This window comes from Pollachius pollachius (genome assembly GCF_949987615.1).
Source record: "Pollachius pollachius genome assembly, chromosome: 3".
In the NCBI taxonomy this organism is placed as follows: Eukaryota; Metazoa; Chordata; class Actinopteri; order Gadiformes; family Gadidae; genus Pollachius; species Pollachius pollachius.
Window position 1 is genome coordinate 19,011,510 of NC_136936.1, and position 72,089 is coordinate 19,083,598.

At 45.4% G+C, this 72,089-nt stretch overlaps 4 protein-coding genes across 4 annotated transcripts in view; 3 read left to right on the forward strand and 1 right to left on the reverse strand.

Annotated features, from left to right (window-relative positions):
• Positions 1 to 4,349, forward strand: part of grm5b (glutamate receptor, metabotropic 5b) — a gene marked incomplete at both ends in the record, with an annotated part of 51,982 nt that extends 47,633 nt beyond the window's left edge. Inside the window, 4 exons of the mRNA XM_079733674.1 lie at positions 608 to 790; positions 1,007 to 1,173; positions 3,059 to 3,719; positions 3,831 to 4,349. Of these exons, the coding sequence (XP_079589800.1) occupies positions 608 to 790; positions 1,007 to 1,173; positions 3,059 to 3,719; positions 3,831 to 4,349 (1,530 nt within the window). The remainder of the gene's footprint in view (positions 1 to 607; positions 791 to 1,006; positions 1,174 to 3,058; positions 3,720 to 3,830) is intronic.
• An 11,046-nt stretch (positions 4,350 to 15,395) lies between these two features.
• Positions 15,396 to 29,072, forward strand: ctsc (cathepsin C). Its single transcript, XM_079732393.1, has 8 exons — positions 15,396 to 15,710; positions 15,945 to 16,090; positions 17,649 to 17,815; positions 21,914 to 22,069; positions 24,750 to 24,868; positions 25,966 to 26,097; positions 27,217 to 27,449; positions 27,763 to 29,072. The coding sequence occupies exons 1-8, from the start codon at positions 15,551 to 15,553 to the stop codon at positions 28,027 to 28,029; spliced, it is 1,380 nt and encodes a 459-aa protein (XP_079588519.1). The 5' UTR covers positions 15,396 to 15,550; the 3' UTR covers positions 28,030 to 29,072.
• A 440-nt stretch (positions 29,073 to 29,512) lies between these two features.
• On the forward strand, positions 29,513 to 33,414 carry rab38a (RAB38a, member RAS oncogene family; the record flags this gene model as incomplete). Its single annotated transcript, XM_079733675.1, has 3 exons — positions 29,513 to 29,719; positions 32,002 to 32,277; positions 33,259 to 33,414. The coding sequence occupies 3 exons, from the start codon at positions 29,513 to 29,515 to the stop codon at positions 33,412 to 33,414; spliced, it is 639 nt and encodes a 212-aa protein (XP_079589801.1).
• A 16,122-nt stretch (positions 33,415 to 49,536) lies between these two features.
• On the reverse strand, positions 49,537 to 57,108 carry fzd4 (frizzled class receptor 4). The gene is made up of 6 exons (XM_079732279.1): positions 56,348 to 57,108; positions 53,092 to 53,229; positions 51,726 to 52,112; positions 51,278 to 51,423; positions 50,680 to 50,927; positions 49,537 to 50,168 (listed from the first exon to the last, which is right to left on the reverse strand). Exons 1-6 carry the CDS (start codon positions 56,636 to 56,638, stop codon positions 49,738 to 49,740), a joined length of 1,641 nt encoding a protein of 546 aa, XP_079588405.1. The 5' UTR covers positions 56,639 to 57,108; the 3' UTR covers positions 49,537 to 49,737.
• Between the last annotated feature and the right edge of the window lie 14,981 nt (positions 57,109 to 72,089).

Below are 72,089 nucleotides of genomic sequence, written 5' to 3' on the forward strand. Positions count from 1 at the left end.
CTCCCCAGTGCGGTCCGGTATGTGGAGACGGGGGGCTGGGTATTGTATGTCTATAGGGTGCAATGAAAAACATCCTAGAGACTGAGCTTGTCTTTCTTCTCCTGATGTGATTTATTTCCTCATGAAACAGGATATCAGAAAGGACTATGTGATCCCCCGGGATTTTAAATTGATTTTACAAACACAACAAAGCACATTAGCCCGATGAGTGTGAGTCCATTGCAGGTTTCATATACCTGGAGGAGGGAGGGGTTTTAGAGAACCGTTCGGTTATCACTGCCTGGCCAGCAGCAGGGCTGTAAAGGAGACAAGGCGAAATTGATTTGATTCGACGAAATTGCTTGTACGCAGACTCTGCTGAAATGTTGCGCATTCAAGAGTTGAATAATATCGCAGTGGAAATGAGCGAACGCGGTTCAGTATTGTGCCTCAGAGTTCATTCCCTGTTGTCGGTGCAAAGCGAGGGAGTGATACAAAAAGCACAACAGGTCACAACCCGCCGCGCCGGTGAAGAAGGAGTCCTCAGGGTCATTATGATGCGCCGGTGACTCACTCACCACCTCCCCCATCGCAAGCACACCACTCACGAGGCTCTCTCCCTGCGCAGACCCGCAACGTTCCAGCCAACTTCAACGAGGCCAAGTACATCGCCTTCACCATGTACACCACCTGCATCATCTGGCTGGCCTTCGTGCCCATCTACTTCGGCTCCAACTACAAGATCATCACCATGTGCTTCAGTGTCAGCCTCAGTGCCACCGTGGCGCTCTGCTGCATGTTTGTGCCCAAGGTAGGGGCTAAAATGGGGGGGCTATTGTGTCGAACTTGGAGTGAACCTCAACCCCTGGAGCTTTCACTTTGATTTGTAGGTTTACCTAAACAGTGCTTCAGGGTTTGAGGTTGAAAGCTCAACTTTTATGCTTCGAGGTTCTTCCACAACTCGCCTTAACTCCTATCATCTCATAAACAAGTACAGAGTGCTTGCTCTGACCGTCTCGCGTTCCAGGTGTACATCATCCTGGCCAAGCCGGAGCGCAATGTGCGCAGTGCCTTCACCACCAGCACCGTGGTGCGCATGCACGTGGGCGACGGCAAGTCCTCCTCGGCCGCCAGCCGCTCCTCCAGCCTGATCAACCTGTGGAAGAGGAGGGGCTCTGCAGGAGAGACTCTGAGGTGCGGCCGCGTGTGCGTGTGTGCATTCGGCATGCGTGCGTTTGTGTGCGAGTGAGTGTGTGCGTTTGGGTCTGCGTGCCTGCATGTGCGCGTGAGTCTGTGCATGCGTGCTTGTGCGTGAGTCTGTGCATGCGTGCTTGTGTGTGCGTGCGTGTGTGTGTGTGTGCGTGCGTGCGCATGTGCACGAGTGTGTGGGTCTGTGTGTGCGTGTGTGTGTCTGTCGCCTGTGAAATGCAATAAAGAAATTGAACCTCATTTATGGCAGGTCAAGGTCTGGTTAGATCACAGTCGATGGGACCATTTCAGTAATAGCCCCATTTTGGGAGCACATTTAAGGTGTGTGTGTATGTGTGTGTTTGAGTGTGAGGGCTGCTTGTGTGTGCGTATCTGCGTGTGTGAGCGCGTGCATATGTTGTAGCCTCCATGAGAGTCATTCTCCACGGCTGACCCAGAGAGAGAGAGAGAGAGAGAGAGAGAGAGAGAGAGAGAAAGAGGGAGAGAGAGAGAGAGAGAGAGAGAGAGAGAGAGAAAGAGGGAGAGAGAGAGAGAGAGAGAGGGAGAGAGAGAGTCTCAACGGTTGCCGTGACCCTGGGGTGAACTGGTGACAGAGTCCTCACGGAGGCAGGAGAAAGAGGAGCAAACCAGAGAGAATGTGCAAGTCAGGGATGAAGATGGAGTGGGAGAGCGTGATGGTTAAACATGACAAAGGAATAAAAGGGGATCAGAGTGTGTTCTGAGGGAGAGACTCAGTGGCTTGCCTCCAGGCTGTCCACCAGTCATCTGTAGAAGAGACTCCCTGATGGAAGCCCACAGAGGAAGTGACCTGATGTTTGCCCAGAGTGAGGAAGTCCTGCTCTGGCTCACCCCAGTGGGGGACCCAGGCTTTCAATCAGGTCCTCATCTGTCAGGATCAAGATCAGGGTCAGGATCTAGATCTAGTCCCTCCGTCTATTTTTCTGTCCTGTGTGTGTGTGTGTGTGTGTGTGTGTGTGTGTGTGTGTGTGTGTGTGTGTGTGTGTGTGTGTGTGTGTGTTGTGTGTGTGTGTGTGTGTGTGTGTGTGTGTGTGTGTGTGTGTGTGTATAACCTGAATGTGAAGGTTATGTTCATGTTAATCTCTCAGCTTTTCATATTTTTTGAGGACTCTCAGCTCTTTCAGGAGTGCTTGGTTTATATTTGACTCATTTAAAAACAGCTCAGCTGTCAATTCAAATAGCAAAACGAAACATCAGGCACAGGACAGTTGGACATGTATTTTCACAAGCTGTTGCCTGGCGGCTTATCTGCCCGCCTGAGGCGATGGTCACATCCCAGCATCAACCACTGTGGTGCCACAGCCTCACTCCACCCAGGGGAGGGAGGCTGTCTATCAGTGCACATCAGTGAGGGTGTCTGCAATGTGTGCATGCATTCGTGTGCTTGTGTGTTTGTGTGTGTGTGTTTGTGTGTGTGTGTGTGTGCTTGTGTGCATGTGAGTCCGTATGTGGGTGATTGTGTGTCTGTGTGTCTGTGGCTGTGTGTGTCTCTGTGTGTGTGTGTGTGAGTCATTTCAGTTATTTTCAAGCCAATGATGGTGGTCTGTGGTTTAGTCAGAGGTTCCCCCATAGATTAATCACACTAATTAACCAGACAAAGGTGAGAGAGAGAGAGAGAGAGAGAGAGAGAGAGAGGAAATGATCAAAGTAAAAAACAGTGGAGCGAGAGGGAGCGTAAATTTTTTTTTTTTGGCTTTGTCTTTTCGCATTTCGATGCCCAAAAGCATCGAGCAGCGCTGATGTTGTAAACCACCGTCGCATATAGACAACATTGCATCACCTTAACACATCCAGCCATCCCACCACTGCCCATCCTCCTCCTTCTCTGACCCCCCTCTCCTCCCCCCTCCAGCTCCAACGGTAAGTCGGTGTCCTGGGCCCAGACGGAGCGCAGCAGCTCCCGGGGGAACCACCTGTGGCAGCGGCTCTCCTTCCACATCAAGCGCAAGGAGAGCAACCAGACGGCCGTGATCAAGCCCTTCACCAAGAGCTCTGAGGGCCGCTACTGCGGCGCCGGGGACCTGCCTCCCCACGTGCCCCTGCCCTCCATGCCCTCCATGCCCTCCTTCTCCATGCACACCGACCCGGGCACCGACAAGACCCTGTACGACCTGTCGGAGGACGAGGAGCGCTACCCCGCCGCCTACCGCTCGCAGACGCCCTCGCCCATCAGCACCGTCAGCCAGCGGCTGGGGGCGGGGCTGGCGGAGGAGCCCCCCGTGTTGACCGTGCCTCAGTACGGAGGCGTGCCCGTGGTGGGCGGGGTCGTAGGCGGCGTGGCGGGGTGTGTGCCCGGGGCCGTGGCAGGGGGCGTGGCGTGCGGCTCGGTAGGCGGGCCGGCGGTCGTCAGGGGCGACTGTCACGTGGTCGCCGGCGCCGCCGTCGTCCACCCAGGCCAGAGCTCCCTGATGGACCAGATCAGCTGCGTGGTGAACCGCTTCACCGCCAACATCTCGGAGCTCAACAGCATGATGCTGACCGCCTCGCCCACCCACTCGCATGCGCAGACGCACGTGCACACGGCCAACGCCGCCGCCGCCGCCGCCGACCAGCCCGCCGACCCTTACCAGCCCGCCGACCCGTACCACCCCGCCGACCCGTACCACCCCGCCGACCCGTACCAGCCCGCCGACCCGTACCACCCCGCCGACCCGTACCTGCTGCCCTGCGACCTCCAGATGCCCCCCACCCTCACCACCTACGCTGACATCCAGCCCCTGCCCCCCGTGGAGTCCGGCCGCGGCGGCGGCGGCCTCCCCCTCCACATCCCCCCTCCCCCGCCCCACTCGCCGTACCCGCCCCCTTACCCCGCGCACCACCACCACCACCACCACCACCGCCACCACTGTCTCCCGCTGGCCTCCCCCCAGTCCCGCTCCCCCATGCGGGGGCTGGGCGGCCCCCCCTCCCCCTGCTTCGCCGACTCGCCGCTGCGGCGGGCCGAGCTGGAGGAGGAGCTGATGATGGCGCTGACCCCGCCCTCCCCATTCCGGGACTCCCTGGCGTCCAGCGGCGGCTCCCCCGTCTCGGAGCTGGGCATGTACCTCCCGCCGGCGCCCTCCCACCCGCCGCCGTCGCCGCCCTCCCCCCGCTACAGCCGACTGAGCCTGCGGAACTACAGCCAGAGCTCGTCCTCGCTGTGAGGCCCCCACCCCGCCCGGCCTGCAGGGGAGGGGACCCGCGGAAACACGGGCGAGCAGAGGAGACGCGGCGACCACCCGTCATGGACCCAGCCGGTGGAGGGGGAGAGGGGACGCAGAGAGCTCCTCCTGTCCGTCCCCAGGTGAGGGAGGGGGATGAGGGGACGCCGCTGTGGCCATCAGACGGTCACACTGCTGTGTTTGTGTTTACAGTACATTAAGGGTTTTCAGAGAGGTGCACATACCGGACCCTGCCACTGTTTCCTAGTGTTGTCTCTCAAGAGAGGGTGAGGGCGAGAGGACTTAAACTGCCCCCCCCCCCCACACACACACACACACACACACACACACACACACACACACACACACACACATTCCACCCGATTCCATTGACCTACAGTAAATCGTTTTGTTGTCTGTAAATTGCCAGAAGTGGTTCTCTAGAGCAGTCTAGTGCAGTGATGTTGCGAGGGTAGTGGCCTTAAGTGAACACGGCTGACAACTAATTAGAACTTATGTGTGTGTGTGTGTGTGTGTGTGTGTGTGTGTGTGTTTGAGAGCATGAATCAATAAATCTGGTGGAGAGAGATTGAGATTGTACAGGTTTCACTAAGACCCCCCCCCCATACACACACATGCAAACACACACACACACACACACACACATACAGACACACACACACACACACACACACACACACACACGTAGAACACGCTTACTCAATAACATAACCTTAAAACATATAATAATTTCAGACCCTGTCTCTCGTTGATCTTTTCTATTCTATCTTTTATTTTTGTTTTACTTAATGCAGGCCATGGTTTTTGAACTTTCTTTGAGTTTGGGTTGAATGTTGGTTTCTTGTGGAGCAGAAGGGACCAAATCGTTGTAAAAGGGCAAATGAGGGACAACGGATTGCAGTTCTGATGTCTTTCATTCTGATGATGATTAAACGTAGCCAGTAAGAGACGTATTATAGTATAACCAACGTTGTCGTAACAACTTTAAACAGAAATTGACCTTGTCAGTTTATTTCCTCTAATTTCCTCTTAGCGAAAATTATGTTTCCATTTGTCTTTAAGACATTTTTTATTAACCTCTTCATCTCTTTTGAAACCAAATATGAAGAGATGGAATATGCGTCATCCTCCTTTTTTGAAGCTAATTATTCCGCTTTGAATAGGTATTTGCAGGCCCATCATCGGAGCATCTCTGAGCTCCCACAGTAAAGAGGATGCGAGGCTCTGTCATTGTGCTGAGGCGGCCGGATAAAAAGGAAGAAGAAGAGTTAATGTGCTGCACCTGTGTGCCTAGTTACCCCCACGGACCACGATTCACTCAGCCAATTAATCCTGCCCACACGTCTTTAATTAAAGCAGATTTACATCATTGTCCTGAAGAGAACAGTCTGCCTGATTTTGCCCATGTTTTATTTAAATCAACTGTAGGTCTGGGACCGACGGGGACAGACAAGCTAGACAAGATGGCAGCTGGCTTGGGGAATAAAAGCCTCTGAATTTATTCAGAATAATGACAATAATGAGTTAAAAAGCATTATTTATCAAGAACCTGGTTTACATGCAGACAGTGAATATATCCCCCACCCCCCAACAACAATGGACGCAAACACAATTATCTCGGTTGTTATGCAGTTATATAAATGGGGCATTTTCTCCATGAAATATGTTGGGGTAATTGCATAGTGGTTCTGAGACGCTTCAGAGAAACGTGGCTTTCAATTGTTTTGCAGCGTCCTCAATAGTTAGCCCACCAGTAAGCTATTGATTAATATGTTGAAAAATACTATCAAGAAATGAAATAAAAACAAACACAACCCAATTGAGACACGGTTGAATAACGGCACTGCCTGTGACATGGGCTGTAGAGAGAGAAAGAGAGATCTTGTTTTATATTTATTTATCTTGTTTAATTGAATGTCCATAGCTGTGCTTCTTAAAATATGATCTAAATTCCACTCTGTGTTGATACAAAGCAATGATACATTATTCAGCTAGTGAGACTAATTAGTGACTTCTGAGTTTCTTCGCGTAGCGATGCTAGCTGTACAACAACCAAGCAGAGAACACTATACCACATTTATTTGTAACTAATAAGGGCATGCAAAAGAGTTTGTATTTATTTCCTGTATTTTGAGAATGTTTAGTCACGCAGAACATATTGAGGGCAAAAATACTACATAAAGAGGCGTGACATAATACAATACAGATAAATGCAAAATTGTGTTCATACAATGAATGCGTAAAATTCCTTTTCAACGGTATTCATTTCACAATAAAATGAATGTTGCTTGAAACAATTTTAATGTGAATACATTCCGTAGAAATAGTAGCAATAGTAACGATACAAATGGAAAATACACCCCTCTTTTTTTTAATTTGTAGTGTTATTCACTCTCCGTCCCTCTAATCACCGCCATGCGATCAATTGATCTGCATGATTGCCACGTTTCTTGCACAGATATCTTTCTTATAAAGGGGTTAGGTTGTATTCAAAATAGCTGTGCTCCAAATTGAAAGGCATTCAATTCAACCCTACAATTCAGCGCTGTATTTTCTCTACGTTCCACATACATTTTTTGGCAGATTTTAGACACAATGTGAGGGCAAGGGAGAGGGTTGTGTTATGTTGTTTATCCATTTCTTGATCACCCTAAATCTTCTCGATTTTGTTTTTTAACGCTGACTAACCGGCACTGTTTATAATGTAACACGAAAAAACGAAAGGCTCTAATATCTAAAGTCAAAGTCAGCTTTATTGTTAATCACCAAACATGTGCAAGACAAATATAGAACTATCTAAACTCTATCTGATCATTTTCAAGTGAGGCACGTTTATAAAATAACAGACCCCTGACGACCATCACCATGTAGTGTTAAGTCATAGCTTCCAGGTCATCCACAACATGGAGACTGCTCAACATGGATCTAGAAAACACTAGTGTTGTTGTTGTTGTTGTTGTTGTTGTTGTTGTTGTTGTTGTTGTTGTTGCTGTTAAGTATACAAGCTACTGCCACCTTATGAATGGGAAAACCTGGCATAGACAGTAGAGTAGCCATTGAAAAGATGTTATTGGTGTTGGGGGGAAATATCTTGTTTTTGCGCTACAGGCTGAGGGTTGTTGTCACTGCCCCACGGTTGATGGTGTTGCTGATGGTGAAGCAGGAAGCCTACTTCAGCACTTTAGCAGCATGTTACGAGTCCCATGGGTGGTGTTTGACAGGTTAGCTGCTGCCTCTGCAGAAAAGCCCAGGATCAGCGCTTAGATATACTGCCATTCAAGCCTCCTCAAAGGCCTCAGTCCTAGGAGAGCCCGCTATGCTAGGAGAAGAACGTGTTACCAAGACAGACTCTCGGGAAGAAGGGGTATCTGCTTGGTGAGAACTCGCCTGTTATATTAGGGGACTGTGAGATTGACAATGTATATTAAGAGCCTGTCTTGATAGTGTGCTCTACCTCTAGTCGAGTGAGTAAATCCCAATACTAGCAGTACAGCATTCATTTCTCAGGCACTAGTCCAAACAGGTACGATACATTTCGTCCTGAAAAATGGTTCTGCTGTTCTGAGTTGGTTTGCAGTCATCGCCTTTGTCTAAATTACAGCACGCAACATGCCAAGCTGCATCAAGCATTTTGACAGCCTACTTACAAACCTGGACAAACCTGCACTACTAAATACCTGCAGCTTAAATAAACATAAACACATATTTAGCTCTCATATGACGTTATTTATGCTAATTTGGTCAGTTTCTACTTAACATGAAAGGTTTAAACAGCTAGCTATCTAGGACGTGGACCACTGATGAAAAGGTATATTTCAAAGTCATTGGTAGATTGTTATTATTTCTGTTATTGTCATCCACATACATGTTTTCTGAGGAACTTTAGACTGATGCCACTAATCAACCTTTGTGTATTCAATGTCCTCCAATAAAGCGGAGGGATGTGTGTTTACCCTCTAAACAGCACCAGACTGGGTCATTGGGTCAGTGTTCAGTCCACCTCACAAACCCTTCTCGAACACTCAAAAGTCGTTCTGTTATAATATGTGATCTACGGTGATTTCTTACTTTCAGTGCTTAGCTCAGTGAGAGAGAAAATAAGTCAGGAAATAAAAAAACAAACCTTCTTGAATAGCGCTCCAAATATTAAGTGACCAAACTGACGAGTATATTGGTTAAATTTTCAGTTTACATTTTACCAAGCATTCCAGTGTGTGTGTGTGTGTGTGTGTGTATGGTTGTCCGTGCATGCGGATGCCTTGAATCTGTAATGTCTCAAATTTTCTGCATTCATAAGATGGCCTTTGTGTGTTTTGGGGAAGGACCCAGTTCTGCGGAAAGTGCTTTATCCTTATTCACCAAGCCTGAATCTTGGATCTAAATCAACATTCAGTTACCCCACTCAGCAGCAGTTTAGGACAAAGATGGCCGCTACGTGCATAAGGCCAAAGGGAAACCTGAAAATAGTTGCGGTATGGATGGCTTATGAATCATCAACCATATTTTTGTATGTGTGCGTGTGTCAAGCTGCTTATTGGAATGTTGCTTTTTATATCTACAAGTGGCCGTGTTTTAATATGTGATTAAGTCTCTCTCCAAACAAACAGACTATTAACTTGAGATTGATATTTTTCCAGTGTGGAGTGTGTATTATTATCACTGGAGAAGACTTGTTCATTCAGAAGCAAAGACTCTGAGAGGTTTGATCAGGATGAGTGGGGATATCTCTGAGGCAGGTCCGCCTGTCTCTTCTTAGCTTATTGGATATTTCACACGCAGAAAGGGTGAGTGTCTGCATCTCCAGTATTGCCAGTATTTGTGGAATTAAAGTAAAAAAAAAAAAAAAAAAGGGATAAAAGACCTCAGATGTCACCATAGATGAAGGAGTTGTACCAACCTCAACTGTGATGTCAGGCCAGGTGTTGACCTATCCTGCAGCGGCATGGCAGGCTATCAGCCAATAAGGTAACGAGGCGGTTCCTTTAGTGATAGTCCAACGATACACCCTTTTATGCTCTCTGTATTTTCTACATTTATAGACTGTCTTTGGGCTGGTGAAGTGTATATAGATCCCCTCCCCCTCCCTGCCCCTCACAGACACACAAATGCACGCACACACACACATACACACACACACACACACACACACACACAGCCACATCTGATCCCTATATTGATGAGATTCTATTTTCACTAGTATCCTAAATGTCATTGAGATGAATGTTGCCTATAGAAGTAATGTTTACATTCTTACTGCTGGCCTGAGATAATCGAGGTTCTATTGTTTTGTGGTTGTAGGCTACCGATCATTTATGAAGCTTGTAAGAAAACGTTTAAGAGGAGGTGGGGTGGGTGACGAGAGTGCAGATCTCACTTTTCCATGTTTCGAGGTCCAATCTGTTTTGTGTTCTTATCATCTTTGGCAATCATTAAAACCACTAGCCTCAATGGAGCAATATACTGTATATGGACATATATAGCCCCAAATGAGGAATCTGGAAGTCATCAATCTTCCTCTGTACTAGTTTTATTTCTTCGGGTCTCATTCTCGAGCTGGATACAAACTCGTTTAAAGAGACAGTTAGGAATGGGGAATAAAATGCACACATGCTCAAAAAAAGAATTGTGAAGACAGCCTTAAAGTACTGTGTAACCCTGTGTTTAAACTGAGCCCCAGGCTCCCGTGTTTTATTGGCTTTTATTTGATCATTAGGTTAACATTAGAACATTATATTTATGAACATTCTCCGCCACACAAGCTTTGACGCTCAGTGCCAACTCTATTCTATGGTTTGTGTTTAATGTTTTTCTTTCCAAGTGCTGACACACTGCTCCAAAGGGAGAGACAAACACTACGAGAAGATAGGCCCTCAAAACGTGTCACATCGACACAAAATGTAACCATGGGAGATTCTCCCCGGAAGATGACACCTTTAGCAGGTGTACAGCATCACTGGGTGCTTCGTGTTCATGAATGTGATGTGAACATATTGGACGTGACGCTGGAAGATCAAAGTATCCTAGCGATGCAACGTTGATCCGTTGGCATTGTATTCATTTCCTTTGTGCATACAAGACGGACTACAAAACTATTTGTGTTTGCAACATAACAGAAGTATGTTGGGGAGGATAAAGTAGAGATCAACTGTATTGAGGGAGATGCCGTGTCTGTTTCCAGATCACACGTGACCCAGTGCTCTTGGTGTGTGTGCAGTTTCACGTCCACCCAGAACGTGGCTGGATGTGTCGCTGGGCCGGGATTTCCTTTGGCAACGTTTAAGTGCGTTACACGCAAATATTATGAAGTGAGAACAAATTCAAACCACACAGCACGGTATCTGAATACTGACTACTAGGTTTCTCACTGCCCTGCTTTTGTAAATTAAACTAAATAAGCAATGTGCTTTTGGGATATTGTAGTGTTTATCAACCCTTTGTGGACATTTGATGGCACAAACTTTCTTTTTTTATAGAACATTAGGGCTTTATCATCAAGGTTATTCTGTTTTGACTTTGCTTTCTTATTTGCATAGCTTTGGAATGTAAATTGTTATTTAAGTGTGATATTGAATGCTTGACTTATGTTAATATTTTATTTGTTTGATTTTGAATTCTGTTTTCTAAGATGTAAAAATATAGGCCTCTCTTTTGAGAATATAATTGTTTTTGAATAGATTTTTAATGATGAAATGGGTGGTTTAGAGAGAGTTCCTCGATGTTTTTGACTATTAGGCATTTAATTATACGACCAGATTAAACATACATTCCAAAGTTGCATAAACCTGCTTGTATCTAGTGGATTGTTCAAGAACCAATTGGGCTCATGTGGAGCTAGGAACAACATTTGATTTTCTTTCTTATATTTAACTTATATGCTGATGTTCTGTCCACAGGGTCTTTCATTTGTTTAAATAAATTAGAGCCCTGGGTGAGAAAGAGATGTAGACAAATGTATCAAAGGTATGAGGAATAAGATTGTACCTTTCTGCAGCGAAGATGTTTTTGTAAAAAAAAATACAAACATCTGAGTAATCTGTTACAACATGCAGTAGCCTAAGTGCCACCAGTCAGTTAGAGAGACAGATTTGGCGTTGGGCTTCATGTGTTTGCTTTGAAAGCTCAAGCCTCTAAAAATCGGACAAATAAATCTTGCAACAGACGAAAAATTGAAAAGAAAACGATTGTCATACAATTGGATGCAGAAGGACAATATCATAGGGCATATTTAATACTTAAAACAGTTAACCCCATTGTGGGGAGGCTTGGATGTCCAGACAGCGGGGCTCTGATAATGTATTGGCTCCTGGGACCGCAGAGTCAGGAACTCTCGTCAGTCGAGCAGACACACAGCGGACGGCGGGGGGAACGGAGGAAAAAGGGATTCTACTTTGGTTGATTCTGTTGTTTTTTTTTGACATTGAAAAACCATTGTGTAAGTGTCCTACAGAGTACCTTTGGAACATTGAAATAATTATTAAAAAATATATGAAAAAGGAATCAACCCTCTTTTATTTTTACTTTGTGTATGAATAAATTAAATGTGTATACTCACCAGAAGTACTCAATGACGGAATGAATCAATGTTAAGCGAAAAGTGGTGGAAGAAACTTCAGGACGGAAACATACACACCTCGTTTTCTGCTATGTTATATCAATATAGATCAATAGTATTGATTTTTACTCATTCAGGGCAATGTTGTTGGGATTTCTGTTGAAACTGTGGATTTAGATTTCACTTCACCCTGATACTTTTTTAACAAACATTTTCCGCTATGGTACTATGAAATACAAAGTTATTATTTTTCATTGATTTAATTTCATTAAACTAAACAATATAATTAGGGTGGCCCTCTCCCACCAAGCTTTCTGTATTCCTTAGTATTTATTTCACCTCTGACTACCACGTTTGGTCATATACAGTTTAGCAAATGGCCCAACCACTGTAAAGCACCACACTAAACAGAACCATCGACAAACTTCAGCTAGATGATATTAAAAAGAAACACTGAAAATTAAGAGGCTGCCATGAAGAAAAGTATAAATTGTTTGAGAACTATCTCAAGCTTGACTGTCCAAAGCAAAGGTTAACATATTAAAATGCTACATTTAATTTGGTTGATATCAACTCGTTAACGTCTGTGTCTGTGATTTGCTGTTTCAATGAAAAAAGTTGAGTGACCTTTATTTGTTAGTCATGGGAGGTGTTTCATCCAGTCATCCATCGGTATGACCAGTCCAAGAAATAGTCTTGTGCCAGGGCATCACTGCCCATGACATAACAGTAGCGGTGGACCCCACACTATATGGAAAGAATCTTTAAATGATTCCCCACTCAACCTACCACCTCGTTAAATAAAGACTTCTTAAGCTCCACCACTGATCTCTGGGGCCGCAAAATGTTCTTCCTCACATTACATCTAAATCTCACACTAACACGGTCACAGAAGGTTGAACCTTAACATGATCAAGACTACCCTAGAAAAGTACATTCCGATTTCTCAAGGGCATATGTGCATCATTTATATATGTGTGTCTTTAGGAAGAAATTCGCTCTGGCAGGTAGTTTTTGCATAAATATGATTCATGCATATGCTTAAAAATAAGATACATCAAGTTGATTTATAAACCTCTAAGATAGTTAGTTACATTACAGAAAATCTGAAATTGTAATTCAGTTGAATTATCATGATTCTTTTGTATAGTTCATTTCATACACATTTACTGTTATTCAAACTGCTTTACAAAAACAAAAACAATGATTAGCATTAAAAAATAGAATGGATACAACTGACCATAATTTTCTAATATTATTGATACATACATACCATACCTTTTGCTAGGGTATGAAAACAAGGTGACATCCCGTGTGTAACAAGCTTTGCGTGACCGCTGTTGGTCACCATTTTGCTGCACAACACATGCCTGAGAGGCCACAGGCTATGTGGACATCCATTCAAAGATCTGTCTTGTCTTCCTGTTCTCTGCCTGTCAATGTTATTATTCTCCATGTTGTCTGCCTGTCATCTGAATGTTGGATGTTGTCTGCCTGTTCTCTGCCTGTTGTCTGCCTGTTCTCTGCCTGTTGTCTGTCTGTTCTCTGCCTGTTGTCTGTCTGTTGTCTGTCTGTTGTCTGCCTCTACTCTGCCTGCTGTCTGCCATGCTGTCTGTCTGTTGTCTGCCTCTACTCTGCCTGTTTGTCTGTTCTCTGCCTGTTGTCTGTCTATTGTCTGCCTGTTGTCTGCCTCTACTCTGCCTGATGTCTGTCTGTTGTCTGCCTGTTGCCTGTCTGCTATCTGTTTCTACTCTGCCTGTTGTCTGTCTGTTGTCTGCCTGTTGCCTGCATGTAACGTTGTGTTGTCTGCATGTTGTCTACGAGGTGTCTGCATGTTGTGTGCATGTTGTGTCCATGTTGTGTGCATGTTGTGTGCATGTTGTGTGCATGTTGTGTGCATGTTATCTATCTGTGTCTGCATATGGTCTGCATAATGTGAGTTCTCTGTTTCTGAATGTTTGTTGCTACTCTTGTCAAACATCCTTGTAAATGAAAGATTTGCAGGGGGCCTCAGAGGGGAATGCAGGTGAAGGATAACAAAGTGTGCCCAGAATACTTAGAAGGCATACACGTACACGTGTGCTTACACATGCACTACCCCCCCCCCCCCACACACACACACACACACACACACCCATATGCATGCACAGTTCACATACTCACACCCACACACACATGGAGAAAAATGGATGTAGTGACGCAGGTTGAAACTGGGAGAATTAGGAGCAAAGAAAGGATAAACACGTTGGGAGACAGAAAAGAGAGTGAGAAAGAGGGAGAGAGAGAGGGGGAGATGGAGAGAGAGAGAGAGAGAGAGAGAGAGAGAGAGAGAGAGAGAGAGAGAGAGAGAGAGAGAGAGAGAGAGAGAGAGAGAAAGAGGGAGAGTGAGAGAGGGGGGGAGATGAAGAGCGAGAGAGAAAGAGGGAGAGACAGAGAGAGAGGGGGAGATGGAGAGAGAGAGAAAGATGGAGAGAGAGAGAAAGGCGGATTCAATCAAAGAGGAGATTTGGAGACCACTGTGGCAGCACTAAACATCACTTGAGTTTTAATTTCCTGTCAGTATGAGAGAGCACAATATGAGGCTGAAACAGCGGCTTTCAGTGAGTCACTCTTAAAAAGAGCATCAGTCAACGCAGCCTATTAACATTCATAACACCTTTTTCTGGCTCTTTGTATCTTGCTCCTTCCTTTGACTTTTTTCTTTAAACACCAGCTTATACACGTTGTAAATGCTGTGTACATGCCTGCCTGCACACACTTCACGCGACCCCCACACAGACACACACACACACACACATACACACACACACACACACACACACACACACAAGTGCACACACATTCTGTAATGGCAGTAAAGAGCCATGACTAATTCCACTTCAGTTTCTTCTTCAGATGAGTGCTTATTATGGTCTGTCAGACAGATGAGTCAGTTTGCTGCCGTAACTATGGTGATCAAAGTCTAAAGTGGCCAGTTCCTTAAATAAGCTCTTTAACTACAGCCCTATTTGGTTTGTTGTAATGATACAGATACACACAGACATGCACGTACGCACACACACACACACACACACACACACACACACACACACACACACACACACACACACACACACACACACACACACACACACACACACACACACGTACTGGCCCTTAATATATTGGTAAGATTTACATTCAGGCAAATTGGTCAGGTATAGGGCAAAAAACAAGAGAAAAGCAATGTAAGGAATCTATGGACCTACTGTTAAAAAATCAAATTTCAGTATGCAAAAGAGAAAACATATATTTTCCTATAGGAAAATTACTATAAATAAATCAATGCTAGTCCTAATGCACCTTGCTGTTCTAATAATAATGATGAACAAGCAATGTTGATATGTGGCAACAACAACCAACCACAAACGCATGAGATCGAGATCACTGCGCATGAGCACATTCGTTGGTCACGTGAACAGCGGAAAATAGTTTTTTTATAGAAGGAAGTCTTCTTCATACTGCGTGTTCAATTCAAACCCAGAGTAGTGGTTATACCCATGCCGTAAAGAACAGCCTAAGCACGTCGGCCTTATTCTTTGCGTGCTTGATAGTTTTCCAAGTCTTGTGTTTTCGCTGACCTTCTGTCACCATGCGGGTCAGCACCGTGTTGCTGTGTGTGTTGTTTCTCTGGGTCGAGGGATCTCTTGCCGACACACCTGCCAACTGCACCTACGAGGACCTGCTGGGGACCTGGGTCCTCCAGCTCTCCAAAGGAGGCCACGACAAGACCGTCAACTGCTCTAATGAAGGTAAGCATCGGTCCAAGCATAGAGCATTAACCCCCAGGAAAGCTCCTGCTGTGCTGAATCCTATCCGTCTTGTTGTTTACATCAGAGGCTGAAACCCAAATCAGAGGTAACATTAACCTGGATGGACGACCATAGCAAGAAATAATCAAGTTCAAATGCTCTTGTTTTATTCCAGTGTGTCATTTTTATTGAGTTGCATTCAGTGCAGTGATTTGGTGTCGTGGTGTCTTCCAGCCACGGGGGTGAAGATGGTGACCGTGACCCTGGAGAAGCTCTCGGTGGCCCGGGACGACCTGGGCAACACCGGCTTCTTCACGATCATCTACAACCAGGGCTTCGAGGTGACCATCAACAACTACAAGTGGTTCGGCTATTTCAGGGTAAGGTTGCAATGGTTTGTTTTGTATCTGAAATCGTGCACAGATATGACTCACTCACTATACATAATGGTTCATTTTGAGTGGGGAATCCTAGAATGTTTAATGTTGAATTGCTTCTGAATGAGCTAGTTTGACCCTGACGCGCACTTGTCTGTAAGGTATGCTGTTTCCATAGAGAGTGCTGTTAATGTGTTGTAGACAGTGCAATTATGTTGTCTCAGCGTGATTCACATTCTTGTGCCATGTCCCCTTTTCTCACATGACACTTTGACAAGAAGCCGTACATGATGTAAATGACTCGTGGTCGTGGTGAGACACTTCTTCTTTGTCCATCGTGAAAGGTTGCCTACTCTTGTGCACAGATTAAAAAAATATATATTTTGTGCAGATTAGAGGTTACATTAACCTGGCTGGACAACCGTAACCAAAATAATGACCACATGTTTACAACCAACTGAAACTTTGTGATACTTTGTAGTACCGTTGTTGTGTATGAGTGTTATAATGAGAGATGTTGTACATGAAATGATTCACACACTGTAGTGTTGTTATAATATAAGTGTACGGGAAGCATAACCCTCTCTCCGACGTGAACATTAAAAATAAACCAGCTTCACACATCCACACACACCGTTTCATTAAACTTTGAGTGTCCGAGTAGCATAACCCCCTCTTGGAGGCTGCAATCAACATCAACCATTGCCCAGACAGAGCTCCACACATCCACACACCCCTCCAACCCTCTGGTGTCCCTTTTAGAGTAAACCAGAAGGCCCTTTGACCTCACGAAAAGACTGTTCGTTAGGAGCAGAGTGTAACGTTCACAAACAGGTTTGTGGAGACCAGCAACAAGATAGGATTTTACACCGGATAAAATAGCATAGAGTTGATGGTCATATAAGACTTATTAGAATGTTTTGAAAATTCTATCCCCCCAATGAGTAGGCCTGCTTTTGTTAACACTGCTAATATGGATTGTTAAAAAATATTGATAAACCAGAAATCCATGAGGTTTGTTTACCAGTACAACCCTTACCTAGACCTTGCATCATCGACAACGACAACAAATCTAAACACCAGCGTTTGACGTTTCATTTTTGGGTTACAATTTGTAAAAAGTTAGCATTTGTGTTAAACCTGATCTGGAATTGGAGTGGACACACCAGAAACCCAATACAAATGAAACATTAAAGAAACTACAGCTATAACACCATCTGTTTCTATACTTTGTGCATTGATGGTCCAAATCAAGCATTTAACAAGAGTACAAGCATCACACTAAACACTGGGAGGTAGATTGTTCACAGCAGGGGCCGTGTGCCCTGTAGTGTCTTTGTGGAGCGTTTATGACCTCAGAGGACTTGTATAGATCAAATCCATGCTGGTGTGAATATTGAACTTGGTAAATTGCAAGTGGGCCATATGCCCAACCACTTCCCAGCAACGATTCCAGTGAATTTCCTCAAAGCAGTTCAACACATTTCATCCCAAGAGTGACGTTCTTGATATCCTTAATGTCTTTCATTGAAACACTGTGTGTGTTCTTTCTGTCATCCAGTATACCGAGCAGGGTGAGAATGTGACCAGCTACTGCGACCACACCCTGCCAGGCTGGGTCCACGATGTCCTGGGTCACAACTGGGCCTGCTTCGTGGCCAAGAGGGTGGAGCCCATACCGCCCCGCACTGAGGTCAACCCACTGCAGCAGTACCGCCTAGCACGCAGGTACACCGCTGCTGGTCACGCAACACAGACACTTCACGTCTTATTCAGGCCTTATAGTTGTTAGCCGTTCAAACCATCTAGACACAAAGTGTAGAGTTTGATTCATGTTATTTATGAGCTGGCAGGAGCTAGGCATGAGGGTCGAACTCAGAACCCTTTGGCTGGGCCTCAGGTGATTCACCAGTCAATCTGCCACCGGTCAACCGCTGATCACGTGACTCAGTAAGCGATGGCACACCGCTTTGGAGTCAGTTAATTGTCTCAGAGACTGAGACAATTAATGCTTGGCGTGCATTTAACTTAAAGGGATACTTCACCGGTGGAGATATGAAGGTTACATAAAGTAAATAATTCTATGTATTATAACTGTGCAAATGAAATTGAAATCGGTTCATCCTAGCCTGAGAAAAGGCAGAAAGTGTCTCTCTGGCTCAAAAGTAAGGATTCCTCAAACTACCACAGTGCATTGCGGTCGCTGCACTGCCCGCCTGTTTCCGTTGGGAGGGGGAAGGACCCATGGTCCTAGCGCGACTGGTAGCGCGAGCAAACTTTGTGTAAACATATCCCTGTGATACGTTAAATAGTTTAGACTTCTGCCCACGTTTTTTCACACGTATCATTTGTATATTACTGTACAGCATAAAAACATTTGCATTACATCTCAACCTTTTCTCCCTAGTGGAAATAAGTGTTTTATCTTATACAGTTGGCCTACTTTAGTATAACAGCACTTGGGTTAGTAAACAAATCACAACAACAAACATGAATTTGAAGTTTTATTCATGAAAAAATGTGAACTATTTACAAAAATAAAACGTGTAGGGTTTGTTTTCTAGAGTCAAAATAGTCACAGCTCATCTTGAGCATCTACTGTCTCCTGGTATCCACGGTACTGCCCATCTTGTGCTGGGGAATTAGCTCTGATGGCTTGGACATCACAGGAAGCTGATACTGTCTAAGAAAGAAAGAGAACAACATTAGCAAAGCAAAATAAAATGATGCCTTGAGTAGCCTATACAACAGTATAGGCTACTGTATATACAACAGTATAGGCTACTGGGTCCGGAAATATGTATCCAATACCCAACTGTTCAGATGAGGCATAAAGCCTGGGTGAGAGATTACACACATGGCCCCGTCCTCGCCAGATTCAGCCATTTATTCTACAAGAAACTGGCATCGCTGAAATTTGCTGCAGCACAGGGACTCTGTGTTAGTGTCTATAGGCGAACAGAGCAAACCGGCGCGCTCCGGCTCCTCGTCCTCGGCAACAGGCAAGGCTTGTTCAGCTGCAGCAGCCTCCGCCTCTATTTGTGTCAATTCTTCCTGGCGGTATTCTGGCTCGTACTAATAGCCCTGAATGTCCAAATCCAACAATAGATTTTCAAAATCCACTTCGGCTATTTCAGATTGCAAATTTGTTCTTGCAGTGAAGAAACATGGCGGATATTGTGTTTACATATCGTACGCTCATTCCTTTTTGGTCGGCTCACAAATTTGCGGAACCAGTGGTTTTTAGTCCTCGTCCCTGCTAGCAGGCAAGCAAAGTTCTCCCGAGATGACGTCAAACGCGTCATTTGACGTCATCTCGGGAGAAAATTAGAGCAGAAAAGCTGGGCCAAGGGAAGACTGGGTTAGACTGAGGGAAAAAAAAAAAAGTTTTTTATATTACAATAGCGATTTTATAATGATATAACGCCGGTTCTGAATGGGTGAATCAGTGTTTCACCCATTCAAGTTAAACATTTTTTGTGCTTGCAAAGCGCACCCTGCAGGGAGGTTTCTATGTGTCTGCCGGCACCAGAAGGGTGTGCATACAGTACATTTGTGCACAGTAATGAGCAGGGGAAATATGAGAGATTGAACATAATACAAGTATAATCTTTAAAATAATTATTTACATTTATTTAACAAACATCACATAACACAAATACTAGAACAATCAAAAAGATCTGTGCCTCCAACCAATGCATCTACCCACTCCCTGCCCTCTCCCCATAACAAAGGTTGTAGTAGGACCATAAAGAGGCCATGCCTCTATTGAACAAGTTTTAGGGCTCTAGAGTCAATAATGGCGACACTACTGAAATTGTTGCTAAAAAAAGAATGTATATTGACATTTTTGCTAAAAAGAAATTCCTTAAAAATAAGTAGAGATATATTTGTCAAAACTAAAGGTTGCAGTTAGACCATAAAGAGCCCATGCCTATATGGAAAACGTTTTGGGGCTCTAGAGTCAATAATGGCAACGCTATTGAAATTGTTCCGAAATAAAAAAATCCTCAAAAATAAGAAGAGATATATTTTTCAAAACTAAAGGTTATAGTAAGACCATAAAGAGGTCATACCTCTATGGAACAAGTTTTGGGGCTCCAGAGTCAATAATGATGACGCTATTGAAATTGTTGCTAAATAATAAATCCTCAAAAATAAGAAAAGATATATTTTTCAAAACTAAAGGTTATAGTAAGACCATAAAGAGGCCATACCTCTATGGAACAAGCTTTGGGGCTAGAGTCCATAATGGCGACGCTATTGACATTTTACCATCGTGGTCGTTTTCAGTTTTGCACTTTGCAGACGGTCCCTTATATTATTTTGCATAGCGCAAAATAATATAACATTCGTATTTTAAAGAGATAAGCTGAAGCTCTCCTCTCCTCTTGTTAAAAAAAAAAGAAATTCAGCAGCGGCGGTCATATTTAGCACCTAGCATTGGCGTACCGCCGCTGCTAGGTGCATATAGGGGGAAACACTGGGTGAGGTTTCCCTTTAATTCCTATTTCAATTTCCCGACCCCTCAATAAAGATAGGCTGAAATTTGCCAGCCTGCATCTCTCTGTGGAACGGGCTGCACTATCACTGTTTTAACTTTCTTTTGGTTTGTGCAAAAAAAGAGATGTTCTACATCATTCCCACATCCCCATGCTGGTGGAAACTATTGAAGTATGTGTAACCTCGTAGGAAGGGCTGCTCCCCCTGGGTCCCTCCGCTTCATGTGGTACTAACTGGCTGCTCCGCCGATTTATCGGAAGAGGAGCGAGAGGGATTCAAAACAATAATTATGTCTGTAAACGTCATATCCCAAGCCTTGCGTATCAGCCACAGTACTTTAATGTCAAACTAGTTCCTGCAATGTGAAGCAATGGCTTTCTCAATTCCTAGACTTTATAACAGCACTGTCCGCTGTAGCTGGACCTCGTGAGGGGAGAGGATTTCACTTGGAGTGTGTTTGGTGAATACAGTTCTGTTCTCATTTCGAGGTTATGCTATTGGCAGGCTATATCAATATAGAAAGATGTTCCCTTGCATTCTGGTTATTTATGCTGTTCAATAAATTAATTCCCAATGACTCATTCAACAACTTGTTTCTCTCTGTGCAGAACTCCAGAAATAAAGCCCTATCCCTAGCACAATCAATAATGAATTAAAGTATATGCCCCCGTTGATACTGTGGAACCGTTGCAGTTTCTAATAATTGTTTAATGATTTATAGTCCCCTTTTAAAATGTCTGCTTTTCAAGTGATTGCAAAAAAAAAGAAGATAATATAATATTATTATTGGACTTGTTGACCATTATATCTTCCATATAATATTCCATAATTGGTTTTATACAGGGTCTGTGGGGCGGCGCTGGCTCTATAGACCTTGCTCTCCGGGTTTAAAGGGATTTGGGCAACAACTGGAGAACTCCAGGCTATGTTTCACTATAAAATAATCCCTTATTGGGATCAGCCCACTGATCGGTGCATCAATAATGTTATAATAGGTCATTTGGCATTACTGTGTAATACATTACTAAGGTAACAGTTTGGCACACGTTATTCTGTAAAATTATTAGCCACAGCTTTTGAATGACGAGAGGCTTCAACTTCCTTTTTTTGTTGAATACCTTTTTAATGAGTCCATTTCTTCCAGCCAATACTTTTAAGTTCTCTTATTGCGAAGAATAGAACATAATAATCCTCTTTTTATTTTGATTTGTTCCTGTTTCAAACAGTTAGTAAGTGCTGAACAGGGTGAATAAAAGCAAATGACATGGCAACCGAACCAAACTGAATCCAACCATGCGGTCTCCCCTCTCTTCCCTCTCATAGGCTGCTCCGGACGCAACACAAGGTCAACACAGACTTCATCCAGACCATCAACTCTGCGCAGAGCTCCTGGACAGCTGCCTACTACCCGGAGCACGAGAAGTACTCTCAGAAGGACTGGTTCTACCGGGCTGGAGGCCCCGCCTCTCGTGTTCCCGCGTGAGTTCACACAAAGCCTTGTTTTCTACACTCATGCGAGCAGGTACGATCCAGTTTTCCAAGCCCGAGAACTAGAGCCCGACCGTTAATGGATTTTTAAGGCCGATACCGATACAAATATTTGGTGATTTAAAAATCGGATATTCCGATATATCGGATTATCTGGTATCTGGTGCTCACGAGAAAGTAGGCCAATCTCGTAAGCATATCACTGGCTGTGTGTGTGTGTGTGTGTGTGTGTGTGTGTGTGTGTGTGTGTGTGTGTAAGAGACGTCAGCGAGTGAGTGGACGATCGAAGAGAGCGAGCGGTAGTGTGCGTGTCAGTTTAGTGAAGTAATGAACAAGTCCGGTTGTGAGTAAGAAAGAATAAAGTGCCCAACCTGTCAAGGATCGCTGGCCGCTACATTCCGACCGTATTCTGACCTATAAGCAGACCCACTGTCGGTAAAAGTGAAGGGTGTTGCCCCCGAGAGAGCATCGGCCCTGGAGGGAACATCTCCCCTGTGGAGGAGGAGCGCAAGAGGGTACAGTACGGTATATAAAGCAAATTAATTTGAATGATTTTAGCTTGTGTGTGATATATCGCGGGCACGGGTCGGGTAAACGGCCAAAATATTAAAGGTCCCATGACATGCCACCAGGTGTGGTGCGATTAGCCGTTACAAGCCGTTTGCGAAATCTGCCCCTTATGACATCGAAGGTGGGCGTGTCCACCTAGATGTGTGCTGGATAGGTCAGTCTACCAGCCTACCCAGTGGACTTTAGCAAACGTTGCTTATCTATCCGTCACACATCTAGATGGACACGCCCACCTGTGATGTCATAAGGGGCAGATTTCCAAAACGTCTTGTAACGGCTAATCAAACCACACCTGGTGGCATGTCATGGGACCTTTAACGGGTCTCGGCGGGTGCAGATTTCATTTTGATATTATCACGGGTGACGGGGCGGATCTGCTGCTGGACATCGTGGGTACGGGGCTCAAAAAATGGACCCGTGCAGGACTCTGGCCTAGGCTATTGGAAATAAAATATAAAAATAAAATATCGGAACACAGAGTTGGTTGGGCCGCATTTGCTATGTCAGCATCATGGACAGCATCGTAGCTCAGCTGACGTGGAAAACCATCCTACCAGATCTATGGATCTAACATGCGACTGTTTGGGCTACAATTCCTTTAGAGATACTTTCTCATGCGGACCCAACCAACGCGCCCAAATGTGGCCCAACCAACTCTGTTTTCTGATATTTTTTTTAATTCCAATAGCCTCGACCAAAGTCCTGCACGGGTCCATTGTTTGAGACCCACCCCCGCCTGCACCCGCAAAGTTCAGCACCAGATCCGCCCCGTCACCCGTGATAATATCAAAATGAAGTCCGCACTCGGCTCATTACCCGACCCGTGCCCGCGATTAATCACACACAAGCTAAAATCATTCAAATATATGTGCTTTTTTAACTCGCACTATTGGAGCACGTACAGAGAGATTGAAAGAACGGTGAACATTCATTCACCATGACCGCGGCCCGGCCACCGCGACCGTGGCCACGGCCATGCCCCGTGAACGAATGAATGAATGAATGGCCTGGGCACCGTAGCCCGGGAACAGCGGGCACCATGAGCGTGGCCATGGCACTCCCGCGTCTCCCGCCGTGCCCCGTGAATGAATGAATGAATGGCCCGGGATCTGCGGGCACCGTGGCCCGGGAACCGCGGGCACGGCACCCCCGCGTCTCCCGCCGTGCCCCGTCAATGAATCAATGAATGGCCCGGGAACCGCGGGCACCGTGACAGCGGCCCAGGCAACGTGGGCACTGCAGCCCGGGAACCACGGGCACCGCGGCCCGGGCAACGCGGGCACCGCGAAAACAGATTGTGTGCAGAGGCCTAATTAGGCCTATATATTTTGTATTTGAAATGCAACGGTCATTTTGTGGAGACTACGCTCTGAGCAGCTGGAACTGAACAACAGCAAGAGGAAGGAGAAAAACGGGAAATTCTGGGTTTTTTTTTGCTATCGGCCATGTTTGATTGTGTTGTGTTGGTTATTGAACTGTTAACCCGCGAACTTAGGATATGTTTATCAGCGTTACTATAGAGATCAAGACGAAGTTCTGATAAATAAAATGTTTAAAAATGCAAACTCAAAATGTGAAACTCAAAGTCCTTTGAACAAAAACACAATAACCCCCCCAAAAAAAACAAAAAACATTAACTGGCCATTATAAATGCAGATACCGATAGTTTGGAAAATGCCTAATATCGGCCCGCCTATAAATCGGTCGGGCTCTACCGAGTACTCACTTCTGTATTTCCTGTTCATGAGGTATACTTACTATTGAATTTGTTCTCTTTTTTTTATTGCAACATTCCAGTTACCATTGAGGTGAGATTACTACATGATTAAAAAAAAACAACAATTTTGTTTTGTTTTGTCGGCCAGAGACCCCTGGTCAAAAGATTTTTTGCAAAGTTTTCATATAGCTTAAGAAAAAACACAAAAATGGCTATGCTTTGCCTCTGATTTCTTATGCGGGACTACAGCACTTGTGTATATGTATGTATGTATGTATGTATGTATGTATGTATGTATTTTATTTAATTACAATTATATTTAGTGGGTTAATTGCCCACATCAATATTAATTCCTCTTGTGTGTCCTTCTTCCCGTCGTCCCAGTCGGGTTCGGCCGGCCCGTTGGTCCGCCGCGGGGGACAAGATGGCGTCCGCTCTCCCTGAGCACTGGGACTGGAGAGACGTGGACGGTGTGAACTACCTCAGCCCTATCCGTAACCAAGGTGACAGGTTTAACTGGACTTCCAGCTCGCAACACTACTATTACTACACACTTTATATGAAATATGATACTCCTAGCTTATATAATGGCCGTTATGGTATGAAAACTAGGGGTTAGGGTGTTCGACTCCCAGACAACCCGTTAAGAGTTCGAGTCTTCCTACCCACCCCCTGCTGGTCTTCAGCTGGTAGTAAGCATCCTTGAGCAGGATGCCCCTGGTCCCCTCCCTTTCTGCTCCCACCCTATGTTCCTCCGCCATTGAGCCGTATTGGTTTTCACGCACCTGTGAGTGACGGGTAAGATGGATTCCATGAACCAATAACAGAAGAGATGCCTTGATTGGGCAGCAATAAGCCTAGAGGGGTCTGAACTCGAAATTGGTTCATAAAATGGCAGGTACAGTCAACTTCATATGATGGATTAGATTAACAGTGTATTTATGTCACTTACAGTTGACCGATTGCCATGCAATTACACTCAAATTATAGCTCTTGAATCTCGCCTTCAGCTGCTTTTGTGACGCACCTCTCTGAAGCCTCATTGGATTAAAGATTCCGCTCAATGGCCAAACAGTCCTGATGAACAGTGATACAGCCTCCTAGATATACAAAAGCAGCCAATGCTATTGTAATTCTTCCTGGATCACTGGTGCCTAAGGAGCGCTGTGAGCGCCTCTTTTTTTGATTCTCTGCCAATTAGGGCAGACAGCGGAACGGCTGCTCGCCTACTACTCTGGCCTACTGCTCGCCTGGCCCGTCTCTGACTGGCTGGTTTCCACTCTCAGAGGGGGTGTGTGTGGAGTTTGTTAAGTGATTTAGGCAACCGGTGGGAGCTAGGAAGCATGAATAGGGCGAACCATCAGTCTGCTCCTCATGGGTTATGATGAAGGCTGGATGGTAAACAGCACTCCTCGAGCTACTGTTCAAATTGCTTGTCGTGTCACGTTGCCACATCAACCCACTGGCACACGTTCACACAACAGCAATAGGGCTTGGTAGAGCCATGCAGAGTGTGGTAGCAGAATCGAAATGGTCGGATTTTGTGTTTTCAGTTGTTAACGTTTGAGAAACCAACTTCCATCCTCCTTTTTTGTGTCAGGGTCGTGTGGCAGCTGCTACTCCTTTGCCACCATGGGTATGCTGGAGGCTCGCATCAGAATCCTCACCAACAACACCCAGACCCCGATCCTGAGCCCCCAGCAGGTGGTGTCCTGCTCCCCCTACTCTCAAGGTAAGAAGCTGTGCAGACTCTTAACAACGCTAACCTAACTCTTTTTATTTTTTTATTTTACCAGGAATAATCCCATTGAGATACAGTATCTCTTTTACCAGGGAGTCCTGACCATGACAACAGCATATAGTTCCACATAAAATATACATCAAAAAACAGACAACATAAAACAGAAAAAGACAATTGGCAATTTAACATCATCTCAACATGATCACCAGCAACGTTCAATATTACCATATGTGCATTTAGTACTCAAATAGTCCTTTATTCTATTTTTAAAGTGTTTCAATATTGGAATGCAGTCTAATTTTAGATGACTCTGCAGTTTATACCAGGATCTGGGTGCAAAAACTTTAAGGCACTCTCACCGAAGACAGTTCGGGGAATGTCATACATGATTTGCCCATATGATCAAAGATTAAAATTCCTGGTGATGACTTTAGGAGTCAGGAGAGAACATATGTAAGACGGCAGTTCAAATAATGTGGCCTTATAAAGAAAAATATACCAATGCTCCAACCTACGATTGTGCAAAGAAAGCCAACCAACATGTTCATACAAGCTACAGTGATGAGTACGAAAACCAAAATTGTTACAAATCTTAGTGCTGCATGGTATACTGAATCCAGCATTTTCTGAGAAGATTGATTCAGATGCATGCATAAAATATCACCATAATCCAGTATTGACAGAAAAGTTGCTTGGATAAGTATTTTACTCACACTTAAAGGGAAACAGCATTTGTTTCTATAATAAAAACCCAACTTTACTCTAAGTTTTTTTTGTTAGACACTCAATGTGATGTTTAAAGGACAAATTTTCTTCTAAGAAGAAACCAAGATATTTGTAGACTGGAACTTGTTCAATTACTCTCTTATCTAGTGTAACAATCAGACAAACATCGTCTGTTTTCCTTGATTTTGAGAAGCACATAATTTTAGTTTTGTCAGAGTTTAGTACAAGTCTCAATTTGTGCAGGTTCTCCTGAATAGTATTAAAAGCAGATTGCAGTTCTTCTGTGGCACTTGCTAAGGATGGAATTGGATACTTACTTTTTGTGTGCTGTTTTTTGTCCCCTTTGCTTCGTGTTTGAGATCAAATGTTTTTTTCTCATCTAAGGTTGTGAGGGCGGTTTCCCGTACCTCATGGGGAAGTACGTCCAGGACTTCGGCATCGTGGAGGAGTCGTGCCTGCCCTACGTGGGTGACAGCACCCCGTGCCGGATCCCCCGGTCCTGCGGCCGGCTTTACACGGCGGAGTACAGCTACGTGGGGGGGTTCTACGGAGCCTGCAGCGAGACGGCCATGATGCAGGAGCTGGTGAAGAACGGCCCCATGGCCGTGTCCTTCGAGGTAGGCACACATATACTGGATATGGCGTTTTTCAGTTGCAGTGGACCATTAAAAATCTAAGCTTGCTAACTTGTATTACTCAACAAAAAAAGGCCAGCTGCACTTATCAGTGTGTCTTCATTTAAACATCTGTGACATCTGGACGTCTGTATACTCACACACACACAAACAAACACCCACCTCCATGATTCTAAATACAAACAAATATTAACAAACCTGGATAAATCAGTGTAATCACCAATCAGCACTGCCGATCGACCCTGTCTCTGACTAGTCGGTTTCCATGGTGATGATGAATCCCTCTCCCACCCAGGTGTACCCCGACTTCAGCTACTACAAGGAAGGCATCTACCACCACACGGGCCTGCTGGACGCCACGGGCCCCTTCGAGCTGACCAACCACGCCGTGCTGCTGGTGGGCTATGGCCGTTGCCCCAAGTGCGGCCAGAACTACTGGGTGGTGAAGAACAGCTGGGGCGACGACTGGGGCGAGAAGGGCTTCTTCCGCATCCGCCGCGGCTCGGACGAGTGCGCCATCGAGAGCATCGCCGTGGCGGCCACGCCCATCCCGTCGTTGTAGGGGGGGGGGAGGAGGAAGACTCAGGATTTAGACAGGCGTGTGTGTGTGTGTTTGTGTGTGTGTGTGTGTGTGTGTGTAGTTGAACCAATTTTAGTTGCACCAATTTTAACAGGTGTGGCACTTGATACTTGTGCGTTTTATGTCATTGTAGACTTGGGGGTAATGGAAGGTCGCTAGCAAACATGTAAACGTCTCAGAGCCGTCTCAAACCTTCTCAGGTGCAGCGGTCCTACGGTTTTATGTTGTGTGCCAGGGATTAGTCACAGTCCCTTCACAGAGCTGGGGAGATGACCATCCATTTCCCTTCAGCCACTGCTGAAGTCTGCCTCAAGCAGAATGCCACCCACTTTTACCAGGGTTCAATATGTTTCAGCTTTTAACTTTTTATTTGTGTTCTTTCTAGGTAGTTGATTATTTTTGTGAACGATGAACATTTGTCTTGTCAATCAAATCTGTGGTTGCATTCAAAGGGAGGGAAGGTTGTTATTCTACCTAGAGGATGACTCAAAGTCTACGGTAGACCATGGGGCAAGTAATATGTGTTGCGTGCAATTGCAGTGGCGTATTGCTCTCTACAGGACTAACAAGAAGCCACTTGTGTTTGTAATTCTGCAGGAAAAAGGCCCTCTATTAAATACAAATATATAGCTATGATATAAACCTGCCAAAACTTTTATATTTTTTAATGGCACAGTAACATTTATTTTTAGTATGGTTTTAGACCTAACGCTATCAAACAGGTTATGTTAATCAGAAGCTCAAGCAATAGTGCAGTGCAACAAAAAGGAATGCGTAGAGATTTGAAGGATCTCAAATTTAGGATATCAAAGGGATTGGAATGAAAATGAAAAGGTGTATTTTGTGAAAGGAATTTTGTATTTTGATTTTTTTTTTTTGTCATTCTTCCGCCGTTTTTACTCGTCACCTCGTCTTGCCCATATTTTATGAGATACTTAACTTTCCTGATCGTTTTTTCTTATATTGTACTGTTCAGCTGTGTGATATGCAGTTCTGGCCAAATGCTAATAAACCCTTACATTACACAACAAAAGATTCGAAGTGAAATGTCACATCATGCGGATCCATGCGCGGAGGAGCTGGCCCAACATTGCTCATGCGTAAAAAGTGAAATATGCGTCACAAGACAATCGGTGAGGGGTGATTTATTATTCATGCGAGGATGATGCTACAGCTCCATCTCACTATCACAATAGCTCTTCTCATTAGTTGCTCAAGGGGCTTTGAATACAATCAACTAGCAGCTGCGCTACATAGCGCGCAAGTCACAAGGTCCGCTAAACTGCGCACGACTTCCTCTGCCCCAATTCCTCTTGTGGACCGGGGCGTACCTTCGCTTCCCAGAATCAAAGACCCACTGGCCCAGCCATTCCCATTATAGTAGCTTATTTTCTTACCCCCTCTCTCTCTCTCGACTTTCCAAATAAGATACATTAATGCACAACCCTCGCCCTCTCCGGTCGTCATGCAGAACAATCACCATAAGGAACATCTCTATAAGATTCTTGTAATAGGTGACTTGGGGGTCGGGAAGACGAGCATCATCAAGCGCTATGTTCATCACAACTTCAGCCCCAACTACCGCGCCACCATTGGCGTGGACTTCGCCCTCAAAGTGCTCAACTGGGACCAGGAGACGGTGCGCCTCCAACTTTGGGACATCGCAGGTAAAGTAGACCCAGAACTTCCTTATCTCACTGAAACGTTTCAGGACTAATTAATATAATTTTATCCCCATAAAGAAGATGGATAATTTGGTTTGGCCTCAAATGCATTAGTAAACGTGTTTGGCCGGTATAAATGGTCACATACTTAAAGTATGCTGCTACTTGTGTTTGGTAAAGCAAAAACCTTTTCCTTCGAGAAAAATGTTTTTCATCTCAAAGGATTATCCGCTAGATGTAGCCCTAGTGTATACAATTATTTGAATGAAAAATATATTTAATAATACATGGGAGCCAGTTTTAATTCTCTACTGATTGTGTGTGTATATACATATACGCGCACACACACACACACACACACACACACACACACACACACACACACACACACACACACACACACACACACACATATATATATATATATATATATATATATATATATATATATATATATATATATATATATATGTGATTGTGTATATATATACGTATATGTGATTCTATATATTTATTTATATATTTAAATATATATATGTGATTGTATATAAATGTATTTATATATACACATATTTACTGTACATATATGTGTGTGTGTTTTCATTCCGATGTTAATTCCATGTCTATCTAATCTCTTGTTTATACACACACACATAGGCCGCCATTCTCCTGATGCACACATCACTCTTTTAATTTGAATTGCCATGATAAGAGATGAGATTAAAATTACTTAGAGACATGGACAACAAGTCTAGATATTTGTATAACCTATATATACAGAGGGAGAGAGAGGGACTAGCAAACTCGTTTGCCTGTTCTCTTTTAAAACGTGGTGAATAGTGAGGGGAGAATACTATGCGTTACTATACCATACATAATGATGCTGTAAAGTGCCTACAGGCCACAGTATTATCATCTCACATGAGTGTGGGCTGGCCTTCCAAAGAATCTTCTGATTTTTCTCTCTCTCTCTCTCTCTCTCTCACACACAAAGTCATGTGTTTCACGCTCATGTGAAGGAGATTTGTGTCCAGTGCTCCTGTAGATATTTTTATTTATTTATGTTGGTCAGGATTACTTTTACTCACTCTGTTGAGTCCTTTGCAACACTGTTTAAAAAAGATGGCTGGTTAGTATTAGGTAAGCTAGATACGGTCACTGTTTAGTAATAACTTGTGGGGTGAAACAATATCTCTCTGATTAAATAAAATTGAATATTCAATAATGAAGACATGTTCACCCACTGTGATGTCTGTTCATGTACTGGCTCATGTGTGTTACAAAGTTGACGACATCCATTACAAAAACAAAAACCTTTGAATGTAGTCAAACATCACTCTCAAACTATTTCCTTTGGTTCCTGCAGTTTTCTTCCATTTAGCTCCTAACGAGCAGCACAGAAGCGTTGGGTGAAATAAAATCTCCCCCAACTATTCTGATTAAAGGGATGGGATCTAACAAAATAAATGAAGGAGTCTCTGTATTGAAGACTTCCTCCATTTTGGGTAGAACTCCTGTCCTTCGATCTTCTGAACAACCTTTCATCAGATCAACTTCCCACTCGCCGTGTGTATTATTGCTGTGGACCTGAGGCATCCCAGTGGCGAGTGAGAAGTTGGTTGTATGAGCGGTTCTTAAAAAGCTGCAAGCAGTGATACCAAAGGCCAGGCATTCGGCCCGCTTCAACCAGGCATGTTTTTAACAGGCATTGCACCTTGGAACAATGTTAGCTTCATGGCATTTTCTTTTGGTGCATATACAGGATGTTGCTCTGGTAGTGAGCTCATTCCCCTTTCCAAGATGAGAATATGGTGTGAGACCGATATTTAGGAGAATAGTAGCCAGTAGTAAACAAAATGGGTGAATGGAGAGAGAATTACGACAGGCATGTGTATGTAGTGGTCTTAAAGAGCATAGGGGGATTAGCATATAGGAACTTCTCAGATGTATAGACTTTGTGCTCTCGAGTTGTTAAGGGGCTAACTTGTATTGTAAGCTAGACGGGTCATTATAAGAAACACACACACACACACACACACACAGAAAAAAGGCCTCAGGGGAATGAAAAGAAGAATTCCAAGTATGTAATCCTGGTGCTGGTGGTACCAATTGCTAATCCTGGTGTGTGTGCCCCTGGATGTGTGTGTGTGTGTGTGTGTGTGTGTGTGTGTGTGTGTGTGTGTGTGTGTGTGTGTGTGTGTGCGTGTGCGTGTGCGTGTGCGTTTGTGTGTGTGTGTGTATGTGTTTACCTCTGTGTGTGTTTGGGTTCCTCACCTATCATCCAGGCCAGGAGAGGTTTGGCAACATGACCCGTGTGTACTACCGGGAGGCCATGGGAGCCTTCATCGTGTTTGACATGACAAGGCCCGCCTCCTTCGAGGCCATCACCAAATGGAAGGAGGACCTGGACTCTAAACTGATCCTGGCCAACGGTAAAAATGTGGCCACCGTGCTGTTGGCCAATAAGTGTGACCAGGGAAGGGACGCCCTAACCAACAATGGGATAAAAATGGAGCAGTTCTGCCAGGAGAACGGCTTTGTGGGATGGTACGAGACCTCTGCCAAGGTGAGAGGGAGTGTGCATACACACACGTACATGCACGCATGCAAACACACACTCACTCACTCACTCACTCACTCACTCACTCACTCACTCACTCACTTACTCACTCCACACACACCAAACACACACACACACACACACACACACACAGACACACACACATTCACCACACACACACTCTCACACACACACACAGACACACACACATAATCAATGTGCATGCGTACACATGCTCACAAAAACTCTGTTATGCTACATTCAACATGCGTCTAGTGCTAAATCTGGTAAAGGTTTGGCGGTTGTGGCAGGGGCATGCAGAGCATGCAGGTCTCTAATTAATTAGCACATCATTCTCACAGCAGTCCCATTGTAAGGTGCGGTACATTTCCCTGTGATCGATGTAACAAATGAGTTCAAATGGGCCGTTTAATCTCTGTGGTTTCACTGATTTCTCTGAGTAGTCAGTTGAGGTGCTCAACTCTTGAGCTAAATAATGGCATGATTAGGCAAATGGACCAAAGACGCATTCCTTCCAAAATCTTTCTCAGTTTACATCAAGGAGGGCTGTACTTCTTTGTATATGTCAATTTTTTAGCACGGATTGCGGCCCCAGGCTTTGTGATTCAAATGCACAAGAGCTGTCACAGAATATAGCCAGGACCCATCAGTCTACCCATGGAGCTCATGTTTTGAGACATAGTATCGTTCAAGGACTGTAGCATACTCCCTGTTCTTTGTTTACCGGTTGGTTCCTTCTCTTTCCATCGACTTCAATAATATGTTAGTTAATGTAGTTGACACAATCCATTTATTTTTATAGTTCCTTGTTTGGGCCAGAAGAAGAATGTCCAGTCATTCTGTCTCATCTGTTGTTCCATCACTGCTTTTTTGTGGGAGTTTTCCCTTCTGTCTGTCTCTTATGCTCGCTCCTTTTAACCATAGCTCATTGTCACAGAAATTGACCACTCTATCTTTCTTTTACAGGAAAATATCAACATAGATGAAGCAGCAAACTGCTTGGTGAAGCACATCATCACCAATGAAAATGACATGCTCCAATCAGAAGAGTCCGACACAATCTCCCCCCAATTGGAAAAGAATGGGGGAGGGCCCTGTTCCTCTTGCTTTACATCTCAGTAATTTGCTTTTCAAGCAATCATTGTCTCTTGGTTTTTTATCACAAAGAATAGCAAGGTGTGTGTGTGTGTGTGTGTGTGTGTGCATGTGTGTATGTGTGGGTGTGTGTGAACGCGTGAATCACCCTTTCTGAATCACCCTGTCCTCTTTTAAGCACACATTTCTTCTCTTTTTATTTCCACATCTCTCCCCATGTGTGTTCCTCCTTATCTCCATATTCCCACCCCTTAAAGGTTCCTGTAGGCTTGATGTCCATCTCCTTCTCCTCCTTCCTCAGACCAATTACAATTGAAAGTGCAAAGATATGGCCCATCCCAAATAATCCCTCAAAGTGGCTCCTCATCCTACCTCATTCAAAGATTAGACCCTTTCTCTAAACGTGGTGTCACAAAGTCCTTTATTTAAATGTAATCTGCACGTTGACCAAATGTTGTATAGTGTTAAACCGCCTACTTTGATTATATTGACGCGATTCAATTACATTTATTTAATGAACTATTTGGCGCAGCGCACACAGCCGCCTGATGACTAGGGGGGGCAAGTCAGGGGGCAAGTCAGGCTCCCTGTTATCTTCAATCGATCTACCCAAACAAGCGTTTCCAAACGCCCCCCCCCCCCCCCCCCCTTGAAAATGTATGGCGTCCAATGGGCTTTGGGGGCCTGAATGCCCCACTCACGCAGAGCACCATGGGAGCGGCTGTGGGCTGCACTCACATGTTGGATATACTTAACAATGTGACTTCCTAACTTTGGCATGGCCTGTTTTATAAATAGAATGAATATAACTCTTATTTATCTGATATTCTCTCTGCAACTCATACCCACAATGGGAATATTGCTCAATATTTGTAATATACTTCTACTACATAAAACAAAAAATGTTCCAACCTTTTAATTTTTTTATTATATTGGTTTTTGTATATCAACTTTCCATTTTTATTGCATTGCTCATATGTTGTAATATTTGTTATAATATAATGAACCGATCATATACACATGTACATATGATATATTTAGCCCAAAGTAAAGAGTTATACGCACAGTTGACCAGTGGTAGACATGTTAATAAAATGAATGAATAAAACCATAGCTTTCTATACAAAGTCTCTGTTTCTAATATTTTTTAATCTCTTTTAACTATAAACCTGTTAGTAGACTGAGGCAGTTTCAATGTTAATGGTTTTAGATCTGCCTAATAAAAAAAACTTGCTTTCAAAAAAACATGAATTGGGTTGATCAAATATTATTTTAAATGTAAGGTGAAGGTGGAAAATAATCGCGATACAAACTCGGTATGTCAAATTACAGGACCCAGGCGCAGAGAGAGAGAGAGACAGAGGCAAAAGGCTTTGAAGGTTCTGCGTGTGTATATTGTAGCAGTGTGTAAAGGCATCTCGTGGAAAAGACTAGGCAGAAAAACAACATTAATCAGTTGTTTTAATCAGTGTATAAACCCATGTAAATAAGAGTCGTTGTGTTTTTGTAACACTACGAAGGCCGCCATTTTGAACAACGATGGTTCTACAGCAGCCCAGAAGGGTCAAACGGCAGAGAATGTGTTTTGGGGCAAACATTTAAGAAAGGAGTGTGGTAGGTCTTATTCCCTAGCTTGGCATCGCCAGATGATCCCAAACTGCAATATGTCTGCTAATTCCAACCACGAATGGGCGAAGACCAAACTCCCTCTGGACGCATTTTGACAAACAGAAACAGACAAACAAAACAGGTAGCGCAACACTTAGCAACCCATTTTTTTAAACAGATAATCTTTTAGTAAATTTGTTCATTAGGAGCAATGAGCGATGTTTAAAATGAAATGTATATCCAGGAACCTCCCCCCGCCCACATGCGCTCCATACTACGGGGCGTGGAAATGGGCTGATTGACGGTGGGGTGGGGGGCGGGCTATAACCCAATTATAGGGTGGCTATAACCCAATTATTTGATTGGCCTGCTCCTGGTGTTGACCTGTTTTCTCCAGTTGTACTCAGCACATTTAAAATGTTGATTGGGTTCATGAATCTGCAGTTACATCTGATTCTGCGCCATTGGAGGTGAGCTCAATAATCATGGTGTCAAGTATTAATTCATCATTATTCATGATAATATGAAGCATTAAGTGCATATTTGAGTGAACCAGAATCAACAAAGAATGTGAGTGAGGTTATTCATCATATAGTTATATGCTATTTTATCCCCTTTGGCATGTGTCATGAGCCAATCGCCTTTCGCACGCACCCAAACACAGACACACACACACACACACACACACACACACATGATCAGATGATGCCAAAGATAAACCCGGGGCTCTGCACTGGTCTCTACGGCAACAAGCTACTGACTGAGCGATCCTCCCTTTTATCTCACATCACTCGCCCATGTTGCTGTCCCTGGTTCATCCCCACTAATGACCGAGAGAAAAGAGAGAGAGAGAGAGAGAGAGAGAGAGAGAGAGAGAGAGAGAGAGAGAGAGAGAGAGCGTCGGGCAGAACTGTTACCATGACCTGTGGTCACAAGACTTCTCACTGAAAAGATGCTGGAGAGAAAATCAGCTGCACGTGATAAAGGCATGACTTAACCCCCCCCCCCCCCCCCCCCCCCCCCCCCCCCCCACACACACACACACACACACACACACACACACAAACACACACAACAAAATATACACACACACACAGTTTCCTGTTATCATAAGTAATTCGTAGTATGGGAAAAAAAAAAAATTATTCACATAACATTTGACATGTCCTGAGTATGAATATATTTTAGACTTTGACAAGGTCACATTCCACCATATTTGAAATATTACCTAAAGTACATTTTCATGTGGAATGCTCACTGAATTAATCATATAATGTTATTTTGCATCAAAAGAGTAAATGAAAAGGTTTCAAATCACAGATGTTTCAATCGCCCAACCACAGTGTGCTTAAAGAGAGTGAGCCAGTGAACAATGTCACAATAAAACAGTGTAAATAACAGTGCTTGGGCTTCGATGAAATGCCACCGTCCGGTCGATAAGAGCGAGCGGGAGTACTGAGAGGGGAGCCACTAGCAGGTCTACTTTATGCCTTACTGACTAAAACAAGTACTGAGAGAGAATCGATGGCCCGGGCCCAAATGTACACATGTTTCTTTCTGTCTGACTTTATTGATGACAGTGGGTAAGCAACAGAGATACGTGCACAAGAGTAACACGTGTGAGTGTGTGTGTGTGTGTGTGTGTGTGTGTGTGTGTGTGTGTGTGTGTGTGTGTGTGTGTGTGTGTGTGTGTGTGTGTGTGTGTGTGGGTGGGTGGTACGCAACCAGTACATCGCCCACGTATGATCTTTTCTGCCTTTATTTTGATATGGAGTGATTTATGAAGGTATTGTTGGACCAAAACAACTCACCATCTGTGGCAGTTGAATCTTCTGTTGTAGAAAATGAAAATAGAAAGTCACACATGTATTTCAGTACATTTGAAGTCACAGAGAAGTGTATGTGTGTGTGTGTGTGTGTGTGTGTGTGTGTGTGTGTGTGTGCGTGTGTGCATGTGTGCGTGTGTGTGTGTTTATGGTAGCATCGGCCTCACTATATTTTTAGGGTATCCAAGCTGTAGAGTGTGGAATATCAAATGCCAGTCATTATTCACTGAACTATGAAGGAGCATACAAATTACTTTATTGATCCCTGAGGAAATTGCTTGTTAGCTCAAGCCCAAAACGTCAAAGTAAATAGAAACCGAAATAGCAATGTCAGCAAAAAATATGGCATACATATTAAGCTAAATATTACATTCACATTTTAAATGTGCATCTTACCAACAGCATAATGTAATAAAATGTGCTTGTATCTATATAACTGAAGCCAGCAAAGGAAATAAAGTAAAGTGTCTCAGTTAATGCTGGCATATTGCACAGTTCATCTGGATATGACGAATAGTGAAGTAGTTTAGTTCAAAGCCTCCGGTTTGGGTTGACAGTGTGGGGTTCAGGGTGACTCACTCACTACCGGTGGTGCGTGCTGTTAAGAGTAGAATGACCACAGAAGAGACGGATTTCCTGTTGCGCTCTGCAGAGACCCTCAGCGCCAAGAGCGTGTTGCTGAACGTACTGCTCTGTTCAGACAGCACTCTGTGGAGCGGCAGGGAGCCGTTGACAAGGAGAGAGAGGAGTTCCTGTCTGTGACAGCCACCAGTAGAACCTTCTAATCCACCTTCCCCGAGCAGCATGCTGCAGCACGAGGGCCCCGGACTGAAGGAGACTGGAGGAGCTTATTCCCACTCGATGGGTGTCTGTATACAGGACCCTCCAGACAGGGGCACCTGGCTTAAAGCCTGTCTCACAGTGCTGGTAAAAGCAGGAAGTTATGTTGTGCTCAAGTCAGCGAGATAATAATAAGCATAAAGCAGCTAACTGTGTTTCTTCTGTTGTCCTGGCTGTTCTTTAAGGGTATCTGTGGTTATGGTACAATCGCAGGTTACTGTGGTATAGGTGAGTACATGTGTATTTATCCAGGCAATCATTATGGCTTTAAGCAATCGTAAAGACAAGAAGGAACATTTGATTGAAAGATGAAGTGTGACTGCTGATCCCCACTACCAAGTGTGCATATTATATTAATATCATTATTTATATTTGAATAATGCACACACAGGTTTAAAACACACTAAAACTGAGAGATGACTACAAGAATGCATACAATTTGGGGCATATATAAATGAGCTGAATTCTGTGTTCGACAGTATTTTGGCAAGAATTCCCTGCTGACTGGCAAAGCGAAGTAGCCCTTTTCAAATCCTCTCTTTCGTCACAGAACCCTGGCAAAGACCCAGTGGCCTTGTGTGTTATGTGCTACATATTTATAAAGGATTCTGCTGGAGCTTTTGTACCACAAAATATCTTAGGGAAATTAAGTCCCTTTTAGTTTGTACATTTTGAAATGCACAGACAACCGTTTTAAATGGTAGCGAATATCATCAAAATGAATAGATAGTTGGCCGGTTTCCTTTTCTTCTGAGACCATTGGTAATTCACACGTACCTGAGTGGTCAGAAATGCCCAACCCCAAATTACTTATCTAAGTGGCTTAATTCTCTACAACAGGTTTAATTATCTTGTTCAAACTGGATGTTTTTGTAAGCCTTTGTTAAGAATTGTCTGGCCTTGCCCAGCCCTTTGTTAAGCATTTGCCAAAATGTGGGTGGATTTGGTTAAAGAAAAATATGTAGGAATTATGTAGGCCTATGTGAAGGTGAATTCAATGAAAAAGTGTATGTAGGAATGTGTAAATGCTATGTGTCAGTGGAGGGGTGGATATAGGAAGAGAGGGGAGGAAAGATTGGGGATATATGCCATGCACCAGGGTTGAGGGTGTTTGTGTGTGCACTTGTGTACTTGAAGTAGGCCTATGTGTGAGCTTGTGTGTGTGTGTGTGTGTGTGTGTGTGTGTGTGTGTGTATGTGTGTGTGTGTGTGTGTGTGTGTGTGTGCGTGTGCGTGCGTGTGCGTGTGTGTGCGTGTGTGTGTTTATGTCACGTATATTCAGGTGTTTGTGTGTGTGTGATGGGTGGGTGGGTGCATGTGTGGGTGAGAGTACGTGGGGTGGGACCAAGCGATCGCTCATGTGGTGGCGGCAGTTGTCATGGCAACAGAGCATGTCGTCCAGTGCCACAAGATCTCCGCTTTCCCAGACTTTTAGATGGACATCTCCCTCCTTTTTTCTCTCCCCCGACACATCCTGCACTCTCCAGGTCTCTCCTTCATTTCTCCTGTCTCTACCTAGTTCTCTCGCTGTCTCACTCTCCTCCTTGCAGGCTTCAACACAATTGCAATGGAGCATTTACCACAACTAGTGGTGGAAAATAAGTTGTACGTGTTTCCCCACATATATTCAGCAATGGCGCCCTCCAGCGGCCGCTTTAGGATTTTCAGCGTGCTGTGGTTTCATGATGTGGCGCTCTCCGGTGGGATCATTTCGATAACGACACGAAACCGTAGCCTACTTGATTGATTATACAATCAAAAAAAAAAATTCAGTGTCATCGTATTGACTTTCGATCAATGTAAATCAGAATTCATGCCGTAGTAGCCTCATTCCAAAATTAGCAGGCAGATAGACCGGGTCAATTGTAACATTCTGTCTAAAGCTAACCTTTCATACATTTTACTACAGGTACTCGGAACAAACCCCTGAGCAGTTGGGTCCTTTTTACCCTGTAGCGTTTCCCCTTCTTTTGGAAAGGTGTGGGCGCTCTACGACAATAACAAGAAGGGAGCACAGTCACAGACTATTCCTAAATTAAAACTGAACTGGATGATTGATCAAGAGAATGGGACAAGCTTTTTGTCATATTTATGTGGATCCATTTTATGATAAAAAGCCCTTTCGGGCTCACGGCCCTTGGGACGTTCCCAGATGGCCTCTATGGTAGATCCAGGCTTGGGCATCCCAACAATTACCTAGAGGGCTTTGTGGGCCTGCTGGGAGTATTCTCATAAATAACATGGACATTTATTTTAATGTTTATACATTTTCGGATTACAATGTTGTGTTGCTTTATCTAATAGCCTAATAATAAAAGAAAACCTAAAACAATTTAGCGGTAGCTTCTAGGAGCAGTGTTAGCACCTCCTAAATGAAGCATGAGGGCTGCACCAGTGAGCTGCATTGTGCCTCGCCTGTAGACTCCTCTGACAGCTCATGATTGGGCAACGGGATGCAATCGCACCTCACGTTTTATCGGATTTCTGTTCTCAGACAGTCTTTCAAATCCTGGATTACCTTGCGACGTTTAAAAAATGTAATAAGCTATGTGTGAATGTAAGGTTACATACTGCCGGCACACCCCATTTGATATTTTGCCCTCTTTGTCAAATATTAATACATAGGCCTACTAGCTACTAAACACAGTCACTAAATATGTGATTCATGGTAGAATTAGAGTCGGGTTGCCCTTGAGAGGAGCTGAGGGGAAAGCAGGACAAACACGGTTGCTTAATGCCCACCTGCCCTCATCTGTTCCGATTAGAGAGGCAGCAGAGGACAGGGGGTGGACGTGGGGAACAGGAATTATAGAATATGGAAACAGAGCCGGTGGTGGATCTGATGAACATTGATGATCCATTTGCATGCAATGTTGAGATGTTTCACCAGTGAGGGAGGTGATGAGGGCAGGACTGGCTGATGGATGCATATGTAGAATGTTTCATAGTCACAATCAATATAAGGCTGTACAGTCGGCAATTACCATAAACAACAAGAAATATGTGTTTGCTAGGGCACTGCAGGCCCATTGCAAGAGAGATGTTTTTGGTCATTGCCACATTCAATGTTAGAATATATTGACACATATTTAGGTTTAGTATGGTATTTTTGATCATGATCCTATATGTTGATGAGAGGGAGAAATGGACTTTAACCTGATGAAATCTTACGTCAAATTTTACACTTGTGCACTGTTATTTACACTGTTTTATTGCGACATGTCAAGAGAGAGAGAGAGAGAGAGAGAGAGAGAGAGAGAGAGCAGGGGGCGGGAGATGGAGAGAGAGAGTGTGGGGAGAAGAGGATGAGTGGAAATGTCAAAGAAGATGTGTGATTAAGAATAAGACTTTAATAACTTCCTTAGAGGCTGCCACTGACTACTGCAATGGACTTAACCCAGAGGAGTTCCACCCCATTACAGGTTTTCATGACTCTTAACTTCAGACCACCAAAAAAAACCTAAAAAACACTTGGGCAAGATGCTGCCATTCCAACAGCTGTGGCCCGCCCCATCAGCGGACATGTGCCAGTCAGGGGCGCAGTGAGGAGCAACAGGAATGTCACTCTCTATCGGAACACCGCAGGAGTTATGGTGCCGCGTCTATTCACGTCTCTGCCAGCCCGCTCCTGGGGGAAGGGAGGGACGGGGACTGGCACCAAACATCTGGCGCACCACAGCGCAGATGGCCACAGACACGAGCCTTCTCCGCCGTCTCACTTCATGTATTTATCCGTCTTCTTCCTGTTTTTCCTTCTCCTCTTTGATTGAGTGCCAGGGTGAGTCAGAAGGTTCACGTGCACGCAGGCATGATCCCTCTGAAATGGATCCATGTGCGCACCTCAGCGCTTTGACAAAAACAAACTACTCACCCACATGTGGACAGAAAGGCGTGCGCACACACTGCCTAGTTAACTGAACAACTGATTAATTGAATGCTGAAGATATGTTTTGTGCGTTAAGATGCCAGTCGCCAACTGTCGCCCTTTAAAAGTTTGTAAAAATAATGTAGTGCTTCACTGCCCAAACACATCCTCCAGCAAGCAAAAATCTCAATCAAAATGTTATTAGTACAGAAAACCTAATCCTCAGATCCAAAGATTACGGTCCCAGTTCTGCCATAAACAAAATGGCCTTGAGAACAGATGATATTAGCATTTGTGTTATCCTTCCACAATGAATTAGATAAATGTGTGATGTGTGATAAACGGTTCCATCCATGTTGCGCAGGGTTAGAGGCAGAGACAGAGTAATTACATGATTGCTTGGTACAGACGTTAGGCTCACAGCTGACACACTGTCATTCCCAAAGACAGCATGGATCATTTCTGTAGAAACAGGAAAATATTAGGATTAAATTGCAACATTTAATAATCAATGACATTAGGAATCATGTTTGGCATGATGTCTCAATGTACAGTATTTATAATACAGTACATTTCTATGATATTTTCAAATATGGGGTATAATAGATCGCTCATATTTATAGGTTATTAATGTTTGATGAAGCGTAAAACAGGAGTTACTTGAAGAGGCTGGGTTGGTGAAGCCTTCACACTGGTTGGTTGAGGCTTTCTGCTGGTGCACAGGTACAATGCATTACTTTTCTACTCGAGTAAGTTCTAGCCTAGAGAAAGCCTCTAGAAATGAGGTCACACACACACACACACACACACACGGACACACACGGACACACACACCCACACACAAACACACACACACACACACACACACACACACAAACAGACACACACACACACACACAAACAGACACACACACACACACACACACACACACACATATAGACACCTGCTATATCCCTTCCACAGTTGTCTCTGGTGGGCGTCAGTGGCTCGTGAGGGCAACAGTGGCTCAGGAATATATTGACTGGTTACCGGAAGGTTGCTAGTTTAATCCTCGGCTCCTCCCAGCTGAGTGTCAAGGTGTCCCTAAGCAAGAACCTAACCCTAACTGCTCACAAGGAGCTGGTTGTTGCCTTGTATGGTTGACAAGGCCGTCAGTGTGAATGTGTATGAATGAGGGATGTTTGGCAATAATTGTAATGTGCATTGAGTGGCCACAGGTTAGTGGCCACTCAAGTGCTGTATAAATGCAATCCATTTACTATCTCTCTGTCTGACTGCGCACATTCAGGACCCAATCAGCAGTGAGCAGTGGATGAGAGTCAATTCAAGGATAAACGTGTCAACAGAGAGGAAGAGAGGGCTTACACATGTAGAGGAGGCGAAGATGTATTCTCATGAGAGGGACAAACGGACACACACACTCGCTATATGGCCCACGGTCCCCGCAAATGTAGCCTTTGATATCATCATAAATGCCGATTCAGTATTTACCCATAGGTGTTCCACTTTGTTGAGGGGCCTAGATGTTTGTGATTTCCCCTGCTCTCTTAAGAAGCGTTAGGAGAAGGTTCTCTCGGCGGTGTGTTGTCTGAGTGGAGAGAGGCTATGGTGTTGGCCTTCCTCCTTTGTTACATCCAGTGCTGTTTGGCAGGCCAAAGCAGCACTGCTACAGCCAAAGCTTCATCAGCATAGTCAAGGTCAGCCAGGCGGGGTGGGATTTCTTGCTGCTGTCATCCTGATGGGTGTGTGTGTGTGTGTGTGTGTGTGTGTGTGTGTGTGTGTGTGTGTGTGTGTGTGTGTGTGTGTGTTAGTGTGTGTGTGTGTGTGTGTGTGTGTGTGTGTGTGTGAGGGGGACAGAAGACTGCTAATCACAAATAGCTGTTTGTTGACCTTGTAGCATCTACACAGGTGAATTCAAAGGCCTCTCTTCTTTGTTCTTCTATTTGTGGATAATAGTAATTAAAAAACATTTAGGGAACGCTAAAATAGATCTCCTCATTTGTTCTCACGTCCCCCAATGTCTTGATGAGCTGTCAGGACAAGGTGACGGGGAAGTGGGAATATCTGACAAACAAATGCAATGTTTAAGGATCATTCTCATAAACATCTTGCACATGAAATAAATATGTAATGCACACATACATTCTGCATTTAACACACACACACACATACGCACACACACACACACACACACACACACGTGTGTGTTTGTGTGTAAACAAGTGTGTAACTGGTGGTCCCATTAGGAATGATATATGTTGTCTCTGCATCGCAAATTGAGAATGATAGCCCTCCTAAACCTCTTCCTCATCCTCTCCTTTCCTCCCCCTCCACTTGTCTCCCCACCTCCTCCTCCTCTCCACCCCTCCTTTCTGCTTTGCAACAGAGTGGACAGGGAAGTCATCCAATAGTGATACTGGCAATAGCTCTCCCTGGAGCACTCCTCCGCCATCACTACACACTAATCAGACAAAGGTCTGCTGGATGTAGGCCATCACCTCAACACAAGTCTGCTATGTGGATGGCCTCCATTCAAAAGCTATATTTCACTGTGGCACCCAATGACGGACTAAAGGGACGTTTAGGCAGCTGTTTGGTTGGTGGCGTAGCTCTGGGCTTCCAGAGCGGCTCTAATAATTGGCAGCCACCATAGTCCCCCACAAGCGCCTTCAGCTATTGTTTTGTTCCTATTTGTGTTAGCTCATATGCTGTTCGTTGAGTGTCTCTAAACATGAACACTCAAATATATTAACAAGGGAACGTGATTGACATGCAGCGCTTCGTAAACTGCGTTGGCTTCGGAAAAACAGTGCCATCTAGTTTTCAAATAGTGACCATGCCAATTTGTTGCATTGTGAGCCTATTTTTTTTCCAAATGCCAATTACCGTTACTCATTCCAACGAACGGAATGACCTCTGCCCACCCCACCCCGACTTACTCTTCCCTTTTTTAATCTTTTCTGCGAAAAAAGCAACATTAATTATAACCGCATGATATGCGATTTTTAATGGCTTTGGCTGCAGATTCAGTTTAACCAATCACAATCGGGTGTTATTTTCATCGTCACCATGTAACTTTCCCTATACGTTGTAGGATATGGTGGAGGTAATAGCCTATTTTCATTTCTCAACACACAGTCCTTTGCCAGTGTTTACCTGCATTGTGCATGAATATGGGAAAACGTACTTTTAAACAGTTGTATCATTTTGGATACCAACTTTATCTTTTTTAGCTTTATTTATTTTATAGTTTGAAAAACAATGTCTCCAAAGTTTGTGAAATTCATTAGGACAGTCTGAGAGATCATCAAGCAGTGAAAGAAGCATCAAAATATTTGCCAATCAGGACGTCCCTCCAATCAATGCACCTGGCCAAGAAGCAAACCGGTGAGAGATTCCAACCTGAGTCCAAAAAATACTTTAAAAACGTTAAATTGGCTGCAATAAGATAATTATTTGCCAGAGTCACGTTTTCTTTGGTCTCAAACAAATCATGGAAAAAGAGAAACCATTTCTTATTCCAAAATAAATGTAAAGCATGTAATGATTTTTACTTTTCATGTAACGATACAAAACCTGGCTCGAATGTACGTTTTAATTACTTCAATAAATACATAATAGTCTTGGTATTTAGTTGAACTACAAATTAGAGCTGGTACTGGCACTATTAAAGGTAATCAGTCTCACAATCCGGGACACACTTAGTCCTCATGTTTTTCCTCCCTGTGTCGTGTTTGTCACCATTTACCGCCCCCAAGCGATCTTAGTACTTTAATAGCAGCCCTGTAGCAGCAGTTACTCAAGTTACTCATGTGCGAATGTGCCAAGCAGACTACAGCTCACACACACACACACACGCACACACACACACACACACACACACACAGTACGTGGAACGCATATATACACTGCAAGCATGCACATACGCACCGCATACACACCGCACACACATGCGCACGAACATATATGGAAACGCACACACACACACACACAAACACACACACGACACACAAACACACACGCACACACACACGCGCTCACACCGCACATCAAAACAAAGGCAGCGACACATACACGGAAGCGCACACGCACGCACCCACACACGCACGCGCACACACTGTACGGCCTAAATGATAATGAGCCTGTTGCCTTTTGTTCGCTGAATGGTTGAAAAATATTTAAATATTGGCACTGCTTTGAAGAGTCAGTTGTGGTGAACGAATTTTATACGTTGTAAAATTATAGGCAAAATGTTATTATATTATGCGCTCAGAAATTTGTTACATTATCGACTGAGTTTTCCACATTATTGCTATGGGTTTAATTACAACTAGAGGTTGAGCAGCACGGCCCACGGCCCGCGGATGGCAATTAATAATATAATATATTATTGCCTTTTTTTCTTTTTTTTGAAATGTCTTGAAATGTTTTTTGTTTTGAAAAAACAGTCGATAGATGTTGGGGGGGGGGGGGGGGGGCAAAATTAGAATCTTTCATAGGGCCCAAAATTCCTGGCAGCGCCCCTGCTAAACCCAACTACGTTAGCTCACAATTATCTTGAAATCCAAAGAACAGCGGTGGAGGGGCCCTAATATCTATCTAACTTTAAGCTCAAACTTAAACCGATAACATGGTTTGAGGTGCTTGCTTTCGTTATACTTGAACCAACAAAACACACTTCAGATTCTTTCGTTTTGGCTAGTATACTGGTACCGCCCACCTGAACCGTACTAAATTTCTATTTATGGTAGAAATGGTTCTTGCCCTATGGGGGGCTAGGGTAAGGGGGTGTCCTAGATATGACCTGTAAAGCCCCTTGGGGCTGTAACTGTGATTAAGGGCTATACAAATACAATTGCCTTTAATTTAATAAAAATAGCTGTGGATAAATGGATTGAGGCCTAGAAGGTATATGAGCACATTCTCTTCTGAAAGTGTCTGCCTTCGGGTGACAAATAGTAACAGCTTATAGCGTTATACTTAAATTACACTAGGTGGCAGTATTATTCAACAAGTTCCAAGATGGTTTCAGAAATGCTGTGCCATTAACTGTCAGCCTCTTGTGACTAATGATCGACATTCTGCATCCTTTGTAACGTGGGTGTTACGAGTTGGCAAATGAAACCTAAATTTGGCAAACAAATAATGTCATGGAGGCAGCAAAGTAAACAGACTTGTTAGATGAGAGGTTCTGAGGTTTCCCTGCTATCCTAAAATGTAAAGCGTGAAAATATATAATTTTTCTATTGTGTCAAAAAGCAACCCACTGAGTTTATGGTATGCATTTGCCGGTGTGGGAAGTGGTGATTAATTAGTACGTAAGCATTGTGACTTTGGACGTGTCATTGGGAGATGATTGTTTTGATTGCCTATAATTGAATAAAAATAGCTGTGGATAAATGGATTGAGGCCTAGAAGGTATATGAGCACATGCTCTTCTGAAAATAGTAACAGCTTCTAGCGTTATACTTAAATTACTCTAGGTGGCAGTATTATTCAACAAGTACAAACTCCTTTTTAAGCAATTAAATGCGCGCACTGACACGCACACACTGACACATGCAGACACACACGAACGCATTCACACCAGAGAATTGTTGTTGTAAAGTAAAAACCAAAAAGGTTTATTTATTTCTTCTGATACAAAAGTGTATTTTAAATAACAAACAATTTCCAAATAAAGCCATTTGCCTTTTTTTTTTTACAAAGATAAATAAGCATTTCTTCTTATAATACATCTATGACATCATGATGTCGCTGAGATACCCTTACAGAGCATATCATGATGACCAATGAAAAGCACTTCATACAAACCAAAGGTTATCGTGTGATTACAAGCAGGCAGAGATGAGAATTATAACGTATCAAGAAGAGAAACAGCACTGATATGGCAGATGGATGGCTGGGGTTGGATTTTATTTAGTTCTGGGTTTGAAGTATTATGCTTTGTGAATGTCTTTTGATGTGCCAAGATCCTGATCCATTCATGATTGGAAAGGTTTTGTAAAGAAATGGGATTTTAAAGAGAATTTTGATCATTTAATGATTATTAAACCTTAAAAACCAACCCCTCTCATTACTATGGTTGGGACATGCAGCCTTCTGTGGCCATTGTCATAAAAACAATGAAAAAAAAAAGTACCATAAAGGACAAATGTACATTTATATATAAAGTAGAAAGAGCTTTGCAGAATAGATTGTCTCGCAAAATAGAGTCAGAATCGTTTTTTGTCACCTAGCAACATGTCGTGTGCAGACTAAGCAATGTATGCCCCGTGAGAGGTGACATCTGAGATTGAACACAGAAGCAAGGCCTGTGGAAAACTATCATGACATGGACCTATAGCCACAATGTTCTGCTCATGGCAAAATGACAGCATCGCTGATCGTGATGTAGGGCAAAAGTGATCGTGACTACTGTCAACATGGCACGGGTAGAAAGGTAAACATAGAAATAATAGAATTGCAGCCCCTGCCAGCAAATCACACAAGAGATTAAGACCAACAGCAGTTAATAAATAGATTTGGACAGAAGGAAAGCTAGGCTGGCAAGTGGGCGGACAGGCAGAAAGAAAGGCAGATAGACCAAGAAGAAAACTTTTGTTCCAAGATGGTGTCCGATATGCTGTGCCATTAACTGTCAGCCTCATTATTCTGCATCCTCTGTAACGTGGGTGTTACGAGTTGGCAAATGAAACCTAAATTTGGCAAACAAATAATGTCATGAAGGCAGCAAAGTAAACAGACTTGTTAGATGAGAGGTTCTGAGGTTTCCCTGCTATCCTAAAATGTAAAGCGTGAAAATATATAATTTTTCTATTGTGTCAAAAAGCAACCCACTGAGTTTATGGTTTGCATTTACCGGTGTGGGGAGTGGTGATTAATTAGTACGTAAGCAGTGTGATTTTGGACGTGTCATTGGGAGATGATTGTCTTATTGCCCTCTGACCTGGTGTTAGGTGATGAGGAAATCATTTCATACAATCTATGATGTTCAACCAGGCCCAGTTTGGGTCCCGGCCAGTTCACTGCTGCTCAGTGCTATGAGCTCACAGCGGCCGTGAGCTGCCTCATGTGGCGTTGGACTGCATCAAAATGTACGTAAAAGAAAGTAATATTTATGGCCCGGATCACTGACCGTTGGCGTTCGTTTGTCCTTGAAAAAAATAAAGAAACATGTAAAATGAACTATTTCCGACTGGAAACATGCAAGTATGCAATGCAATGCAGAATGTGTGGTTTGTTGGTCATCCACGTTAGGGCATGGCCATTCAAAAGGATTACCTGTGGGTCTCCTACAGTACACTGCGGTAATTGCTTATTGTGCTGGTTGTCAGTATCAGGTGACCCGGTGATACCTGGTAAGGCACTCAAATGACAGAACCCACACCACATGACTAAGTGATGCATTAGCATAATGGCTATGGACTGGCTTTTCACATTCTTTCCCTGGTCTGTCTCCACATTGTTTTTTGAGTTGTTTTAGGATTTTGGACATCATGAAACGGCATGGAAGAATAGAAGGTGATCTGGGTATACATGTTTATATATATTACTTGAGGGAACCTCGGTCTGAGATCTGTTTGATACCGTCCTGCCGTCTCCCCCCCCTCGTTGCCCTCTCATTCATTGTTTTGCTTGCTTCTCCATCTCTGAGCGTTTCACGTCTGTCAGAGGTAGAGAGGCTAGTGGTGCTACTTTATAGACGAACCAGTCCATTCCTTTATGTTCTTTTTCCTTTTGGTCGCCTTCATAGATCGCTTTCAAGCTCTGCCTTCAACCGGCCCGGGGCTGAACGTCCACACCGCCACAACGTTATTCAGTGTAGACCAAGAGGCGAGGTGTGCTTTGGCTTCAAGGGACCCCCCGGAGCCAGTAAAGTATACGCATAAGCTCTTAGAGAGCGGACATCTTGATGAAGAACCCCCCCCCCCCCCCGCCTCCCACCTCAAGTCATATAGTGCATCGTCTTCAGCTTCCCTGATCATCCTCTGCTCCCGTGTCTCTCTCTGTGTACTAGTCTCTCTCGTGGCGGAGACACAGAGACGGTCGGGCTGCAGGGCGTGGGGGGGGGGGGGGGGCATTTTTTCATGCATACGTTGCGGTCCTTTGCAGCCATTTTCCCATCGCCCTCCCCATCCTCTGTGTCTCTTCTCACTTCTCTCCAACCTAAACATCTACCTCCCTCGCTCTCCCCCCCCCGAGCCGTCCTCACACCACCGTCTCGTTGCCCTTGCCCGGTTTGATCCAGCCCTCAGGCCCGGCCCCGGGGACCCTCTTGCCGGCACGGGCCGCCCCCCGGCTGTCCCTCAGCAGGCGGGCCGTGCAGCGCTGCCAGGTGTGCAGGGTCTTGGCCGACCAGATCCACATGCCGGAGGTGATGCCCACCAGCAGGGACATGAAGATGCGCAGCATCTCCGAGGCCACGTAGGAGTCCCGCGCGGCCGAGCCGAACTCCCCCCAGTGGGAGAGCTGGTAGAGGTAGCAGCCGATGACCACGGAGGCCGGCACGGTGTAGAGCACCGAGAACACGCCAATCTTCACCATCAGCCGCTCCAGCTTGTCCGTCTTGGCGCCGTCCTTCTGCAGGTTGGAGCGGATCTTGAACAGTGCCACCAGGCCGGCGCAGATGAACAGGGTGCCTGGGGGTGGTGAGAAAAACGTGGATTATCAGATGGATACCAGGGGGGGGGCTACACCAGGGGTGGGGGGCGCTTTTGGAATTCCAGTTGAAAGGTCGTTGGGTTTCGAAGTCCAACATCTGCAGTCTTACTTGTGGGCATCAGACAGATGTATTTGAATAAGTCAGAAATCGGTGCAGACCTTTAACTAGTCCTCTTTCTCTTCAGAGATGATTATATACTCAGATTTCTACACATAACACAGCATCAAAACAACCCGCCCCTGTCCTGCCGTGCAGGACAGTTCAACGTTGTTACCACTGCCTCCATATTGTAAAAAAGGCGGAACCCCAATGCCCTCCCACTCCGTGCTTTTACCTTTTCTACAGAAAGCGAGCCGAAACGCTAGACTCTCAGAGTCCCCTCGGGCAAGCCTCGAGGTCAAACGCAGCTAACCGTTCCCCTGACGAACCCCCACCTCCCCCCTTGGTGCAGGAGGACGGATAAAGAGGAGCTGTACACGCGTCTCTACCTATGAGGAGGTAGGTGGCCAGCGGCGCCACCACGAAGCCCGTGAGCGCCTCCGGCTGCAGGTTGCCCACGTAGCACAGGCCCGTCAGGTCGTCGGCGTCCACCAGCCGCATGATGAGGATGACGATGGTCTTGACGGCGGGGATGGCCCAGGCGGCGATGTGGAAGTAGGAGCTGTGCATCTCGATGGCCTCGTGGCCCCACTTGAGGCCGGCCGCCAGGAACCAGGTCAGGGTCAGGATCACCCACCTGCGCCCAGAGGGGGATGTCAGGATAGAAACAGGCTCTTCTGCATTCCTGTCTTATCAAATGAATGGAAATCCGAGGCTGCCCCTGTGCTTAAACAAACGGTGACCTTGTCCCATTTGTTTAAGTGTGTAAGTCTGTGTGTCTGCGTAAGTGAGTAGTTATATGTGTGTCTGTGTCGGCTTTAGTGTGTATGTCGGTTAATGTGTGACTGTGTGTGGGGGTATTTGTGCGTGTACACAATATAGGTGTGTACGTATGTCTGTTTCTGCATAAGTATGAATGTCCGTTAAGTGTATATGTGTGTATGTGTATGTGCTTGTGCGTGTGTGTGTGTGTGTGTGTGTACCCACCAGAGGGATGAAGCCATGCCAAAGAAGTAGAGAAGGAGGAAGACTATAGCACAGCCAGTGCTCTTTAACCCTTCCTGGACCAGCACCGGCACCACCGCTTCCTCCAGGTCACAGGACACCCGCTCCCGGCCGAGAGTCAGCCGCACCTACAGGAAGGGAGAGAGAGAGAGAGAAGGATACCAGGGTTACAACTCAACTCAACACATCCAACTCAACCTGTCTTCCATGGATCAGAACGAATAAAGAAATGAACAGATAAGAATCTCAACCCTCCATTGCTTCAGCTCATTCCATCAACAAACGACAACTGGCAGCTTGTCCACGTCCTTCCTCCTCACCGTCGCAGATCAGATGCGTTGACAGATCGTCGACACATCCGCATCCATGAGTGCGCCCCGATAACATCCCGCGGAGGATCTTTCACTCACTGAGCGGACGGCTCACTCACCAGGTAGGCCACGCTGTACAGGTTGCAGCACATGGAGAGGAAGATGATGGGTCTCTCGGGGTAGGAGAAGCGCTGCGAGTCCAACAGGAAGGTGAGCACGGTGAGCGTGGTGGACAGGAAGCACATGACCGCCCAGGCCGCCATCCAGGCGTCGGTGAACACCTTGGCGCCGCGGCGGTACAGGCCGCTGTCGTAGCCGCACTGCAGGACACAGCTGTGGCTGCGACGGACCCAGGCGTACTGGTCCGGGGCGGTGCCCAGGGCCTGGCACTCCTCCTCCTGGGGCGCCAGGGGCCGGGCCAGGTGATGCACGTCCTCGTCCCCGGGGCCCTCCATGCACATGTGGTTGTGGTCATTCTGCGGCGGGAACAGGCTGCAGTTCAGCACCTGGATGGGGGAGGGGGGATTAGTGTTGTTGTTATGGGGACAACATAGGAGCACGGCAGGGGAGGGGAGGGGTGATCCCAGGCCAAAGGTTTAGGATTCCAACCCCGAGGTCCGGAAGGTCTAACGAGCCGAGGCCTAACCCCGGTCCCGGCTCGTGAGATACATTGTATCCCGAATTCACTGCGAGGCTTGAGGTAACCTTGCCTCTGAACGGCATGTTTGCGTAGAACCCCGGCGGCGTAGTGACCGGAATGGTTCACATACTTGCCGTTGTGCTTTGCGTGTCACTGGAGGACTCCACTTGAGGGCACACCAGAGAACCCGCATTTGCATGATGTAAACAATAACCCGGGCACGGGCGTAACAGCCTCGGACTTGTTTCCATTTATTTTTGCAGGTTTCCACGGCGACTCCTCAAACTAGTGCTAATCTGTCACCAGTTATTTTGACCAGCATGTTTGTCACTATGCAGCGGCAATGACACATCAAGACAAGCTAAAAGGGTTTGCAGAACCGGTCCATTAGCTGTTCTGCAGAACTTTGCGTCATGGTTGGTCACTGATGAGGTGCCCACTGACCCCTGACCCTGTCACGTCTCCGTACCGCCCCTGCCACTGCACACATGTGTGGATCTTATCTCGCGTTAATTCCTGAGGAGATTCACAACCAACATTCCAAAAGGACCAAAAGATATGTGAGGCAGACACCCTGACCATGCAAAAGCATAGTTCAAAGCTAGTAAATCTCAGGCCTCTGATTCTTCGGATAAAAGGGGCTGCTGAGTGACATCATAACACTAATGACTGCGCACACAGACTCATATTTATGACTTCTTAGCTGGGGTTTCTTAACTCGTATCTTGATGTTTACACAGCCCTCTGTGTGGTTTTTGTTTAAGGCTTTACGGGTTGGCACGGTGAGAGTGTAGTGATTGTGTTGCCGGTGTGTGTTGTTGATATGAAGGTTGTTATGATCTTACCTCAGGCCAGATGAAGCCGAACTCGTTCAGCACGGGGAGGCACTTGCGCTTGACGGACAGACACATGCTACCGCACGGGCCAATGGGGATGGGCACCTTGTCCGTGCACATGGGGACGTACACTGAGCACAGGAAGAACTAGAAGGAAAAGAAGGACATTTTGTTGTTACACATTTCCATATTTCTGTTTTATTTATTTTTCTGCTTTAAATTACACTGGGAATGAATTATCACTTTCTTAATATACAGAGTCTCTCATTGGCTTAACAGAAACAAAAAAACTAAAACCATCTTCATCCTCTTCGCAGTTTATGAAGAGGCACTCCAGAGCTTGATGAGAAAAGATCTCCAAAAAAATGCATTTAGGTCAGTTAAATCTGTTTCTGAAGTTTATAATGTTTGATAATATGAACGTTACAAACTTAGTTTTGGTACTGGCGACAGTCCTTCCATGCATTCAAATCCCAAGCAGCTGACAGTGAGTGATTTGTTCACCCAGCAGTGGTTGTTCTGCCAGAGAGGATGTGGCAGAGACCTCCATCTGTTCTAAAGAACCATGTCCAAAGCTAAAAACAACTGTCAGCACTACTGTCAGAAATGGGTTTCTTTCATCGTAAAATCAAAAAAACATCAGACCTGATATTCTTTACGTATAATTTGTTGAATTAATGTAAATATTGACCTTCTAAACTGAATGTTTTTATTGGCATTTCTATTCAATATTAAATGTAGAGGTTTTGTGAGTTTTTCAGAGTAGTGTAGAAGTAGTAACCAGGTCCAATAATAGAACACAGAGTCATTCACAGTGAAGGATAAACCCCAAAAGAAAAAGGTAGCGGAGGTTAAAGGACAGATCAGGCAGAGGCCCGTAAGGCTCTGAAATCGACCGCGCTATAGTTCAGCGTTGGTAACTCCTGCGTCACCACATTGGCCCGCACAGTGAGAAATTGGATTTTGAATGCAGTCACAAGTTGAAGCACTCAGGACTTATGACTATTTGATAGTCATCATCATCCCATCATGTGACTGTGTTCGTCTCCTGGCCACCCGCCACAGTCATCTCTCTTTTTTAATCTAACCATTTCAGCATTTTATGTCATTCATTCGTTCCAGTGGGGGGTTCAGTTAAGGTCCAGCTTTCTAATTTCCGAACCAGAGCACTTCTGAACATTCTCCTGACACTACCCAACCAATCAGTGCCGTCCGCTGGGTACGACCAGGAAGTGGTGTTATCTGCGAGCAGGGGGAATTGCTCTGCTCAAAACGGAGCAGGGATCTGATCCCTGATCAGTATCTAGATTGTGGTGCGGCTGTGCTCTCCTGCAGCTGATGCTGATCTCAAGCAGTGTTACATTTCCCGTTGCATGTAGTCTGGAGCCATGTACCCTGTCCCCGCTATAAACCTGGTCATTTAAAACAGGTCTAACTGTGTTCAGTTCCCATCGTTGCGTCCTCTAGTCAAGAGCACACCTAATTGCAATTGGGTTAATGGAAAACTACCCATTTTCTGTGCAACACAACCTAAAAAAAACTTGACTTTGTATCTGTATGCATTACATCAACATAAATGAGCATTACATGTCTACTGTATGTTTGTGTGTATCTGTACTGTATGTGTGTATATCTGCACTGTGTGTCCTTGTGTGTGTGTGTGTGTGTGTGTGTGTGAGTGTGTGTGTGTGTTACGAGCATAGGGCACATATGAGGAGAGTGAAAGATGGCGGGCGTCACAGTGTCATTCACTTTCCCACAGTCTGTGTTGGGCCGGTGACAGGGGGCAGGCCCGGGTGTCCCCACCCCCCACCCCCCGACAGTTGGAAACCCGAGTGGAGCAGCCACTAAAAGCTGCTTGGGTTACCGGCCAGGAAGCCTCCCATTAGGGTCCATGTAAGTCGATATGGTTTCCCTTTTCTCTCTCTTTGTGTGTCTGAGTGTGTGTTTGTGTGTGTGTGTGTGTGTGTGTGTGTGTGTGTGTGTGTGTGCGCACACATGTGTGGCACCACTGAGCTATTCTGAAGGAGGTTATTTTCAACAGACCTTTACAGGTTGGCTCTCCAACACAGCTCTTGTTTTATTCATGTGTTTTTTTTTTTTTGCACAATCAAACATGAAATGTCAATCAGCATGTTGCACTCCTCTGGTCTGAAGACAACAAAAGACACAGAATCAGCTCTGGTCGAGTGTCTCTGAGCAATCAGACTTTACATTTAAGGAGGCAATTTCTTTAAAAAAAAAAAAAAAAAAAGAAGGAATTTTAATAGGAGGCAACGTTGATGGCTAGAGATGTTTTTGGGAGGGTCATCCTAATTTATTGACTGAGGTAAAATAATTTGTATGATAATAAATCATTATTATACAAATTATTTTACCTCAGTCAATACATTTTTATTAAGTTCGACTTTAAGTTATTTGACTATAAAGACAAGACGTAGTATGCAATATAAAGTGAAGAGGCTAGATGAAGCAAGCAACTTAACATTATAAAAAGTATTCACAGAGATTAACCTCCAGAACTTTAATTATTCAAATCATGAGCGCCAAATAAGATCCCAGACGAGCGGAGGAATCCGTCTCCTCGTGCATAGTGCATGAGATGAACAAGCAGCATTTGTTTAAGGACACTGAGGGAACTATTGTTGATTGAACATGGTAGTATAGTAGCCTGACTTCACTGTTGCTGTGTTTGGTAGAAACACAGAATCAGGGCAGATTATAAAAAGACACAGCCAATAAAACACACAGTGACTATTACACAACTCAACTGCACGGCGACATATCCATCTTTCCTAATTCGATCCATCTTAACTCTGCCCATTGCTATTGGCAGCAGTAAGTCACACTGCTTTGGAAAGTATTTAACGAACTGTAACGGCGCTGTCATGTGCTCTGTTACCCCCCCCCCCCACACACACACACACACACACAGACACAAACACACACACGTATAAACACACACGCACGCGCGGCAACCAAGAGCAGGCGCGCGCGTGAATGAAGGGGGGGACAAGTCCCTGAGTTGAAGATATAAATAATGTTTTCCTAGTTAACTAATTTAGAATAGACATGAAGTTGATATAAGGTCAGGCGTTGTGGCTGGCTGTTTGTTATGATCTGCAGTTATTTTTATAAGGGACTCTTGGAATACGTTTGCATAGAGCCACTACACTGGATCTAAAGTTACGACATCTCGAGAAAGTTTTAGTCTAATAGCCTATGCATTTCAAATCCGATGTAAATATATCCACATTTAGCCCACCTTTAGTTGACTAGAGCAGCCGTACTGGATGAGCGGCGTGAACGTCGTCAGCTGCAGCTCCGCGTCCGACTGCAGCACGTTGCCGACCAGATTGGGCATTTTGGTAACGTTATAACCGAGACCCTGGCACATGGCGATCCGTATCGGGTCGCAGGTCATCTCCTCCACCTCGTCACCGAACGCTACGGCACCCCGTGGACCCTTGAGTCCACACAAGAGCAGCAGTAGGGTGAGCGAAAGCACCTCCGTCGTCCCGGGACCCCTCGCAGCGGCTCCCCCAGCCGGTTGCATTGTTGTCCCCGTAAGTCCCCTCAGTCGGTGGGACCCGTGGAAACAAATACTCCCCGAAACAAATCGGGCGCTATTTTCAACCTTGCAGAATCTGCCTGTGTCCAGCTATAAGGGTCCTCCTGGTAGTCTCGTCCGCAGCCCGGCCAATATGGGGAGAGTACGGTCCGATGCGGTGCACCACCTCACTTTAAAACGCAGCCAGCGCCGCTTCACCACAACTTGCCGTAGGGTATTGAGGACTTTCCCACTCCCGGACATCCAGTGGATAGCGGAACCCCGAATCCTCAAGGAAACCCGCGCACACTATTAACGAACAATAACCGGACAATAAACGAGCCGTCTGTTTGTCACGCCGACATCTGATAAATCCTTCGCTTTCATTCGTCAGTGATGTTTTCCCATTTCATTTCCGTCCGAAAGTTGCGTTTTTGGGGGGCACGCGTCGCTCAGTGAGAGCGTTGTTTAGGGGCTCCAGCTAGAACTGCTCGCGCGCCTAGAGCACTCAACTATTGGTGTGTCCAACTTGTTGAGGAATGACTGCTCCGCTCCCCCAGTGGGAGTTTGACCAATCCATGGCCTGGAGTTGAGTTCCCTGACCAATCCCTGGCACGGATAGGCCCGAAGGGGGCGGGGTCCATCCGCTGCTTTCCAGTCATTCCAAGCACCTCGCTCTGCATACTCCTTTCTCCCAGCATCTCACCGTCCGATTATTTATCGTGTAACCTCTCACTTCTTCTTAAACTTTGACTTTATCGTTGAAATATATTCTCCATTCAACATGATATTTAAGTTAGGCTAAATCTTTTGAAATTCTGTCGTCCTGGGAAATTAAAGTATGCAATATAAAAAAAAACTACATGTAATATTTTATTTTGTGTGTGGCTCATCTCAAGACAATATCCACAACTATACAGAAGTGGTTTTCATTTTGCATAACATTCTCAAAGCCTTGTTTTGGAAGAGCAGGGCATTTCTTTTGCAAGAGTGTGAAACCCCATTATCTATTCACATGAATATGAGATGGTTGGTGTTTGTTTTATTTGAAACCCTAACGGCCTTTAAATGTGCCGGTCCCATGTCACCGCAGGCTCCATCGCCCTCCGCCAAGAGGCCCTTTGAGCACTGAGTGCTGCTGACATTGTAATTGAAAGTAGGGGCTGCAGCATTGGAAATCTGTTTTGCATTGCAATGAATGCACACGCTCCTGGACAGGTTTTGTTGGGTCGGGGGGACACTGCCGCAGAAGAGCTCTCGTTTTAAAGCATGAAACCAACAGTGAAGACTTCTGTGTTGGCTTTTCTGGGCCGTAGACAGAGGCAGAATGAGTCGGAGGGGTTTATAGGACGGAGAGAGGAGGAATACATTTGAAGGTATTCCAGGCCGTGGACAGCTGCAGAATGAGTTGGAGGCTTTTCAAGGTTCTAGATAGAGGCCCAATAAGTTGCATGGTTTGGTTGTTTTCTTTTAAGACAGCGGAACAAAAATACAGAACTTAGTCCCGTCTTCTCCTTAGAACGACCTGTCCGACCATTTTGAGTTCAGTTTGAAGGTCCGTAAGGGGCTCTGCCTGCTGTAGGTAAGAGACTTGCCTGCAAAGGGAAGTGGGTTGAGGCTGTTATGACATTCTAAGTACTCCGGATTATATCAGCAGAAGTACACGCTGTGCACAAAGTAGGTCTAAAGGCCCACTGTTTATGGAATTTAATTCGACCGCGCTCTGAGACGTAGGCATGTTTCTCAGTGAGTAATGAATCATACACACTCACAGGAACAGGATTGAGGAGCAGAGACGCAACGCTATCTCGGGTCAATGTTCTGGAGCACTGACCTCTAGAATTGCCCCCCCACACACACACACACACAAACACACACACACACACACGCGCACACACACACACACACACACACGCACACACACACACACACACACACACCGACGGAAAAAAAAACACACGCACACACACTCAGAAACCACTCTAAAAGGTAATCTTTACTTTTTCGCTGCCTGTTGCTTGTGTACAGGGTAATTTGCCAGTGCTTGGCATGGCCCACCAGATGCATTGGGTTCTTGCGTCTCATTAGCTTTTTTACCTTTCTCATTTACACTGAACAGAACTCACCCTAATGGCATGCAGCACGTTAGCATGAGAAATGCGAGTGTCAAGAAGCCCCCTCTGGTTGATGGATGGTTCACGTTGAGTGCAGGTGATTGGTGTCTTTCTCCCGGTGCTTGACTCGCCCTCTACCCCCCCCCCCCTCCCCCTCCCCACCTCCCCCTCAATCTCCGTGTGAATTTCAGGAGAATCCAACTTGACAACTGATAGGCAGCAGCACTGCCCTCCCCACCCGTTCTCTGCCTACCACCTCCGTTCCCTTCAGCTATTTATTAAGAGCCTGGACCCCCGCCCCCCTTCCTCCCCCTCCCTCCCTGCTCGCCTCCCCCTCCTCGCCTCCCGACTGGACCTGATAAGCACACAGACAGGCAGGCGCACACACACCCAGGCGCACATACACCCATGCACACACACACAGGCCCAAACACACACACACAGGCCCAAACACACACACATACACACACGCATACACACCCAGGCACCAGGCACACCCAGGCGCACAAAAACACATGCGTATGCATCCACACACACAACCACACACACACACACACACACACACACACACATATCCATGCATGCACGCACACAGGCACACACACACACACACACACACACATAGGCGTGCATAGACACTGACACACCGCCCTCACAGAAAAACAGACACACGAAACCCCCTCTGCAGCTTTGTGGGTGAAGCAGGGGTCGCGGCCTTAAGTCATTAGCACTGGGATGAAACAATAGACTGTGCCCTGCAGTTGATGGTTATCAGGGGAGTGGCAGGCATTGTGTGTGTGAGTGTGTGTCTGTGTGTATGTGTTGGTTCTCAATGGCGAAAACTTCTCAAAAAGAGGCAAAATATGGAGCAAAAATGTAGCGCATCAAAGCGTACCTCTTGCAACCTAATGTTCATACTTGAACTTGTGATACCAAAAGAAGACTGGCGGGCCTACATATTGGTGTGAGCATTGGCATTCACTGTAGATGATAGTTAACACCTTTGAAGATGTTATCTGTATAGATTGTCAAATGCTTTCGGATTGAAAGATTATGAAATAAATCACATAATTCCTTTATGGTATCCTTATAAAAAAGACTTATCTCAAGGAAAGAAATACATTTTCTCATATAGTTTTTTTCTACATTAGACTCAAAGAAAGTGGGATTGAATGGTCTTCAAAGATATAAGGAGGTATTGTGAGTAATATAATGTGATCCACTCTATTCATCACATCAGCAAATTTTGTTTGTGGAAGGAGGCCGGTGAACAAAAAGCAAAGAATGCACGATTGGTAAAACAACAACAAAACGTAATGAACCATAACTTTAAGTCATTAACTATAACGTTCAGGCAATTATCTTTAAGTCGAGACAGGAAGGGGGACCGATGTCGTCGCAAAGAGGACAAATAACAGGAGACTGCGACACACACACACACAACACAAACACACACACACAGACACACACACACACAAACACACACACACACACACACACAGACACACACACACACAAACACACACACACACACACACACACACACACACACACACACACAACACGCTAACACACACACACACACACACACACACACACACACACACACACACACACACGCACACACACACACACACAGACCCCTCCCTGGCATTTAGTTTTAACAGAGGCGTGTGAATGGCTGGCAAAGCAGAGGAGGTGTTGGCGTCTGAGAGACTAATGACCATAACACTCAGAGGATAATGAGCATGGTCCTCAGGCCATTAAACCCTTAGTGCTGAAGAACCACACGGCATGCTTTTCGCCGGGCCACTTACACGGTCCTGGAGGGGTCACCCTGGAGGACAAAAGGGTCGGAAAAGGGGGGGAAAGTACAGTGTGTGTGTGTGTGTGTGTGTGGGTGTGTGAGTGTGTGTGCGTGTGTGCGTGTGTGCGTGCATTTGTGCGTCTGTGTGTGCGTGCGTACATGCGGTGCTGCAGTAGGTGGAGCAGGAGCATACATCGTCCGGCAGGTTGTGCTCTCACTAGACACCGAACGATCGCTCAGTCATCCTCTCCAGGGTCACTTTCAGTCGTTCTCTCCTTCAGGGTGTGTGATGAAGGATTTCCACAGCGCATAAATCATGTCACGAGTAAATAGTTTTTATGCAACAGGAGACTCTTTGACTAAAGAAAACGTCTTCATGCAAAGCCCCTCATTACTAAACCAAGCAAGCACTGGCCGGGGCCTATAGGGCTGTGGTTAGGCTAGGTACTTCAGTCAAATAACCTGACAAACAGTCTTGGGGAGCTGCAGCGGTCAGCACCACTTCCAGAATAGCCCCGGCCCAGCAAACATCCCATGATGCTGAGCGGTCTGGGAGAAACACGTGGCCATGTTCAGATGACGCAGGGTTAATGCAGATGTGTATGCATAGAAAGGAAAAATAGAATACATCTATTAAGACAGAATAAGATCGAAATTAAATGGATGATACATTGCATCAGTTTTGGTTTCCTATACAATTGTTTGACGAAAATAAGTGAAAACACATAGCCTGTACTTGTGATGACCAATTGCAGGTTTGCATGTGATCGATAACGGCCACGTCGTTGTGCCTGCAGTGTCATGGGAATCCCCCCCCCTCCCACAGAAAAATAATCATGACTAAATGCATTGATTTGGCCCACTGCCCCCCTTTGAGCAGAGGGAGCCTTGGGGGTTATGTCTGCAGACTGTGAGCAGAACAGGGCTGTTAAAGGGTTACAACAGGACAGAGCGGGACTAGTTAAGAGCCTGGGAGTAGGAGAGTGTTTATCATAGCCAGCGTGTTATTAAGGATCAGCTCTTTGGCGGCGTTTCCATGACACCAGACCATACAGAAATAATCAGGGCTGGTCCATTACTCCGGGTACACTCTGTGCAACTCGCCACATTGTTTGCGGTTCAGTTGTGTCCAATTCCCAAAAATGTCGTACAAAATATGACAAAAATCCATGCTTTTAAAAAGGCAATCCTCAAGGTGATCCATCATGTGAACACTTTCCTTCGTCGCCTCGCCATTGAACAACCCTGTGGTTCTCCATAAATGGACCGGAGAGAGAAAACACGGTCCGGGACTTTGCTGCAGCCGCGCTGGGCCCAGCTGTGGGAACAGTTCTAACGCTTTAGCCAGGCAGGGTGACAGGCAGCCCCCCGAGGACAGAAGGAGAGACACAAGTGTGTATCAGTCACCAAATAGCATCTTATGGCCCACTGCCCCAACCCCCAGTCCTTGATGTGTGGTATTAATAGGGTTGCCAACTCCTCGGAATGGTGTGTGTGTGTGTGTGTGTGTGTGTGTGTGTGTGTGCATGTGTGTGTGTGTGTGTGTGTGTGTGTGTGTGTGTGTGTGTGTGTGTGTGTGTGTGTGTGCGTGTGCGTGTGCGTGTGTGTGTTTGACTTTATGTGTATGTGTGCACCGGTCGTGGTCTATCGGTCGTGGTCTGTGTGTATGTGTGTGTGTGTGTGTGTGTGTGTGTGTGCGCGTGTGCGTGTGTGTGTTTGACTTTATGTGTATGTGTGCACCACATCATCTGTGTGGTGGACGTGTTAGTGTGAGTGCATGGGTGTTAGTTGTGATTTTGTGTGTAAGTGTGTGTCTGTGTGGGTGTGTGTGTGTGTGTGTGAGAGATTTAGTGTAGAGAGGAGAGGAGAGGTCCATAGGTGATCCGTCTGCTCTGAGACTGCAGGCTCATATTACGTTGTTGCAGAGAAAGACAGCCACACACTCACACACACACACACACACACACACACACACACACACACACACACACACACACACACACACACACACACACACCGGAACGAGAGTGATACCAATCAATGTCACATTAATTACATAAAAAGTACCAGCAGTCACTGAAGTCTCAAAACTCTGCATCATGTCCTTCATTTGTTTCTAAGTGTCGGGGGAATCTTGTCAAAAGAATGCAGTGCACACCAGCCCTAGGGATGTTGTCTTAGTCCATGGAAATGCGGCGCTACAGGGAGAGGTTAATTAGCCGACAGGTGTGTCTGGTTGACCCAGTGCATGGCGGTGTCTCGTGACCCTCCACCAGTCTCTCTGCCCACGAGCCACGTGGGCAGAGAGACTGGTGGAGGGTCACGAGCCACAAACGGTTATGCAAAGTTACCCGATGTTAGTCCTACCTGTCTGTCATACATTTGCCAGAGTTGTGCGGTTACTGATGATATCGTATGGACACTGATATTTTGTGTCCGTATATACAGGGGATACTGAATATTTATTCAGTACCATGAGAGATGTATTCATGACAATCGTTGATCCGTTCCACCCTGATCCTTCATGTTAAAGCAGAAGTTACATTTACATGAATTTGCGTGAATAAAGGAAAATTAGGGAGCAAGGACTTCCCCTTCCAGTTAAGGTCTAGTTGTCAGAGTCCATATGTGCACCGGTCGTGGTCTATCGGTCGTGGTCTGTGTGTGTGTGTGTCTGTGTGTGTGTGTGTGTGTGTGTGTGTGTGTGTGTGTGTGTGTGCGTGTGTGCGTGTGTGTGCGTTTGTGCGTGTGTGTGTGTGTGTGTGTGTGTGTGTGTGTGTGTGTGTGTGTGTGTGTCAACAACAGATGTCATAAACCACTCATCTCAACTACTGGATAACTAGATAAAACATTAATTTGGCTAATTTGTTTGTTTATTTGTATGCTTGTGGTTGTTACTCTACTCCACAAAAATCAACCTAAAAAGTAAGACATTAAAACAGCTGAAACGGATAAGTTAACTACAATTTTACTTTGAAGGATTATTTGTTTGTTTGACAAGTTCCATCACTTCCCTTGTGCATCATTCCTATTTAGCCACTCAAGCCAATCACGCTCAACCATGTCCACTTGTCATAATTATTTGATCCAATTTCATTATTTTCCAATTACACACAACACAGAATCAAAATCAACGCCTTTGTTTTGTAGTTGCACCAATCACTGGGTTCCTATTTTTATGGCTCAGCAAACGCACACACGCAAGCACACACATTTCCCACACTGCGTTCTCCTCGCGTCTCGTATCTCCATCCGCCTGTTTTCCCATCCTGCCTGGCCCAAGGCGGGCGTGTCTGGCCCTCGCTCTGACAGGCGACCAAGGGGCTGATAGATAGCCCTTCTCCATGGCAGTAAATCGGCCTCTTGTTGGAGGGTTAACCTCGCTAACCCCGGCTGTCCCCGGCAGCACAACCTTCTCCCACAGCCCGGGGCAGCTGATGAGCCTTTTCCCAGAACTCCCGGGGAGCAGGTGGCTGTGGCACCGACAGGGGAGAAGCCCAACGGATGTGCTGGCGCTGGAAATTGCTTGCATACATTGGGACGTTATGGGGCCGATGGCCGTCCATCATTCAGCCGGCCCTGGCTGACGTTATCTCTCTCCACGCGAGGGTGTTGCGCCGTAAATCTGGATCAGTTACGGAGCGTGAAAAGAAAAAGGCCGGAATGCTCCGTGGAAGGAGTGAATGTGAGCCGAAGCGTTGTAGGATACAGTTAGTTAAAGGTTGTGTGTTCAATTTGTCAGGTCGTTTATTTGGTTGTTTTTATGGTTGTGTCTTTTTTATGAAGACACGCAAACACACACACACACACATGCATCACCTCCTACTCCTCCTCCCCTCCTCCTCCTTCTACTCCCCCTCCTCCTCCCCCTCCCCCTCCTCCTCCTCCTCCTCCTCCTCCCCCTCCTCCTCCTCCTCCTCCACCTCCTCCTCCCCCACCTCCTCCTCCTCCTCCTCCCCCCCTCCTCCTCCTCCTCCTCCCCCTCCTCCTCCTCCTCCTTCTATCCTTCTACTCCCCCACCTCCTCCTCCTCCTCCTCCCCCTCCTCCTCCTTCTATCCTTCTACTCCCCCACCTCCTCCTCCTCCCCCTCCTCCTCCCCCTCCTTCTACTCCCCCACCTCCTCCTCCTCCACCTCCTCCTCCCCCCCTCCTCCTCCTCCTCCTCCTCCTCCTCCCCCTCCTCCTCCTTCTATCCTTCTACTCCCCCACCTCCTCCCCCACCTCCTCCTCCTCCTCCTCCTCCTCCTCCTCGCCCTCCTCCTGCTCCTCCTCCCCCCCTCCTCCTCCTCCTCCTCCTCCTCCTCCTCCCCCTCCTCCTCCTTCTATCCTTCTACTCCCCCACCTCCTCCTCCTCCCCCTCCTCCTCCCCCTCCTTCTACTCCCCACCTCCTCCTCCTCCACCTCCTCCTCCCCCACCTCCTCCTCCTCCTCCTCCCCCCTCCTCCTCCTCCTCCTCCTCCTCCTCCTCCCCCTCCTCCTCCTTCTATCCTTCTACTCCCCCACCTCCTCCCCCACCTCCTCCTCCTCCTCCCCCACCTCCTCCCCCACCTCCTCCTCCTCCTCCCCCTCCTCCTCCTCCTCCACCTCCCCCACCTCCTCCCCCTCCCCCTCCTCCTCCTCCTCCTCCCCCTCCCCCTCCCCCTCCTCCTCCTCCTCCTCCTCCTCCTCCTTGTAATCTCCAATCCCAGCTGCCTCTCCACTGCTCTGTGCAGTGACTGCTCCCAGCTTTATTCATGGAGTGTAACTAAGTTACAGACACACAGCCATCGGGATCGTCAGCCTCTGCTGTGTGCGTGCATTCATACGTTTGAATTCATATGCGTGTCCTGCACTTGGCTGGGGACGGCGGTATGTCATTACGCAGGCGTACAGTAATGTGCATGAGAAGCTGTGGATGGGGGAGATCGGGGGGGGCCATATGAGGTTGAGCGTTTTGGGATATTATTGACTATGTATACCAGGCGTGAATAACTTGATGCTTATCTAAATGTTGAAAAGAGTGCTTATGAAGATCTGACCTCAGCAATGGACGGTATGGCAATTTGAAGAAAACCACTGCCATCAGTTGGAATACCGTAACCTTGGGTCACCACACAAAAGACCTTTAGGTTTCACTGTTTGACTTGCATTTTGTTTGGACCCCTAAACACTGGACCGGATCACCTAAGTGGAACCGTTCCTTGTTGGCGTCTGGCTGGTTTATTTAGGCAGGCCAGACTGTTATCCCCAGACCCCTGTCTATGTGTGGGACACCAGTGTTGACACAACAATGTCTACCAGTCTATCAGCACAGCATTGTGCGTGTTTGGCTGATTGCTAGCGGTGTGTGCGTGTCAGGGCTCAGGATAAACCTTGTTGAAGGAGTCTTACTGTGCTTTTCCTGTACACCGTACCGGGAAGGAAGCAGGCCCTTTCTGTTTTGTTTTAAACAAAAAAATGTTTTGGAGGGAAGGGTGTGTGTGTGTGTGTGTGTGTGTGTGTGTGTGTGTGTGCATTTGTGCGTGTGTGCGTGTGTGTGTGTGTGTGTGTGTGTATGTATTCATAGCGTGTGTGCATTTGTGTGTGTATCTTCAGTGTGAGTGTGTTTGTGTGTGTGTGTGTATGTCCATAGTGTGTGTGTGTGTGTGTATCCACAATTGTTTGTGTATATGTAACCACAGTGAAAAAAAAAAAATTGCTTTGGAGGGAATGATGTGTGTGTGTGTGCGCGTGTGTGTGTGTGTGTGTGTGTGTGTGTGTGTGTGTGTGTGTGTGTGGGTGTGGGAGTGTGTGTGTGTGTGTGTGTATGTATGAACCCATAGTGTGTGTGTGTGTGTGTGTGTGTGTGTGTGTGTGTCTGTGTGTGTGTGTGTGTGTGTGTGTGTGTGTGTGTGTGTGTGTGTGTGTGTGTGTGTGTATGTGTGTTTGTGTGTGTGCGTGTGTCGATGTCGGTGTCGGTGTCGTGTCGGTGTGTGTGGCGGTGTGTGAGTCGGTGTGAGTGGCTGGGTGGGTGGCGGGGTGTGTTAGTGTGTATCTGTTTGTGAGCATGCATGTGTTTCCTTGGAATGCATTTCCTCCAGTGGACTCCGCGGGAAGGCTATGACACAATCCCTCCAGAATGCAGAGCTTCCCAACCACTTAATGCGTATCAACGTCTGGGTGACAGTGATGTCTGTAAGGCAGTGCGTGCGTGCGTGTGTGTGTGTCTGTGGTGTGTGTGTGTGTGTGTGTGTGTGTGTGTGTGTGTGTGTGTGTGTGTGTGTGTGTGTGTGTGTGTGTGTGTGTGTGTGTGTGTGTGTTGCCTTTTTTGTGTTGTCTGACAGGACGGTGGGAATTGAGCACAGTAATTGGGTCTTTCAACACTGAGTTATGCCTGGGGATGTCGGGGTGTGCATGTAATGGTACACATGTTGTGTCTCTTGACAAAGCGGGAGGAGGGATCTGTCAACTGCTGCAGCACCGAAGATGTAGGAAGGCCAAACAATTTACATGCAGCTGTGGCAGAAAGAGAGAGAGAGCGAGAGAGAGAGAAGAAAGAGAGAGAAGAAAGAGAGAGAGAGACAGAAAGAGAGAGAGAGACAGAGAGAGAGAGAGAGAGAGAGAGAGAGAGACATGAACCATATGCCAATGTTTTTCAAAACACTCGCCATGAAAATCTCTTTAACTTGGTGAAAGCAAAAGTGGACCATAAAAAGGCCATAAAATAGTTCTCTGTGTGTGTGTGTGTGTGTGTGTGTGTGTGTGTGTGTGTGTGTGTGAGGCCTGATGTCAAACTCTCTCCCCTGGTCAACAGGCTGTTGTTGGCAGTGTCCTCCTGTCGTTTGTTATTGCTGCTCCTCCTTGGCACCTGTCTCTCACTCAGCATGTTCCTCGGCCCCCTGAAATAGACCCACCCTCTCCTGAGGAAGAGTAAACACTGGCCTGTCCTGGGAATACACACACAAACACACACACACACACACACACACACACACACACACACACACACACACACACACACACACACACACACACACACACACACAAAATGCATTACATACACACAAACCAATGCAGAAATACTTGTAATGTTCCTGATTGAATTAGAAACCCCTCCTTGTCTCCAGGAATAATGAGTGTACGTCTCTGCTCCACTACCTCTTAATTTGAGGATCTATGGGGTCTCTCTATGAGGGCAAGTGGGTGGGTTTAGAGCGATAGGTCCCAGCGCTCCTACCAGGCTAATGCATCAGAGACAATGGCTGGGCAGCTGGTCTGGTCCTAGTCTCCAGGTTGTCCGTCGCTATGGATCAGATCTGGTGAGATTGCCATGCCTCCATTAGTCAGTTGTGTCAAATAGTAATATTCTTATCAAATTGGGCCTTTTACCATAGCTGCAAGGATGTTGCTGATGCTAAGATGAGGACGTATTTTAAAAAATGCTAATGCTAAGGTTTCCAACTGTTTATAGAACTTGAGGCCTGGAAAGTATAACTCATGTTCTCGGGTAAATTCATACGTGTCTCTTTTAGGAACGACAAGTTAGATCATTTGCAAACAAAATGAACAAGAGGTTAAACTTGAACCAATGAATAAAAAGTTGAACCCCATTTTGACTTGATTTTAAGGCCTCGTGTTTACAAGTTATGTATAAACAAAGTCCGAAATGAAGTCGTTTTCAACTTCTTTCCTTTCCCGTAAGTGTAGACTAACCCTTGAGACGAACCACAACATATTCGTCATCTTATGTGAGCAATCATGTTGACGAAACAGAGAACATCTGGAGCAGGCGTTGATCAGTATCAGAATATCAGTAGACTACCATGTACTAACCTTGTTGTCGAGTACCATAAAAACCCAACAAGAATTTTAGACATATTCTGGTCATTTAACATTTCTCAAGAAGTCGAAATGTCTCAACACATTGCGCTATTAAGTAAAGCTTGTGATTTATGTTTGAGAAAAATACGTCATTGGGTCTTTAAGCAATACAAGAACCACAGAGTTGTAAGTGAACAATTCTTATCGTTGGAATCATCAAGGTAAACCTAACAAGCTATATACAGTATAATAGATGTAGCTGCGTTTATGTACATAAACGTGTGACAGACATAATTCTGTCCGTTTCCCTTGAACGCATTACGACGTTAATAGTGCCTGTGATTGTTATCCACAACTCTCTATTGCCAAGAGGCCGGGGGAAAAAAGATTCTCTATAATAAACATGGAGCTGAATTATGTCATACAGCTTTGCCCTTGGTTTATGAACACGTAATAAAAACTGAAATCTCCTCAACTTGCTTGCTTGCTGTACGCCTGGAACCAGTGTAATGCCAATTCCCCCATTGGCTCCCCTTGCTAGCCAAGGCTGGGTCAGGGGGGACCAGCAGTCTGTTTCCACTGAGAGACTGCTTGCTGTCTTGTGACCGTGGCAGTGATAAAGCGAGGGACGGAAAGCAAGAGAGAGAAGCCGACAGAGGCTACATTCCAAATATTTAAAAATAGGATTTAAACAGAGGTTTTCCAATAGGGTGATTGTTGTTATTAACTTAATGGCCCACAGCGTTTGTTATGTTGTAAATGTCAATTGTGCTTTGTGCTTACAATGTGTGCGTCTGTTTGTGTGTGAGTTTGTTCTTGCGTGCGTGTGTGTTTAATGTGACATTCAATCGATGTGTATCTGAGCGCACCCGCGTGCGCGTGTGTTGTTAAATGTGACTGCGTGCTTGTGGGTTGTGTTTAACGCGGACGTGTGTGCGAGAGAGATTAAAGGTCTGGACGCAGCCTCACCGTTAGACAAGAGCAAGATGCTGGAGCTCCATTTGTAGACAACACTGATCATGATAATTCATCAAATGATTTACAGCTGTGTGCTGCTGTTTAGCTCTCCCCTCCCAGCCAATGGCTGAGCCTCACGGCTTGCTTTCACCGGACAACTAATGTCAACTAACAAAGCTTTTTAAATAGACTGGTACATACCACTCTCGTGTTTTCTCCATCAACTCACCTCACTTGCTCTTACACGCACAGGCGGGCAGAAACACACGCACACACACACACGCGCACAGGCACACACACACAGGCACACGCACACACACACACACACACACACACACACACACACACCACACAGACTGTGGTATTGGGTATTTTATATTGTTTTATTTTTAAAACATATCTTTCATCTCGTTGTATCTCTAGAGGGGAGGGAGTCTTGAGCCTGCTGGGTTTCTGTCCTTCTCCTGAACTTTTATTTGTTTGTTCTTTTTTAATATTTTAAAGGGGACATCTCATACCACCGGGTGTGAGTGTGATTAGCCATTACAAGCAGGTTTGAAAATGTGCAGCATTGTGACATCACAGGTGGGCGTGTCCATCTAGATGTGTGACGGATAGATGGACACGCCAACCTGTGATGTCACAATGCTGCACATTTTCAAACCTGCTTGTAATGGCTAATCACACTCACACCTGGTGGTATGAGATTTCCCCTTTAATGCTTCAAGTTCTTTGATTGTGCAAATGAATATACAAGACGCATCATTTACATTTACATTTAGAGCTTTTAGCAGACACGTTTATCCAAAGCGACTTACAATTAGTCACAATAAATAAGTTACCGGTTATACTGCAACAATAGCATACTTTGTGAGGACCACTCCCTTGTGTGGAGCAGGGCAGACCGTGTGGGGTTCCTCACCCCGTCATGTCAGCGCATTGTGCTCCTCGACTCCTCCGAGGTCAGACGCAGATGATGCGGACCAGCCCAGACTAGGAAACAATAAAAGTGAGGATTAATTAACAGCATACTTAACGGACCACCCTGAAGCTCCTACACACTCAATGGAGGTTATTTAGTCCCCACAATGTACGATTTTTAGTATTGACCAAACACACAACAATCCTAACCCAAAGTGTGTATCATCCAGTATTTGTGTATAAGGAGGAAGGTGGGTTTGTTTACCTCCTCACTGTCTCAACGCCACAGTTTATAATTCATTAGGAATATAATATTATATATATGTTATATAACATATATAATAATCTAGGAATATCCTCAGAAAACAATGGTAGTCTACTGCACTGACGTTGAGTTCCTTCATCTACTGTTCACTACACTAGATCGACTTTAGCAGAAGTTTGAACAACTCTATGCACAACCAGAGAAAGACTACATGTATGGAAACTACTCCTCTGGCATACATTTATACGCCCACCCCGTCAACTGTAGTTCTCTATTTCGGGGTTCATTGTGTGTGGCTGTTTAGTTCTGGTTGACATGCGCGTCCGAGTGTGTAATACCAGTGCACACACACTGGGATCATGTTTGTTTTTGATACGCAGAAGATGTGGGTTTACAATAGCATGTCATCAAAAATGTGCTCAGTGAATGTGTGTGTGTGTGGGTGTGTGTCTATGTGTGTGCGTGTTGTGTGCGTGTCTGTACGTGCGCGTGTGTGCCTAATGTGTGAGGTTGTCGTTTGTGTGCGTGTGCCTGGGTGAGAGATAATATGCATGTGTGCTCTGTAAGGAAAATGTCTGCCATACAAACGGCTTATTCATGTTGTGTTGCGCGGGTCTCCGCCTCCGTAGCATTCTAACCCTTCCATGTCTTCTCAGCGTGTGGTTTCCTGTGTGTGTGTGTGTGTGTGTGTGTGTGTGTGTGTGTGTTTATATAGCCATGTGTCCTGTCTGTTTCCAAGGGCTGCCTGTTTCCTCCTGTTTAACCACTGTCATTGACACACACAAACTACCCAACACTCCTTCCTTTCTCTCCCTATTTGTTAGCTTTATTTGATTCATTCTTTCTTTCATTTCTTTGTTTTAGTTCATTATTTTATTATTTCCTTTCATTCTTACTTTCCTTCCTTCATTCTTTTTTTGTACTTTCCTCCTCCCTTGAAACATACACTCACACACACGCGCACGCACACAAACACACACACACACGCACCAACACACGCACACACTCTGCTGCTGACATGTAGACGGAGACGACGCAGATGAGCTGCTTTTCCATTTGAACGCGCAGCCAAAACCGCAAGCCACAATTACACTTGTCCCTGTCTGTTGGGCTGCATGGGAGATAGAGAGATGGGCTGTGTACTGGGACTCTCACTGGCAGGCTTCTGACTGGGGAAGGAGCGAGAGGGACCGTGAAGTGTGATACTACCAGGGTACGTTTGCACGGCCAAGCCGTTGAGGAACGGTTCCCTCGCCAGAAGAAGGTTCTGTCCTTCAGAGTTTTGGTCAACTGAGTTCTGGAAGGTTCTTGGTGTGTTGTGTGTTGCTCCAGTGGTTCCTGTCGGCCTGATGAACCCAGCGTATTGACAGGGATTATGAAGAGTGTGCTGAAAGGAAGTTTTTCTTGGTAGCTAATGGCTACATCCCATTCATTTATTGGCAGCATTTTTGGGTTGGGATATGAAGATACAACAAAATAGAGGCAGAAAGTATATTTAAGGGGAATACAGCATAGTGCCTACGTAGCAACTGTAACTTTTTTAAACGCTCAAAGATATTTTATTACAAATTCCTCCCTATGCTTTTTGTCTTAGGCTCTATTTAGTCTGTTTCC

What these genes read in the sequence shown, in the direction of transcription:
- fzd4 (XM_079732279.1), bottom strand. Translation starts at nt 56,638, where the DNA reads ATGCAACCGGCTGGGGGAGCCGCTGCGAGGGGTCCCGGGACGACGGAG. An exon ending in GCTGCTCTAGTCAACTAAAG is followed by an intron (nt 53,230 to 56,347) that starts GTGGGCTAAATG and finishes TTTTCCTTCTAG; the next exon opens with TTCTTCCTGTGCTCAGTGTA. An exon ending in GGCCACCTACCTCCTCATAG is followed by an intron (nt 50,169 to 50,679) that starts GTAGAGACGCGT and finishes CACCACCCCCAG; the next exon opens with GCACCCTGTTCATCTGCGCC.
- ctsc (XM_079732393.1), top strand. Translation starts at nt 15,551, where the DNA reads ATGCGGGTCAGCACCGTGTTGCTGTGTGTGTTGTTTCTCTGGGTCGAG. An exon ending in CGTCAACTGCTCTAATGAAG is followed by an intron (nt 15,711 to 15,944) that starts GTAAGCATCGGT and finishes GGTGTCTTCCAG; the next exon opens with CCACGGGGGTGAAGATGGTG. An exon ending in CCATGGCCGTGTCCTTCGAG is followed by an intron (nt 27,450 to 27,762) that starts GTAGGCACACAT and finishes TCTCCCACCCAG; the next exon opens with GTGTACCCCGACTTCAGCTA.